This window comes from Xenopus tropicalis, chromosome 9 (genome assembly GCF_000004195.4).
Source record: "Xenopus tropicalis strain Nigerian chromosome 9, UCB_Xtro_10.0, whole genome shotgun sequence".
In the NCBI taxonomy this organism is placed as follows: Eukaryota; Metazoa; Chordata; class Amphibia; order Anura; family Pipidae; genus Xenopus; species Xenopus tropicalis.
Window position 1 is genome coordinate 82768355 of NC_030685.2, and position 63193 is coordinate 82831547.

Sequence of the window (63193 nt, forward strand, 5' to 3'; positions counted from 1 at the left end):
CGATTGGCTGAGAAAAGCTTACATACATGTTTCTGCACTACATTAAGGCCTGTACATCTCTAAGGCTCAATAAGGAACCATTTTAAACAGTTACATCCAATGTAATTTCCCAAGTTCTGGGATAAAGGAATCCATACGAGGGCCGAGTTCAGCTGCTGATTCGTTGAACCCATCGACCCATGAATGAGATCCCAAGCTGCTTCTCTCCCAGTCTAGATCTTATTGGGTTTATCAGATACAAAGGTAGAAAATCCAGTTGGCCAAGTGTAGTGTTTGTGGCTACCCACTGGCCCCCAGTAGCCTCTGTTGAACTTGGCCCATCCTCGTTGGCCTATCAGAGGACAGATTGTTACATACAGGCTTTCTGGTTAACTGTTTGTGCTCCTCCCACTCACTTATCTCTGGCCCTGAGTTCCGTGAGTTCGTTTCTCTCCATATGGTGCTTGTTTTGCTCTCACTAATCACCGCTCAAGACTTATTCACAGCCTGAAATGTGTTGCTGTGGCACCGGCCCCCTGGGAGGGACCTGCCGAGCCCTAAATATTTCAGCTACAGAAGCACCTCCTGCAAATAAAACAAGTGCCACTGACTGCCGACAGCGAGGAGTTGCTACAATCAGCAGTTTTATTTCTATAGAGCATAAATACAAAGTGTATTATTGGGCTTTCAGTTAGAAATACATCTTGTCGGTAGGAAGAAGTGTATCTAGAATGTTAAAGGGGAAGCTCACCTTTAAAATGAACTTTTAGTATTCTGAGACCATTTGCAGTTGGTCTTATTTCACTCTTTCTTGTTCTTGTATCTTGTTGTAGTTCAGCTACATCCTTGTTAGGTACTATTGATATAAAGACACTTTTAATTACAGCACTTAAATACAATTGGGGGGCTGCATTAATAAATACTATTGCATTAGTATAATAAAAAAGCACCAGTATTTTGTTTAGAAAGTAAATTGAATAGTTGTCTTAGTTTGTTATAGTTCAACTAAACCCTTTACAAGGTAATCTGGTTCTTGGAATTTAAATAGACAATTCTGAGCAGGTAAAAATGTTTCCACTTATTTCACTCTTCAGGAATTTCAGCAGCTATCTGGTTGCTAGGGTCTAATTTAACCTAGAAACCAGGCAGTAGTTTGACAGAGAGGCAGGCCTATGAAAAGAGGAGGGTCTAAATAGAATGATATGAAATAAAAAGTAACAATAACAATAAAACTGGAGCCTCACAGAGCAATAGGTTTTGGCTGCCGGGGTCAGTGACCCCCATTTGTAAGGAGGAGTCAAACTAGCGGCACAGGAATTGGTTTAATATCAGGACATGGAGTTCCGGGATCATGGAATAAAAATGCTCCCAGTTCCTAAATTCTAGGACTAATGTTGTAGCTCAAGCACCGCTTCCCAGGGTATTTGTAATGTGGATAAGCTGGAGACAAAATTTAAAATAGATAAATACTATAAAGAGTTCCCTGAACTGCAGCATATTTTATTTCTATAAAGGATAATGTACCCCCTACTGTAAATGATAAGGATATTAGCAGTCACTGAGGGGTTCTGTGCCCATATAAAGGCACAAGGCTGCAGGCTGAGTTATACAGGGAACTCTGAGTATCACTCATGTATTATAAGGGATAATGTACCCCCTACTGTAAATGATAAGGATATTAGCAGTCACTGAGGGGTTCTGTGCCCATATAAAGGCACAAGGCTGCAGGCTGAGTTATACAGGGAACTCTGAGTATCACTCATGTATTATAAGGGATAATGTACCCCCTACTGTAAATGATAAGGATATTAGCAGTCACTGAGGGGTTCTGTGCCCATATAAAGGCACAAGGCTGCAGGCTGAGTTATACAGGGAACTCTGAGTATCACTCATGTATTATAAGGGATAATGTACCCCCTACTGTAAATGATAAGGATATTAGCAGTCACTGAGGGGTTCTGTGCCCATATAAAGGCACAAGGCTGCAGGCTGAGTTATACAGGGAACTCTGAGTATCACTCATATATTATAAGGGATAATGTACCCCCTACTGTAAATGATAAGGATATTAGCAGTCACTGAGGGGTTCTGTGCCCATATAAAGGCACAAGGCTGCAGGCTGAGTTATACAGGGAACTCTGAGTATCACTCATGTATTATAAGGGATAATGTACCCCCTACTGTAAATGATAAGGATATTAGCAGTCACTGAGGGGTTCTGTGCCCATATAAAGGCACAAGGCTGCAGGCTGAGTTATACAGGGAACTCTGAGTATCACTCATGTATTATAAGGGATAATGTACCCCCTACTGTAAATGATAAGGATATTAGCAGTCACTGAGGGGTTCTGTGCCCATATAAAGGCACAAGGCTGCAGGCTGAGTTATACAGGGAACTCTGAGTTTCACTCATGTATTATAAGGGATAATGTACCCCCTACTGTAAATGATAAGGATATTAGCAGTCACTGAGGGGTTCTGTGCCCATATAAAGGCACAAGGCTGCAGGCTGAGTTATACAGGGAACTCTGAGTATCACTCATGTATTATAAGGGATAATGTACCCCCTACTGTAAATGATAAGGATATTAGCAGTCACTGAGGGGTTCTGTGCCCATATAAAGGCACAAGGCTGCAGGCTGAGTTATACAGGGAACTCTGAGTATCACTCATATATTATAAGGGATAATGTACCCCCTACTGTAAATGATAACATTTTGCGGCGAATCAAACAGGACAGCTTCTCTCATTACTATTTATGGGTATTATAGTTCAGTAACAGCTACATGGTTTGCTAATTTTCCACCTAATTTCAGATTCCTGTGCAGGCTGCAGCATTCACAGTCATTACAGTACTGTTCTTCCCTGTTAATATTGCTCAATAGAATCTCCATTAAGCACCCAACGTGGCACTTGCGAGATAGTGGCAGCCAGCAAGCACTTAAAGTGCATTTCCATCAGCTCCTATCCGCCAGCTTCTATCCGCCAGCTCTGACACCCACTCTCTGTAATGGAACAGCGCGTTCTGGCATCTCCGCTTCTCACTGACTCACAGCGACAGCCCAGACTGCACACAAGCCGTGTAGGAGACCTTGATAAAAGCTCTTACTGTACATTAGGTGCTTTGTTTTCTGCAGCTGCTACCTATGGGGGGGGGGGTGTAAAATGGATGTGGGGGGGAGTCAGTGATCCCCGGAGGTGCAAACCAGTAGTCAGTAATGTGAAACAAGAAGATAAATAGGCACATAGTAGCTGAGCTTGTACAAATACTCACATCCATCAAACTGCTGCTCAAATAAATCAGATCTAACTTCTAGGCCATCCCCCCAAACTGCCCACGGTATGCGCCACACTCCTGCAGCTTTATGCACCATGAGAGGGAAATATCTCTGGTCTCCAGGGTCGGACTGGGGTGTGTAGGGCCCATCAGTGTCGCTGCCTTGGGGCCCCTGCCACAGCCCACATACCCAAAGGGGCCCCCCATGTCTGGGAGTTTCATTAGGGAGCTCCAACGGGGATCGGGTCTGGGTTGGCAGGGCACACGAGGACTGGGGCCCACCAGATTTACCCCCGGCCCCTCTCCTGTCCAGTCTGACCCTGATCATCTCATGCCAACAGATGCCCACAGTCACAACATACCCGGGTTCCATAATAGGGGAAGGCCCTTTCGTTGATAAGCTGTGACCCGGAGTGTGGGATGCTATCCTGAACATTCTGCTACTGTGGTCAACACTGGGCACATTTATCACCATTATCACCAATCAGAAGGCTACTTTCATTGTTACACCTACAAGGCTGGAAAATGTGATCACTGATTGGTTGCTATGGGTTACTGCCCAGGTGCAAATTTGCCCAGTGTTTATAAATGAGCCCCACATGCAGGGGCACCCTAGAAAACCCAATCGGCCACCTCGCCCCTGCACCTCCCCCCCCCTTCACGCATGTGCGTGGGGGGGTTCGATGTGATGGGTTATTGCTAGTGATGGGCGAAATGTTTTGCCAGGCATGGATTCGTGGCGAATTCCAACATTTCGCCATTGGCGGATTGTTTTGCGAAACGGATGAAAAAATTTGCCGCGGAAAAATTCACATGTCCAAAAATTGTCTCGGGCGTCGCCGCGGGCGACAAAAGAATAGCCACGCAACTAAATAATAGCCGCGGGTGACAAAAGAATAGCCGTGCGACAAAATAATACCTGGGGGCGACAAAATAAAAGCCGTGGGCGACAAAAGAATAGCCGTGGGCAACAATTTTTTTTGCTGTTTCGCAAATTTTTCGCTCATCACTAGTCATTGCCCCCTGGACATTGGTTGGGGTTGCTATGTGCATGGGCCCCTTCAAAGAAATTGTTGCTGTCATGCTACCGTACAGTAGTTAATAACCTACTTCTGTTTTGCCTGCACAGTCAAGAGACACATTAGAGGTATAATAGAAACTTTTTGCACTTTGCCTTTGCATTAAGGTGCTGATTGGCAGGGCTGGGGGGGGCTAACAGAGAGTGGGGCCCTAATCTGTTTGCAGCTCCCTTATTGAGATACTGACCAAGAATTAACCCTTTTTTACAACAATTATAACCCTGCCTTTGCATGCTATTTACAATTTTGCCATTAAATTATGTACCCAGTGCTTTTACATTATACATTCCCCATGCTCCTCTGCGAGGGGGCGGCCATATTTGTGCTGCAGGAGTCCGTTAGCATTAGGAGCTGCAACTGACAGGCTGAAAGGGCCAGGCAGGTTAGGAACATTAGTAACAATTACTTACAGAATCAGGTTTATCAGTGAGAAATGATCAACGTGACCTATAGGCACCATTCATACTCTGAAGAGTAGTTTTGTCGTGTCAGTATCACTTTATGGCAGTGCTGAGTGGCTGGAGTTTTGCAGGAAGGCCAGTAATTTTCCAGCATCACAGAAGGGAAACATAAGTGATTTATTTTTACCTTACATTCTGTCCTATCTGTCACAATGAGGCTGTTTTCTTCGCACTTCTCCCAATCTGTGTCTGTGCAATGCAAGACATATGGCTCAGAGCTGTGAGTGACACGGACATGCCAGCCTCCATATTCCCTACAATATTCCCTATTCAATTGCTCAATCGCCATCATTTAGTCCAATTTAGGAACCGCCTCATTTGTTTAAACCTGGGGTTCATTTCCGGGACCCTACTTGTTTCATTGGAACTTTGTAGATTGTAAGCTCTTTTGGGCAGGGCCCTCTTCACCTCTTGTATCGGTTACTGATTGCTTTATATGTTACTCTGTATGCCCAATGTATGGAACCCACTTATTGTACAGCGCTGCGGGGTATGTTGGCGCTTTATAAATAAATGTTAATAATAATATTAAATAACAATATTTAATTAAATACCAATGTTTAAAAGTCTTGCCATGGCAGGTATCCTGGTGGGCCAGTCCGCCCACTTGGCCAGTGCCTTAACTATGGACAAAACCATCTGAAAAGGCATTAACCTTGATAGTCCTGGAAGCACAGGTTTGGGAGGAGCACAGTATAAACCCAATATATCATTCTGCCATTGTCAATCATGTTCTTTTGTCTCTTTTTCTGATGCCAAGTTCACATCAAAACCTGTCCCTCGGTCCATCGCTGGTCTACATGTGGATAAAAGTGGTGTGGGCAGGACCATTGGTCCATAATTGCTGCTTATAAAGAGCTTAAATTAAAGCGCATTCAAGCTCAGTGCCACCTGCTCAGGAATCCATATAAACCAGTTTTCCTTCTGCAACTGCTGAGCTAATAATATTATAGATTGGCATTATTAGTCACGGCCCCTTAGTCACACTGCATTGGGCTACAGGTTGTGCATCAGCAATGGCTCTCTAAAAATACCTCCTCCTATATTGGGCACATACATATTGCAGCCTGTAATTTCAGCATAAAGCACCCAGTTTCTATTCTGGCACAAATAAATGACTTGAGGATATGATTATTCAACAACCCACGCTTATATACAGAATGTCTTACAGCCAGCTGCATTGCAACTGAAACAGAACGTTGGCTTTCTTGTCTTTTCCTTGGTGCTTTACTATGTCTGTCCTAGAAAGAACATCTGTGCCAACCAAAATGGTGGTCATTCTCCAACATTGCAGAATGCAGTCTGTACTGGGGGATCAGTGTGGTCAGTATGGGTCTAGTAACCCATAGTAACCAACGTTTCTTTCAAACAGTAGACCAATATCTTTTAACTGTTGTTTGAAGCTAGTTGGCTCAGGGTTGGACTGGCCGGCCAGGCACTGGAAAAAACCCTTGGTCCCAGTAGCCCCAGAGCATTGGCTGGCTGTTTGGTGCATCGTGAGAGGGGCCGAAATGTGCCTGGATTGGTCACAGTAATCTTTGCTCTGATGGAAAGGGTAATCTGGAGTTGGGTGGTGGGCCCTTCCTTAGCTCTGGGGTGTATTGGTGGGGCAGTGTGCCCGAGGTGGGCTCCTCCTCCCCCTGTCTCACACTGAGGTGGGCTCCTCCTCCCCCTGTCTCACACTGAGGTGGGCTCCTCCTCTCCATGGCTCACACTGAGGTGGGCTTCTCCTCCCCTGACTCACACTGAGGTGAGCTCCTCCTCCTGTCTCACACTGAGGTGAGCTCCTCCCCCTGTCTCACACTGAGGTGGGCTCCTCCTCCCCCTGTCTCACACTGAGGGGGGCTGACAGAACTGGTATAAGAATAGCTGGAGATATGGGAGGAGGGGGGTGTACATGTAAAGGGTTATGAAGATATTTGGGCTGAAAAGATAGGAATATAGTGGGCAGACTAGTGGGGAATAAAGATAGTATAAGGAATGAAGTATGAGATACTGGGCAGGCTGGGGAGGTATAGGGATAATTTTCAAGATAGTGGAGTAGAACGATATTGAGCAGGATGGAGGAGTTGAGGGGTATTGAGTATCATGGAGAGTTTGAGCACAGTGGGCTGATTGCATAGGTACTGGGATTATATATTATATATTATAAGGATATTGAACAGGCTGGAGTGGCATGAGAGTTCCGTTGTATTTTGTCTTCGACCTTGAGTACAGATGTATTTGGTCTTGACTTTGGGCACAGTTATATTTGGTCTTTTCTTGGCCTTGAGTACAGTTGTATTTAGTCTTGTTTTGACCTTGGGTATTGTTCTTTTTAGTCTTGCCTTGGCCTTAGATACTATAGTATTTATTCTTGTCTTGGGTGCTGTTATATTCGGTCTTGTCTTGGTCTAAAGTACCATTGTATTTTATCTTAAAAATACCCCCAATTCTGTACTGTTGCAGAATCATGCCTGGAGAGGCAAGAGGATGATGGACAGGCTGGGGGGGGGGGGAGTATTAGGGACATGGGCAGGCTGAACAAGTAGGTATTGGGCAGGCTAGATAGGAATAAGCATACTGGGAAGGTTGGATAGGGATGAGGATGATGGACCGGCTGGGGGGGGAGTATTAGGGACATGGGCAGGCTGAACAAGTAGGTATTGGGCAGGCTAAATAGGAATGAGCATACTGGGAAGGTTGGATAGGGATGAGGATGATGGACAGGCTGGGGGGGGGGGTATTAGGGATGTGGGCAGGCTGAACAAGTAGGTATTGGGCAGGCTAGATAGGAATGAGCATACTGGGAAGGTTGGATAGGGATGAGGATGATGGACAGGCTGGGGGGGTATTAGGGATGTGGGCAGGCAGAACAGGTAGGTATTGGGCAGGCTAGATAGGAATGAGCATACTGGGGAGGTTGGATAGGGATGAGGATGATGGACCGGCTGGGGGGGGGGGATATTAGGGATGTGGGCAGACTGAACAAGTAGGTATTGGGCAGGCTAGATAGGAATGAGCATACTGGGGAGGTTGGAGAGGGATGGGGATAGTAGGCAGGATGGGCAGGTATAACAATAGCTTGCAGCATGCATTTATAAGCATATAGAAAGAAGACTGTAGGAAGTAAAGAAAATAAAAACCAAAGAATTGCTCTCCTGAGGCAGAGATAGCAGCGGAAGAGACAGGAGAGAGTGGTGGTCTGATAAAAAATATATAATTATCTCATCATGCAACAACATGTAGGGTAGTTACACGGATATGATCAATTCTCTGTCTTGTCAGCAAGTCGCTGCTACGTCCCCAGACTGTAAAGCCTCCCTTTGTGTCTTCTGCTCATTAAAACAAAATGGTATTTCATCATTTTCAGCATTTCTCAGTTTCTGCCGCTGCCAATCCCTAGGGCTCTGCCCCCCACCCATCACAGCCTCTGTCTGCTCTGTCACTCTGAGTCCCAGACAATGTGACCTCAGAGCATCGCGCTGTCTCCTAGCCCCGCTCCATTCCGAGCCAGAACCATGAATGTACATTGGGTACAAAGCAATTGTGTTAGAGACGAGCGGAACTAGAAGCCAAATATCTTCAGTCCTTCTCCCCTTTCCCCATAAATCAAATTGCACATTAGTCAGGATCCACAACAGCACCCAATAATTCTTGTCTGCCTGGCACCCATTGGGTTACAACCCTGTTCAGCAGACTTTACAGATAAGGGGCCACAGCCAATGCAAAAAGATGGAGCTTCAAGAATAAATCATAGGGCTATGTCTCTATAGGTACAGGTAACGGACCCCTTATCCGGAAACCCATTATCCAGAAAGTTCCGAATTACAGAAAAGCCATCTCCCATAGACTCCATTTGAATCAAATAATTCACATTTTTAAAAATGGTTTCCTTTTTCTCTGTAATAATAAAACAGTACCTGTACTTGATCCCAACTAAGATATAATTACCGCTTATTGGGGCAGAACAGCCCTATTGGGTTTATTTCATGGTTAAATGATTCCCTTTTCTCTGTAATAATAAAACAGTACCTGTACTTGATCCCAACTAAGATATAATTACCCCTTATTGGGGGCAGAACAGCCCTATTGGGTTTATTTCATGGTTAAATGATTCCCTTTTCTCTGTAATAATAAAACAGTACCTGTACTTGATCCCAACTAAGATATAATTACCCCTTATTGGGGCAGAACAGCCCTATTGGGTTTATTTCATGGTTAAATGATTCCCTTTTCTCTGTAATAATAAAACAGTACCTGTACTTGATCCCAACTAAGATATAATTACCCCTTATTGGGGGCAGAACAGCCCTATTGGGTTTATTTCATGGTTAAATGATTCCCTTTTCTCTGTAATAATAAAACAGTACCTGTACTTGATCCCAACTAAGATATAATTACCCCTTATTGGGGGCAGAACAGCCCTATTGGGTTTATTTAATGGTAAAATGATTCCCTTTTCTCTGTAATAATAAAACAGTACCTGTACTTGATCCCAACTAAGATATAATTACCCCTTATTGGGGCAGAACAGCCCTATTGGGTTTATTTAATGGTTAAATGATTCCCTTTTCTCTGTAATAATAAAACAGTACCTGTACTTGATCCCATCTAAGATATAATTAAGTCATAATAATGGAGTCAAAATAATCCTATTGGGTTTAATCACTGATTAAATAATTTTATTAGCAGACTTAAGGTAGGAGATCTAAATTATGGAAGGATCCCTTATCCGGAAAACCCCAGGTCCTGAGCATTCTGGATAACGGGTCCCATACCTGTATAACTAATCATTCCACAGTTCTGCAGATAAACATAGGTACAGTTTCCCTTTAATGCTAATAGTGATTTGAAAATATAAAACATTATTTTGGGTTAAAGCAGGTTAGGAAGAACTTCACTCGTTGTCATTTATGTTTAAGTGCAAATATGCTCCGTATGTACGGCAGATGGGAGCACAAAATCAATTTGCCTAGATCTGTCTTTTTGTGAACTGTGCAGTTTAAGCAGCTTGGCTGACAAACTATTAAATGAGAAATCAATGTCAATTAACGCCTCATTTCCAGAGAGGAGCATGTGTCCTGTCTTACTCACAGATCAGCCAAACTGCTCTCCGCTTTGTTGCAGTTGAACGGGGACGATGATCTTGGGATCTTGGAATAAACCAGTTGCACTGAAAATGTTCCAGTCTGTGAGGATATAAAATATAATTAAATATATATTTATCAAATACCAGGGAAATACCTATGCTAGGATACACCTTTGCTTTCATTGAGTACTGGAATTGGCAAATTCAAAGTTTGCTCATAGCCTGTACAGAGAGATACCATAAAACTATGGCAGCATAGGGATTCCCCTGTACTAAGCACAATTCAGCAGGAACAGCCCCCTAAGTTTGCTCATAGCCTGTACAGAGAGATACCATAAAACTATGGCAGCATAGGGATTCCCCTGTACTAAGCACAATTCAGCAGGAACAGCCCCCTAAGTTTGCTCATAGCCTGTACAGAGAGATACCATAAAACTATGGCAGCATAGGGATTCCCCTGGACTAAGCACAATTCAGCAGGAACAGCCCCCTAAGTTTGCTCATAGCCTGTACAGAGAGATACCATAAAACTATGGCACATAGGGATTCCCCTGGACTAAGCACAATTCAGCAGGAACAGCCCCCTAAGTTTGCTCATAGCCTGTACAGAGAAATACCATAAAACTATGGCACATAGGGATTCCCCTGTACTAAGCACAATTCAGCAGGAACAGCCCCCTAAGTTTGCTCATAGCCTGTACAGAGAGATACCATAAAACTATGGCACATAGGGATTCCCCTGTACTAAGCACAATTCAGCAGGAACAGCCCCCTAAGTTTGCTCATAGCCTGTACAGAGAAATACCATAAAACTATGGCACATAGGGATTCCCCTGTACTAAGCACAATTCAGCAGGAACAGCCCCCTAAGTTTGCTCATAGCCTGTACAGAGAAATACCATAAAACTATGGCACATAGGGATTCCCCTGTACTAAGCACAATTCAGCAGGAACAGCCCCCTAGGTTTGCTCATAGCCTGTACAGAGAGATACCATAAAACTATAGCAGCATAGGGATTCCCCTGTACTAAGCACAATTCAGCAGGAACAGCCCCCTAAGTTTGCTCATAGCCTGTACAGAGAGATACCATAAAACTATGGCACATAGGGATTCCCCTGTACTAAGCACAATTCAGCAGGAACAGCCCCCTAAGTTTGCTCATAGTCTGTACAGAGAAATACCATAAAACTATGGCACATAGGGATTCCCCTGTACTAAGCACAATTCAGCAGGAACAGCCCCCTAAGTTTGCTCATAGCCTGTACAGAGAGATACCATAAAACTATAGCAGCATAGGGATTCCCCTGTACTAAGCACAATTCAGCAGGAACAGCCCCCTAAGTTTGCTCATAGCCTGTACAGAGAGATACCATAAAACTATGGCACATAGGGATTCCCCTGTACTAAGCACAATTCAGCAGGAACAGCCCCCTAAGTTTGCTCATAGTCTGTACAGAGAAATACCATAAAACTATGGCACATAGGGATTCCCCTGTACTAAGCACAATTCAGCAGGAACAGCCCCCTAAGTTTGCTCATAGCCTGTACAGAGAGATACCATAAAACTATGGCACATAGGGATTCCCCTGTACTAAGCACAATTCAGCAGCTTTATCCAGTCTTTTCCTGGTCTTTTGTACTGTAATAATTAATCTCATCTTGGTAATGGGTATTGTTGGATGTCTTTGTTCTTGCCTTGGGTAATGTTGTATTGTACTTTTCTTGGCTTGGTGCTGTTGTTTTTGATATTGTCTTGGTTTTGGGTATTGTTGTATTTGGTCTTGACTTTGTCTTGTGTACTGTTGTATCTTGTCTTGGTCTTGGGTTCTGTTTTATTTGGCCTTGTCTTTGGTACCATTGTATCCATTCTTTTCTTTGTCTTGTGCAGTGTTGTATTTGGTCTTTTGTTGGTATTGGTTTTGATCTTGTCTTGACGTGGGGTACTTGAATCTTGCCTTGACTATGGTGCTGCTCTATGTAGTCTTGAGTACTGTTGCAGTTGGTCTTGGGCTTGGTTACTGTAGTATTTGTTCATTTCTTGGTCTTGAGTGCTGTTATATTCGGCCTTGTCTTGGCCTTGTGTACTGTTGTATTTGGTCTTGACTTTAATATTACATTTGGTCTTCTCTTGACTTTGGGTACTGTTTCAGTTGGTCTTCTCTTGACTTTGGTGCTGCTGTATTTAATCTTTGTTTTAGGTACTGTTGTACTTGGTCTTGCATGGACTTTGGGTTCTGTTGTATATGGTCTAGTCTTGACCTTGAGCACTGTTGATTTTTTTTATTGTCTGGACCTTGAGTTCTGTTGTAATTTGTCTTGTTTTGACCTTGGGTATTGTTGTATTTAGTCTTGTCTTAGCCTTAGGTGCCGTGGTATTTATACTTGTCTTGGGTGCTGTTATATTTGGTCTTGACTTTGGGTTGTATTTTGTCTTGTTTTGGACTTGGGTATTGTTCTATTTAGTCTGTCTTGGCCTTGTGTACTATGGTATTCCTTCTTGTTTTGGGTTAGTTTTATATTTGGTGTTTTCTTGCCATTGGACAGTGTTGTATTTGGTCTCGAACGCGATATTAAAAATGCCAGGACTGGATCATCATCTCACTGAAGCCATAGAGTCACCTCTGCTAAGGGTTCAGCTAAACCAAATGTGAATCCAAGGTATCATCCACACCTGAACCCCTGAATATAAAATGGTCCACTGGGGCAACAAAGAAATAGACATTTCATTTCTATTGAAGTTAAAAGTACTAATTCCACATTCGTTGGCTAAGGAACATGTGTAGACTGAGAGGGTATAATTAAAGAGAACAAGTAGTACAATTGTGGTTGAGTGCAGCGAGTGTAACAATACCCACCAATCCTTTTACTGCTGCCCATGGGGTCTCAAGTTATAGCAAAGGATATTTGTTAAGGGCCAAGTGAATGAGAAAGCTTCTCAAACATAGAAGAGTATCTTCCAATAACACAGGAGTAGTGTGATTCATGGCAGCGTAAGGAAGGGGCGGTGCGTGTCATTGTGGATGGCACAAAGCCAATAGCTTGTGTGACGTTATCGAGCCGCATCCCCGGCGAGAAGCATTGGGAAAGAGCGAGCAGTGGGCGACTAAACAAAGAATGCATTTCCTGCCCAGTGAGGAGGCGTCTGCTGCTTTGTGCATCGCTGTCCTACAGCCTCACAGCAAGATGGTTTCACTGTTATTCACCTGTTTGCGCCTTCAAATCTTTCTTCCATAACCACAGGAAACCCACCATAATCCCATTCTCAGTTACTACCATTGGTGGTGTCTTTGACTAATGCCTTCTGGGGTTCAGTTACAACCAGGCAATGGAGTTGTATCTTCTCCCATTGTGTCTGTGTGTCCCTTCCCATGGTCCAAAAACATCTTGATAGGGTAAAGGTGGCCATACACGGGATCGGTCCCAGCCTTTGTAGGGGGACAAACGACAGGCCTGCCCAACCGAGATATCACCCAGATATGGATCGGGCAGGTTAAAAAATGTAGTTGGATCGGGGACTGCATCAACTCGTTGATGTGGTCCCCGAACCAATTGCACCTATTAACGGTGTTCTAATTTGGCCCCAGGTCCAAACGACCAAATTAGCCTAAATTCACCCAATATCGCCCACCCGTAGGTGGGGATATGGGGAGAAGATCCGCTCATTTGGCGACCTCGCAAAGTGAGCGGATCTTAACGTGTATGGCCACCTTAAGTGGCACCAATGAAACTGATATTAAATTGTATGGAACATTTTTTAAATGCCACACGTGCAAATAAAGGGGCACTAAGAGCTGCCGACGGAGCCCTGTACTTAACTCCTCCAAAGAATTGGGGTGGTATTAAGCTTTAGGCCTAACTACTGAGGACTTGGGCTCAGGGGTGCAAACTGGTCATCGGCGATGGCGTGTAACATACGTGGTTAAACTAGAGAAATTGAACAATCACTGGAGAACGTTCTGTAGAACATTCTCTGCTGATAGATATTGCTGAATTATCCTCCCAGAATAGCAATTCAGGGTGAGAAGCATGGGCTCGTCCAATAAGGCTGCTCATAAGATGACCAATCAGAGTGTGGAGTCTTGCCTAGTCGCAGCCCATACACTCAACTGTTTGAACCCTGATATAATGGCAGGCAATCAGCATGACGGCAGTCAAAGATTATTATTATTATTATTATTAGCTCTAATAATGTCTGATTGTTCATAGCACAGACTATTAGGCCTTGTTTGTGGTCCATGATTAGGCCAAGGCCCCCCCTTAGCTCATAAGAAGGTTACAGACATGTGGGAATATTGCTCCGCCATTGTTCCAAGAATATCTAGAATGGGAAGTGCTGATGTAAGAGCTCAGAGCGGGTCTTTAGCCAGAGATGCAATCATTGCGAGACACTGACTTGACAGGGAAAGCTTTTAACCAGCTCCTTCCATCAATATTCCATGCGCCGCATTCTGCCTACGTGAGGCCTTAAAAGGAATTTCTATCAGAAATTATGAATCAAGAGTACAGGCCACTTGGCACCGGGCAGGGAGGGATCCGATTGGCTGACGTTTGCTGCAGTCTGTGCTGAAATATCGAGGCAGGCGATGAGCGAGGGATGCAGAGCTTCCTAATGCATAATACAGGATTGCAGGCGCATCCGTGTTGCCATGGAGATGCTATTCCGGGAGGTGCATAGGTGTGTGGGGGGGGGGGGAGTGTTAGATGGGGAGAGAGAGAGAAAGGTGTGTTTGTCTCTTGTATAGAATAGAGTGCCGCGGGGCTCAGGGCTAAATGGGCTTCAGGGGCTTCACATTTTATATTAAGTATGACATGTGCCTCTCCTGCTGTTGCTGAACTACATGTCACTTTACTACCTGCTATCCCACAGCCCCAGTCCCTTCCCAGAGGCTATTATCCCCCCACTGCTACTATAGGCACCATCTCTCCCTACTATACCTGCTATCCCACAGCTCCAGTCCCTTCCCAGAGGCTATTATCCCCCCCACTGCTACTATAGGCACCATCTCTCCCTACTATACCTGCTATCCCACAGCCACAGTCCCTTCCCAGAGGCTATTATCCCCCCACTGCTACTATAGGCACCATCTCTCCCTACTATACCTGCTATCCCACAGCCCCAGTCCCTTCCCAGAGGCTATTATCCCACTGCTACTATAGGCACCATCTCTCCCTACTATACCTGCTATCCCACAGCCCCAGTCCCTTCCCAGAGGCTATTATCCCCCCACTGCTACTATAGGCACCATCTTTCCCTACTATACCTGCTATCCCACAGCCACAGTCCCTTCCCAGAGGCTATTATCCCCCCACTGCTACTATAGGCACCATCTCTCCCTACTATACCTGCTATCCCACAGCCCCAGTCCCTTCCCAGAGGCTATTATCCCCCCACTGCTACTATAGGCACCATCTCTCCCTACTATACCTGCTATCCCACAGCCCCAGTCCCTTCCCAGAGGCTATTATCCCCCCACTGCTACTATAGGCACCATCTCTCCCTACTATACCTGCTATCCCACAGCCCCAGTCCCTTCCCAGAGGCTATTATCCCCCCACTGCTACTATAGGCACCATCTCTCCCTACTATACCTGCTATCCCACAGCCACAGTCCCTTCCCAGAGGCTATTATCCCCCCACTGCTACTATAGGCACCATCTCTCCCTACTATACCTGCTATCCCACAGCCCCAGTCCCTTCCCAGAGGCTATTATCCCCCCACTGCTACTATAGGCACCATCTCTCCCTACTATACCTGCTATCCCACAGCCCCAGTCCCTTCTGTGCATCCATGCTATCAATTGCAGACTCTTTTTCATTTGTCTGAGGATTCAGGAATTTGTATATGTTAAGTTTATTGAGTCCAATATATATGTATTGAGAGCATCCCTATGTAGTACCTCTATAAGGTTTTCCAGTTTCAGCTCAGAGGCTCTCGCTGCTCCCTAACTCCCTGACAGATACAGAGGGGCCACATTTGCTGCTTAAATCCAGGGAAAGGAGTATCAAAGGCAACACCAATTATTATTATTTTTAATTTTAATTTGAAAGGCAATTAAAGGGGAGGTGGAATTATGACGCAATGATCGTTATGTAGAGCACATTAAATCATCTTAGAAGCCAAGAATCAAGAGAAATGGGGCTATTGCAAAATATTCATTGTGTTTAATGATCAGCGGAGAGAGAAAACCAATGTTGTTGCTGCAGGGAGTGACGTATTGGCCCCTGCGCAGCCGGATCCCTCGCCAACACCGCGACCCACTGTCTCCCAGTGACAGGTGAATAATGATACACGGTACCAGGGGGTAAATTGCACTGACATTTATCACTTGCTTTCCCTGCCTCCTCCCTGCGGAGATTTCACACGTTTCCCTGAGTAAAGCACAAGGGCAAAGAAATAATCCAAGGGGAAGTAAACCTACAAATACAGTCGTCCAATCCAATGATTCCGAGAAAGTCCAGGAAAATGAAGATTCTACTCATTTAAACCCTACGGGGTGGGGGCAGGGGGCCTTCCTTTCTGCAAAATAACAAATGCATTGAATTGCCATCATAAAGTCACGCATCCCTGGCTTTGTTGCTTTTCCAATAAGGTGACCAGCTCTATTTACACTGCCTTAATGAGTAATTACTCCTTCTCTCTTATTAGATTATATTGGTAAATAAGTCTTTTTCATACGAGTCTGGGGCCTTCCCATCAGTACAAAGTACACACAGACATAAAAAGTATTAGGGCCCCTCTACCACAGCGCCCCCTAACGCTATGCTGGCCAGGGCCCCTTTAACGCTACTGCCCCATACACAGTGCCCCCAATTGCCCATACACAGTGCCCCCATAGACAGGGCCCCCAATTGCCCCCCAAAGACAGTGTCCCCAATTGCCCCTCCATAGACAGTGCCCCAATTGCCCCCATAGACAGTGTCCCCAATCGCCCCCCCATAGACAGTGCCCCCAATTGCCCCCATAGACTGTGCCCCCAATTTCCCCCCCTATACAGTGCCCTCAATTGCCCCATACACAGTAGCCCCAATTGCCCCATAGACAGAGCCCTCCATAGAAAGTTCCCCCATACACAGTGCCCCCCATAGACAGTGCTTCCCAAAGTTGGCATCTTCTTCTTCGGCTTCTTCTGCTTCTTCTTCTCCTCCGCAAGACAGGCCCTTTCATAAGGTTGCACCCCATGTGTACTGATGTCACACATAAGCATGGGGCACGACCAATCGGATGACAGGGCCCGGCCCTTTAAAAGTAAAGATTGGCCGGGCCCCCTGATGGCGGCCCTGGGGCCAGCATTTGTTTGGGGCCCTCTGGGGTTTATTAAATAACAATGGGCAAATGTGCCCCAGTGCAGTAACCAGTAACTAATTGCTCGGGGCTATGACTATTTGAGCAAACCTACCTGGTGTTAGTAAATAACCTCTAGTACATTTATAGGAAATGGCTTTTGCATGTCCCACTAAATAGTTGGTGCTGCCATACTGTTTGGCTTATTTCAGACATTTTTCTATGTCGGTAGCCTATTGTAAGAGATATCAGGTAACCCCTGCAAGTATACGAGAGAGTCTGTTTATAGCCTGTTGGTCAGAAATCATTATAAACCTCAAAGCCTTGGCACATTTATATGTGTAGGGAAAGCCTAAGTGGCTCAGTCAGGCTCGGACTGGGCCGCCGGGACACCGGGAAAAATCCTGGTGGGCCCCGGCCATAGTGGGCCCCTACTGACTGTTTCTCCCCTGACGCGTTCAATTTATATGCTCTCGGGGAGGACATCGGGTGGGGGCCCTACGGGGGGTTTAGGGGGGCCCCTGGGGGGGTAGGGGACACGACTGGCGGGGGCACCTGCAGGGCCCCTGGGGCGGGAGCCCCGGTGGCCCTGCACCCCCCAGTCATACCCTGGGCTCAGTACTACATATACAGTATATTCGCCATTGCCCTATTATTATTATTATTAACATTTATTTATAAAGCGCCAACATATTCTGCAGCGCTGTACAATAATACCTATATCCAAACCTGGGGACACCCCAGATGCCTCTTTCAAAAAGACCCCCAATGTGTCTGGGCACTAGTTGCATCAATGCCGATCCTGATAGGATGGAACATGGTCCCTGACAGGGTCAGACTGGGGGTGCAGGACCCACCGGGGCCCCTGCACCCCCCAATGTGCCCACCCCGCAGAGGCACCCAACACCCTCCAACCCCCACCCCTGAGCGCTCCTAAAAGAAACTTACCTGCAGCATGTCGGGGGAGGAAGATGGAGGATCGCGGGAGCACCCTGGGGGGAATCAGATCTGGGCTGCCGGGGCCCACCGGGTTTTTCCCCAGTACCCCGGCAGCCCAGTCTGACGCTGGTCCCTGATCCCAGGAGCTTACACTCAAACAATACATTTCACCTATTATGTTATAATAGGAGCTGAGCAGTCAAGGCCATGGTCTGAACTCATATGGGGTGTGAGCAGCAGAACAGAACCATAAATGGAAGAATCCATAGCAGGAACACTGAGCCCATTAAACCTTTCGGCTCTTGGGAGGATGTTGGAGGTTGTAGTTTAACCAAAACCAAAACCTATAGTATTACCAGAGCAGAATAGGAGCTTTCCCGGGGGAGCACTAAATGCTTTAGGATACAGGGAGCCGAGACGGGTTACTATTTTGACTGGGAAGTGAGTGTTTCCTAAATGCGTCTCTCTATCTCCTTCCCCGGGGGCTCGGAGGGAATTAGCAGCGATGGGGAGCCAGATACTTAGGTTCCATCTATCGGCCTCCCATCCAGGTTTGATCTGAACAGGCGCTCGGCGGAACACCAATTACTGTCTCATAAATACCAGCAATGAGGAGAAATAATCATTTATTCATAACAGGGATTCCCAGTGCAGCATCCCCCAACCCCCAGCAACCAGCTCCGCAGCAGGAACCGACTCCCACACTCGTCTTTCTACTCATCCTCCCTGCAAAATCATCTCACGTATCAGAGAGAAATGCAGCAAAGTGGGATTTATTTATTATTAGCCTGGGCCTATTAATTACATTCTTACAGATGTCACATCCCCCCCCAGTATTCCCTATCAGATCACTGTGGATAATAAAGGCTTGAGTAGCTCAGATTCACCCAAAAAATTACCTTATATCTTTATATCATTAAAAAGACACAAAAATGTTCATTTTCCTTTAGATTCCGAATTGTGCTTAGTACAGGGGAATCCCTATGTGCCATAGTTTTATGGTATCTCTCTGTACAGGCTATGAGCAAACTTAGGGGGCTGTTCCTGCTGAATTGTGCTTAGTACAGGGGAATCCCTATGTGCCATAGTTTTATGGTATCTCTCTGTACAGGCTATGAGCAAACTTAGGGGGCTGTTCCTGCTGAATTGTGCTTAGTACAGGGGAATCCCTATGTGCCATAGTTTTATGGTATCTCTGTACAGGCTATGAGCAAACTTAGGGGGCTGTTCCTGCTGAATTGTGCTTAGTACAGGGGAATCCCTATGTGCCATAGTTTTATGGTATCTCTCTGTACAGGCTATGAGCAAACTTAGGGGGCTGTTCCTGCTGAATTGTGCTTAGTACAGGGGAATCCCTATGTGCCATAGTTTTATGGTATCTCTCTGTACAGGCCATGAGCAAACTTAGGGGGCTGTTCCTGCTGAATTGTGCTTAGTACAGGGGAATCCCTATGTGCCATAGTTTTATGGTGTCTCTCTGTACAGGCTATGGGCAAATTTAGGGGGCTGTTCCTGCTGAATTGTGCTTAGTACAGGGGAATCCCTATGTGCCATAGTTTTATGGTATCTCTCTGTACAGGCTATGAGCAAACTTAGGGGGCTGTTCCTGCTGAATTGTGCTTAGTACAGGGGAATCCCTATGTGCCATAGTTTTATGGTGTCTCTCTGTACAGGCTATGGGCAAACTTAGGGGGCTGTTCCTGCTGAATTGTGCTTAGTACAGGGGAATCCCTATGTGCCATAGTTTTATGGTATCTCTCTGAACAGGCTATGAGCAAAGGGGGCTGTTCCTGCTGAATTGTGCTTAGTACAGGGGAATCCCTATGTGCCATAGTTTTATGGTATCTCTCTGTACAGGCTATCAGAAAACTTAGGGGGCTGTTCCTGCTGAATTGTGCTTAGTACAGGGGAATCCCTATGTGCCATAGTTTTATGGTATCTCTCTGTACAGGCTATGAGCAAACTTAGGGGGCTGTTCCTGCTGAATTGTACTTAGTACAGGGAAATATATATCTAACATAGCACAAATAGCCCCCCTGCACACAAATAGCCCCCCTGCACACAAATAGCCCCCACTGCACACAAATAGCCCCCCCTGCACACAAATAGCCCCCTTGCGCACAAATAGCCCCCCCTGCACACAAATAGCCCCCCCGCACACAAATAGCCCCCTTGCGCACAAATAGCCCCCCCACACACAAATAGCCCCCTTGCGCACAAAAAGCCACCTTGCACACAAATAGCCCCCCTGCACACAAATAGCCCCCCTGCTCACAAATAGCCCCCCCTGCTCACAAATAGCCCCCCCCTGCGCACAAATACCCCCCCTGCACACAAATAGCCCCCCCTGTGCACAAAAAACCCCCCTGCACACAAATAGCCCCCCCCGCGCACAAATTAGCCTGATGATTAAGATTTCACATGTCCCCGGCGATGATCTGCTTCTATTAAAGGCACAGCGACTAATTAAGCCTCTTTCTGCAGTTGGCAATAAATAGATTGGCTGCTGGCTTATCCCCTGCCCGGTTACTAAACAAAGGCCTAAGCCCTGACAATACCCATTGAGAGAAGTAATAATTATATATATCAGTGCTGTCCAACTTCTACAGTGCCGAGGGCCGGAATTTCTCTAGCATACATGGTGGAGGGCCGCTAATGCCTGTTTTGACCACTCCCCTTTTTGAAACCACACCCACTTCAAACCACACCTATTTTATCACAATGGTGGTAGCACAGCAAAATCCCAAATGCTTGGTCCTTACTGTGGGGATATCAACCATCATTCATATGTGAAAGAATTATGTCATATTAAGATATACCCTTAAATTCCATATGCCTCCTCCTCCCCTGTGGATAGGAGAGCAACCCCCAGTACATAATTACACACCTTAGGGACCATTTAATGGCTATTTCCAACTGCTAACAAACTCCCACAACAAACCCCCGCCAGGTTCACCTCCCACAAGCAGCATAGGGCAAGCAGAGTATGGCACACACAGGCAGCACTCTGCCTGTCCTATGCTGTCTGTGTGTGCTATACTCTGCCTGTCCTACCCTGCCTGTGTGTGCCATACTCTGCCTTCCCTATGCTGCCTCTGTGTGTCATACTCTGCCTTCCCTACCCTGCCTGTGTGTGCCATACTCTGCCTTCCCTATGCTGCCTCTGTGTGCCATACTCTGCCTGCCCTACCCTGCCTGTGTGTGCCATACTCTGCCTGCCCTACCCTGCCTGTATGTGCCATACTCTGCCTGCCCTACCCTGACTGTGTGTGCCATACCCTCCCTGACCTATGCTGGCTGTATGTGCCATACTCTGCCTACAGTACCTATGTCTGAGGTGTGAAGAAGTGAACAATGGGAGTGATTACAGGCTGAGCCTAAGTTGTGAACACTGCAGGGGGTGAACAATGCAGGTATTAAAAGGTGTGAAAAACACAGGGGATTACATATTTAAACAATACAGAGGGATTACAGCCTGAATCTGAGGTGAGAACCATGCAGGGGGCCAGTTAATCTCAGTACTGATACCATTTAATGCTTACTCAAAGGTAAGGCATCAAAGCAGCCAGACAGGTGGGGGGCCACACAGAGGGGGGTCGCGGGCCGCATGCGGCCCGCGGGCCGCCAGTTGGACAGCACTGATATATATATATATAAATATATTACAGGACTCATGGTTCCTAGAGGGTTAAATGCATAGATGTAGTTGTCTGTAGGAATATGCTGGTGTGGTGCAACCTTAGGGCTGAATAAGCCTCCGTCGTCCCCGGTACATTGCTATAGCAACAAGCACAGTCAGTTACAGATTCAGGACCACGGAGAGCGCAGTCCCTGAGCTGCCTTTGTGCTATAGATGTGGCTGAATGGGCAAAGGCTACCACCTATGGCTACCTATGGCCCAATTAAAGGCTACCTATGGCCCAATTAAAGGCTACCTATGGCCCAATTAAAGGCTACCTATGGCCCAATTAAAGGCTACCTATGGCCCTATTATGGGCTGCCTATGGCGGAATGCAGATGTTATTTCTTTTAATGATCCAAACCCCCTGATCCTTAATGGATGTGGGGAGAGTAAAGGCCGTGACTGATGCTTTACCTCTTGTGAGACATCGCTGTCAGTCAGTATCTATTATCTTTCATAATACAAAGCCCTCCCCTCCTCTATTATTTTGCCTGGTTCTATAACAGGATTAATGATTGACATCTTATTTCCCTGGGGGGTTAAGGGGGAGACCCTAGGCTTCTCTATATCCCCCTCCCTCCTACACAACCAAGAATTCTGATAATGCTCATCCCTGAATTATAGCTGCCTATGTCTGTGTATATGATAGTATGAGACCAATATAGATATGGGATCTGATATCCAGAAACCCATTATCCAGAAAGCTTTGAATTATGGAAAGGCTATCTCCCATTGACTTCATTATAAGCAAATAATTTACATTTAAAAAAAAATGATAAAATAGTATCTGTACTTGATCCCAAGTAAGATATAATTACCCCTTATTGGGGCAGAACAGCCCTATTGGGTTTATTTAATGGTTAAATGATTCCCTTTTCTCTGTAATAATAAAACAGTACCTGTACTTGATCCCAACTAAGATATAATTACCCCTTATTGGGGCAGAACAGCCCTATTGGGTTTATTTCATGGTTAAATGATTCCCTTTTCTCTGTAATAATAAAACAGTACCTGTACTTGATCCCAACTAAGATATAATTACCCCTTATTGGGGGCAGAACAGCCCTATTGGGTTTATTTAATGGTTAAATGATTCCCTTTTCTCTGTAATAATAAAACAGTACCTGTACTTGATCCCAACTAAGATATAATTACCCCTTATTGGGGCAGAACAGCCCTATTGGGTTTATTTAATGGTTAAATGATTCCCTTTTCTCTGTAATAATAAAACAGTACCTGTACTTGATCCCAACTAAGATATAATTACCCCTTATTGGGGGCAGATTTATCAGCTTAATACATAAAAACTCACCCGCGTTCTATTCATTTCTATGGGATTTTAAGAAGCGTATTTATCACTGGAAGCTCCGCCCCCTGTGGGGCCCAGAGTGGTTGCCCCGCCCCATACACACAGCTCCCAACATAATTAATGATCCCCTGTGTATTTTTGACTTTCCCTTGTGACTGACCCGGCTTTCCCTTTCCCAGAGCCAATCACAGGGCTGTATTTAGCAGCTCCCAGGGTGCTTTGGGGCAGGTTAATCCCTGGCTACTTCCCTGTATAGCAGGGACTAAGGGCCCCGTGGGCCGGGGGGGGGGGATGACATAAGGGGATGTGACATTTTCCACGGATTGTGGCCCTTACATAACCGGAGCAGGTCGGGCCCCGCGGCCCCTCAGGCAAAGTGCTGACACGGAAAGTTAAGGAGCTTTAGAGCTTATGGAACCTTTTCTCTCTATAATGAAATGGTGGCACAGGGCAGGGCATGTGGGCTGCTCCCCGGGGCAACTGGGCAACTGGCCAACTGGGCAACCAGCTCCTCCTATTAACAAGAGCTGTGGCCCCAGTGCTGACACTCAGTACAGATAATGGCTACATACAGACACTCACAGTACAGACACTCACTCATTCACTCACAGTACAGACACTCACTCATTCACTTACAGTACAGACACTCACTCATTCACTCACAGTACAGACACTCACAGTACAGACACTCACTCACTTATTCACTCACAGTACAGACACTCACAGTACAGACACTCACTCACTTATTCACTCACAGTACAGACACTCACAGTACAGACACTCACTCACTTATTCACTCACAGTACAGACACTCACAGTACAGACACTCACTCACTTATTCACTCACAGTACAGACACTCACAGTACAGACACTCACTCACTTATTCACTCACAGTACAGACACTCACAGTACAGACACTCACTCACTCATTCACTCACAGTACAGACACTCACAGTACAGACACTCACAGTACAGACACTCACAGTACAGACACTCACTCATTCATTCACTCACAGTACAGACACTCACAGTACAGACACTCACTCATTCACTCACAGTACAGACACTCACAGTACAGACACTCACTCATTCACTCACAGTACAGACACTCACAGTACAGACACTCACTCATTCACTCACAGTACAGACACTCACAGTACAGACACTCACTCATTCACTCACAGTACAGACACTCACAGTACAGACACTCACTCATTCACTTACAGTACAGACACTCACAGTACAGACACTCACAGTACAGACACTCACTCATTCTCTCACAGTACAGACACTCACAGTACAGACACTTACTCACTTATTCACTCACAGTACAGACACTCACAGTACAGACACTCACTCATTCATTCACTCACAGTACAGACACTCACAGTACAGACACTCACAGTACAGACACTCACTCATTCATTCACTCACAGTACAGACACTCACAGTACAGACACTCACAGTACAGACACTCACAGTACAGACACTCACAGTACAGACACTCACAGTACAGACACTCACTCACTTATTCACTCACAGTACAGACACTCACAGTACAGACACTCACAGTACAGACACTCACAGTACAGACACTCACAGTACAGACACTCACAGTACAGACACTCACTCACTTATTCACTCACAGTACAGACACTCACAGTACAGACACTCACAGTACAGACACTCACAGTACAGACACTCACAGTACAGACACTCACAGTACAGACACTCACTCACTTATTCACTCACAGTACAGACACTCACAGTACAGACACTCACAGTACAGACACTCACAGTACAGACACTCACAGTACAGACACTCACAGTACAGACACTCACTCACTCATTCACTCACAGTACAGACACTCACAGTACAGACACTCACTCACTCATTCACTCACAGTACAGACACTCACAGTACAGACACTCACTCATTCACTTACAGTACAGACACTCACTCACTCATTCACTTACAGTACAGACACTCACAGTACAAACACTCACAGTACAGACACTCACTCATTCTCTCACAGTACAGACACTCACTCACTTATTCACTCACAGTACAGACACTCACAGTACAGACACTCACTCATTCACTTACAGTACAGACACTCACTCACTCATTCACTTACAGTACAGACACTCACAGTACAAACACTCACAGTACAGACACTCACTCATTCTCTCACAGTACAGACACTCACTCACTTATTCACTCACAGTACAGACACTCACAGTACAGACACTCACTCACTCATTCACTCACAGTACAGACACTCATAGTACAGACACTCACTCACTTATTCACTCACAGTACAGACACTCACTCACTCATTCACTCACAGTACAGACACTCACAGTACAGACACTCACTCACTCATTCACTCACAGTACAGACACTCACAGTACAGACAATCACTCACTCATTCACTCACAGTACAGACACTCACAGTACAGACAATCACTCACTCATTCACTCACAGTACAGACACTCACAGTACAGACAATCACTCACTCATTCACTCACAGTACAGACACTCACAGTACAGACAATCACTCACTCATTCACTCACAGTACAGACACTCACAGTACAGACAATCACTCACTCATTCACTCACAGTACAGACACTCACAGTACAGACAATCACTCACTCATTCACTCACAGTACAGATACTCACTCATTCATTCACTCATAGTACAGACACTCACTCATTCATTCACTCACAGTACAGATACTCACTCATTCATTCACTCATAGTACAGACACTCACTCACTCATTCACTCACAGTACAGATACTCACTCTCATAGCTACACAGAGACTCACCAATTCCACCACTATGTATTTTGTTACTTCACTGCCGTAAAGCAGTGCAGTCTGCAGTGTGCATCTCAATAAATTGCTGTTTAGCCGGAGTATGTGCATTAGTGTATGCTTGTGTTAGAGAGGAATGGGGGCTTCACTATCTTTATCCCCCCCTTACACGCATGGCTACACTGAAACCAGTACAGTCTGCATCGGGCATCCCTAATAGCCCTAGGGCTGCTGCTAAGCTAAGGGTAACTTTACTGCATTATTTGGGCAGTTGGGCAGTTTTACTCAGTGAGACCAATGTGATTAAAGGGGAACTTGTTCCTACAGGAGCTAATACCCACAGCAGCTGAACTGGAGTAGAGACAGACCAGCCTGTGTGTAGTAAGGCAAGTAATCTGCCATTCATATCTTTGCAGCCGGTGGGGGGGTTTGATTTAATCCTATTATATTTGTCCAAGGCTTTTTAAATGGGTATTACTGTTCCTTTAAATATGAAGTGAGGCTGCTTTACTGGCAGATTGCACTTGTGGCTCCCCCGGCTGAGGGCTGCAGCCCCCTAGGAAAAGGCTAAATAAACTCCAAATCCTAAGAAAAACATAAACCCCTAGAAATTTTCTGATAGAATAAGTATTTTTATTAATTACTAGAGTGGGCCCCTATCTGAGATTGCAACTGCTCAACTGTTGTCAGCTTAACGTATCCCCCTGGGAGTTGTAGTTTTACCTTCAGCTGCAAATAGTGTAGCTCTGTCTCCAGTCTTCACTGCAGCTCCCCCTAGTGGCAGAATGTATTATTAAACAGGTTGGATAAAGTAGGTTTTGTATCATAAATAAAAAATAATCAAAACACAAAGGAATTCTCTATGGGGAGTGCCGGTGCCTGGCTGGAACTTGGGGGGGCATAAGAGGCAGTGGGGTGGGGCAAATTGGTGGGGAGCAGATCAGTGGGGATTGGGGGAGAGTGGAAGAAGCTGGGTTTGCCATTGTGCCCTATGCTAATGTGTTTATCATTAAACTTGTGCACCCAATATAGATTGTAAGCTCTTCAGGGCAGGGGCTGTGCTTTAGTATTCCTATATACATTGGGTAATACCGTAGCACTATGGAAGCTGCAGACTGTGTATTGGTGCCAGGTCTATTAGAAAGGACATGAGCAGCAGCAGCAGGGTTTATATAATAACCCCAACGCCTTTCCCAGGGTGCCATTCAGAGGGCAGATCCCTAACTCTCTGCCTCAGCACTTTTATTGCTTTATAAATGCTCCGATTAATGTTTCCTTTGCATATTGGACTTTATCGATTAAACCATCATTGTTGCCTAGCAACGGGAGAGGCCCAATGTCACTCGGAAGATCACAGCTGGGCAAAGCTGCAAAGATCCACAGGGATAAAGGGAAAGCAGGAAAATGGCAATATCTGCCCCTTATGTGTTTATTTACCCCATAGAGCGGGGGGGGGGGGGGTTCTGTTCATCAAGCCAAATGAGTGGCCAACCTATGGGCAAGCAACCTATGGGCAGTCTAGTGCAGGCCAAGGGCCACAATAGGGGCTTCCAGTTAGGCAGGAATACAATAAATAGAAGATATAATTGTGTTTATGTATAATTCTAACATAATAACAAGGTTACAGTTAAAGTGCTAAGAGGAAGAAGAAGGTTCCTGTCCTGTTGAGCTGACAATCCGTTGCTTGCCTTTCCATTGAATGCACATTAATGGAGCAACTCTATGAATCAAAAGGCCCAGCAGTCTGAGTATTAAAGGGCAAGTAAAGCCCAAGCACGGCATTCAGGAGCCATTTCTGCTGCCATTTACTCTCCCCTTTTCTCATCGCTATTCCCTTAATTATATTCATTTTATTGTATTTTCATTTGTTTCTCATTCTTTTTTCCCCTTCCCTCCTGGGACTGATTTATTCTCTAATTAGCGTGACCTTCAATGAACTGCACAGAGAGAGAAAGAGAGAGTATTGATGTTTGTTATTTAGAGCGCTGGCCCCATGGCCCCTCACTGCAGTGCGTTCCATTAGCTGATTGGTTGAGCCTGAGCGTAACAAGCAATTTAGGGTTAAACTCAGATTGGCTACGGGTGGCTGAATGGTTTAGTCCTTGGGAAAAGGTCCTAAATCCCTGATTGGCTAATCCAGAGGGCAATCTGATTGGCCAGTGACTGGCATCTCCTGTGCCATATATAGTAATGTAGACTCACTGTGTATGGCATATTATTGGGCACATTTTGTGCCAATTGATGCTCCTATTGGGGGATGCTTGGCAGAATCAGAACTCTGAATCAAATCTAAACTTGTTGCTTCTTTATTGTTTATGCCCCTGGGCTGCTCTCTTCCCCATGGTCAGACAGGGAGGCCTTTTTCTCTCTGTAGAAGGAGCTTATTAAACCACTTTCCATTATTTTACTTGAGCCACAGAAATCAGTGCAAAGGGGAACCCACCAATAGGGTCACTTCTAGGTTTCAGCAGGGAAGCAGACCTGTCTTATTTATATATTATTTCCTTTTAGATTGTAAGCTCTTTTGGGCAGGGCTCTCTTCACCTCTTGTATCGGTTACTGATTGCTTTATATGTTACTCTGTATGTCCAATGTATGTAACCCACTTATTGTACAGCGCTGCGGGATATGTTGGCGCTTTATAAATAAATAATAATAACAATAATTTCCCTTCCTTTTGTTTTAGGCTCCATCTTTCTGCATTACCCAGGGCCCTGTGTTTTCTAACAACTTGGTCACTAATCAGCTTCTCTGTTAGGTGCTGTCCCTGTCCGGCCATGGGAAAGAGAGCAGCCCAGTACCAGAAAGCAGAGAATCATTCAACCAGGGAAGGTGTAATCTGCAGTAAACTTCCCCTTTCAGTATATATAATATATATATATATATATAATATTTCTGTCCGGTGTATAATTCCACCCGATATAGTGTGAATGTACCGTGGGGCTTATGTATTTATGCATTCACAGTATATTGGCTGGAATTATACACCGGACAGAAATGACATCTTAATGAACAATCCGGGGCCATTTCCATCCATTAGGCTGTTGGAGTCGCTTTGCTTGGCTGCTTTTGTCCTTGCCGGGGAGCGGGGGGCTGTCATCTTGCAGTCGTTTGTCTGCGGACCCTAGACATGGGCTCTGCCTTTGATTGAGACCATCACTAAATCGCTAATTATTGGGTTGCTGGGGTTTCAGCCAGTTCCTATGAGCATTTTAAACACAATAGGATTTAAAGCAAAATTGCACAATTGGCCAGACACATGCTGCTACACATAAGCCAATCAGAATGCTAGAGTGTGTCTCCATCTTTTTCTAGTTTGCTTGATGACCCTATATATATATATATGTAGCTTTATAAATAAAGATATACATACATACATATGCTCAGTGGGGGTCAGGGCCAATTAGATTTTTTACCATCTATTTCCATAGACCCTCTATATATGTGTGTGACCAACCTAATGCCCCAGTGTTTGTTTAATACACAGATAATCTTGGCTTTATTGGCAGCTGATATCATTTAATGAGGACACCCAGGATTGCTTTGTATGTATTTGCAGTGTGTTATTTTGTGTTACATGCTCTTGTGGGTCACATTAAATGGCCGCACTTGCTTAGGCCACTGTCTCTGTAGCACAGACTGACACACTGATGCCTGGGAAGGGAGACTTTGCTGGCTGGGACAGACCCTCTGGCCTATTGTGTCTGCAACAATGATTTTTGCTTTCCTATCACGTTAATGCAGGATTCTTTGTTAGACAGGACACAGCGGTGGATGTAATTGTGTGAATGGAGCGCCATCTAGTGGATACAAGAGAGTACAACCAAAACAGGAATTTGGTAATTGTGCGTTGGTTCCACTAGAAGAAATTATTATATCTGAATCTTTTCTCCCAGCATGCAGTTTGCATTGGGGAGTAAGTATTTGAATGAGAGAGATCAGTACTGTGTATACATTCCTGATAATATGCCTGAAACGAATCCATTAAGTGTATTTCTGACCTCCTTACACACAGGTTAGCTCTATGTGAGATCCAGGAATCTCCTGCACCTTTTGCTACAATGTAAAGCTGCTCTTACACATGTGGCATTTGGTATGAAGTTGGCAAATGGATCTTTCACCAATATGCCCAGCTTGAGGTACCCAATATCTAATCCAATCGTTTGGCCCTCATTCCAACCATCAGATCATACTTACCGCTATGCAGGTAATTGGATCAAGGGCTGCACCAATGCACAGATGTACTTGATCCGGCAGGAATGTCGAACTGGCCCGATCGATATCGGCTCCATATTCACCCAGATATTGGTCAGGTAGGCCTGTTGGAGGGCCCCTTACACAGGCAGATAGATTGACAAATAGGGTTGCCACCCAGGCAGTATTTTATGGCCTAGTCAGTAAAATACCAGCCAAGGCTGGGGCCAGTATTACAATTGTTACAATGTAATTGCCTGTAAATTTGTAATAACTAGTCCTCTGGCCCTGGGACGCCCCCGATCTGCCCCTGAAACACCCCTGCCTGCCCCCAAATCCCTCTCCCAGCTCGTCCCTCTACTCCACACTATTCACACAGTTAATTGGCTTTGGTGGGTGATGTCACAACCCCACCCCCATTATGTCATAACCCTGCCCCAACATCATTGACCCGCTCTCTCATGGCCCCCACCCTGGCTGGTATTAGAAACTACAAAAGGTGGAAACTCTACTGCTGAATCAGCCTGTAGGGGTCCAATCTGCTCATATACAGGCACCTCTACTTCCCGACTGACTTCACTTACACTCACTGTACAGCAGGGGGAGCCGTATGGGCCAGCAATTCTGCCTCTGTTATTATTATTATTATTAACATTTATTTATAAAGCGCCAACATATCCCGCAGCGCTGTACAATAAGTGGGTTACATACATTGGACATACAGAGTAACATATAAAGCAACCAATAACCGATACAGGAGGGGGAAGAGGGCCCTGCCCAAAAGAGCTTACGACTTCCCATATGCAGTCAAGTTCCAGTCACTATTAATCCTTATATATAATGTTGTTTAGTAAAGGAAGGTTTGTGGGATAATACTTACCCAGAGGGTTATCAGAGAAAGAAACACAACACACACAATATTGTATCATATGGAAGTTTCATTTAATGGCGACACCCTGATAAATGGCCGACTGAGCATGTGTGAGACCAGAGCCCATTGCTTTAGCCTCGTTGGGAGCCTTAGGGAGAGATCTATCGGCTCTTAACTGTTCTCTTTCCTCTGGTCAAGCAGGAGGGTTGGGCTTAGTCCTATCTGAAAAGCAGGTTGTAGAGGGTCCTATTGTGTTAATATCTATGTAATGTACCTTTGGCCACTAGATGGAGCTCTAGAACTTTGTCCCCAGACCATTAAGATTAAAGGGGCTGCTCAGTCAGGGTCTGTACTGACAGTGGGAAAGAGAGCAGCCCAAAAGCAGGAAGTACAATAAGAACCAGAACCAAAAGTACTGGGTTTAGACATAATTCATTTACACTGGAACGGCCAATAAACTATTTGTAGTGACTACAGGGGGTTATGCAGCCAACAGCATCCAATCAGCAGTAGGATTTGCCCATTTGAATGGAAACATCTGATTGGTTCTTATGGTTTAAAAGACCTTCTGTCTTAACTTCCTGCTATGCGGTTGGTTATGGCAAATAACATATGACACATACAAAGAGAATAATGGATAAGTGGGTGGAGCCTATCTTTAAAGGAACATACACACTAACATTTATAATGGCTTCATGCCTCGGGCAACACATACACAGAATATACAGGTGAGAACATGGAATTGGATCCAGGTGTGAGTTTGTGCTGCGGATACATCTCTACCCGGTACCAATGCGCAATAAATAGTCCCTTTGTGGCCAATTTCAGCGACTTTCAGCGCCTTCGGGGTCCCTCCTAGGCCTACAGGGCACATTTCAGCACTGAGCTCGGATTGTTCTGTCACATTAATGAGAATATTTTCCTGTATTCTGTACAGCAGCCCTACATACAGGGGGAGAGTGATGGGCAATGAGTTAGTGGTAGTGGGCATTCATGTTGCCCATGTTATTAATGGAGCCGAGATGAGGGGCCGACACTGAGCTGAACCCTCCGGGTGGGCTCTGCAGGCCGTGGCTTGGGTACAAAGCAGAGGGCGTCCCTGGCCAATAGGAGAAGCCCGCAGGGCTGACCCCAGAGGTCATGAGGTTAAGCTTGGAAAGCCCACTGAATGGCAAGTGGGGGAGGTTCCCCTGGAACTTATAGAGCCCCTGCTCAGTGGTTGGTGCCGACTGGCACACTTGGGCCAAACCGTGAAAGTCAAACTTGTAGGCGTATCTCTTGCCGTGCACCTTGGCCATGATGTTCTTGTCGTAGTAGTAGCGCAGCGCCCGGCTCAGCTTGTCGTAGTTCATGTTGGGTTTGCTCTTGCGTTCCCCCCAGCGCCGGGCCACCTCGTCCGGATCCGTCAGCTTGAATTCCCCATTGGTTCCCTCCCAGGCGATGCAGTTGGCGTTGGCGTGGTCCGATAGGAGCTCCAGGAGAAACTGCCACAGCTGGATCTGCCCGCTGCCTGGGGAAGGACATGGAAAGCCATTTAGTGCCACATATGCCACGTGTTGCCCACGGCTTCTTAAAGGGAAAGTGTACTTATAAATGATTATCTAATTTGCACCATTAGCATCACCCCTTTCCCTGCCTGAAAATTGGATCCGCTGTGTCCCCAGGGCCCATGGAGAGCAGTGGCATGAACCCCCCGGGCCCCCCTACAAGAAATTCTTTAGAAGGGCCCAGTGAGCATAGTACTTACCCCCTCCCCCCTTCCCGAAGGAATGTCGAAGTTATACATTGCCTTCTACCAATATTAAGCAGCCATGAGAATAACTTCACTGATTAGAGCAGCTATAGAGGAAACAGACCCCATAGCCCGGACCCCACTGTCCCCCAGGCCCCCCGCGACCTTGGGGTCTGGTTTCGCCCCTGAGAATTAAGATCCTGAGTCCTGAACTTTTCTCTTTAACATTGTTAGCAAAGGGGAGGGGCTAAATTGACATTCATATAGCAAGAGGGCCACCTAGTGGCCAGAGCATATTAAAGCACTGGGAACCTACTTTTACCATAAGCTCAGTCAATTGGGTTTATAGTAAAAGTATATAAAAACCCTATTTGGTGTCCAAAACATTTATTTATTAAAACCTTTTTTTAACATCTGTGCATGTCTCTGAGGAAAGTGCTCACCACTTACGCTGCATAAGTTAAAGCAATACTGTCGTGGGAAAACATGTTTTTTTCCAAAACCCATCAGTTAATAGAGCTTCTCCAGCAGAATCCTGCATTGTAATCTGTTTTTCCCATGGGGCTAGCCATATTCTTCATTTCCCAGGGTGCCACAGCCATGTGACCTGTGCTCTGATAAACTTCAGTCTCACTTTACTGCTGCGCTGCAAGTTGGAGTGATATCCCGCCCCCTCACCCCCAGCAGCCGATCAGCAGAACAATGGGAAGGGAGCAAGATAGCAGCTCCCAGTAGGTATCAGAATAGCACTCATTAGTAAGAAATCCAAGTCCGGCTTGGGACTCCTCCAGTTACATGGGAGTAGGAGAAACAATAGGTTAGCTGAAAGCAGTTCTAATGTGTAGCGCTGGCTGAAAGCTCAGACTCAGGCACAATGCACTGAGATGGCACCTACACACCAATATTACAGCTACAAATACATTTGTTGGTTCAAGAATAAAATGTTAAATGGCAGAGGGAATTATTTGCTATGTAAACAGTGTCATTTAGAAATAAAAAAGTGCCCCATATATATCATGGCACTTTCCCTTTAAATTGTTTCAGGCATTCTGCTGGGAGCATTCAGGGATCCCACTCAAAAAGAAATCATGAAGGATTTAATAAATTATTTGAGGTGCACTTAATAACATAACAGATAAGGTGGTGGGTACTAATCCTTTCACCTGCTCCGAAAAATTAGTCAACCGCCTCTCATTCAAGTGCTGCTTAAGAAAGTGAATGAGAAGAGCCGTTGAGCAGAAATAAGATCCAATCAGATCTCTCTCTCTGCTTAAGTACAAGGGGCAGACTGGATTTGTTTAACACTGGGTTAGTGGGACTAATACAAATGGGCTGATGCTTTGTCCCAAATTCATTTAATCATTAAAAGGGGGAAATGTATAGTAATCAAAAGTCAATTGTGGGCACTTGGCCACTAGAGGGAGCCCTCATTCCCTTATACTGTTTCCCAAGCCCCACACTGCAGGTAAAGCCCAATTTCAACATCAACTCATTCATTTGGGCTTATATAGAAGAGGTGCACAAACACCAACCTTCCACTAATAAATAGCAATATTCCTGATTCCTCAGAGTAAAAGAAAACCATTTTCCATAATATTTGTAGTGCTGGTTGGCATGTCGGCCTGAGCCCCATTAATAATATTTTGTAACATTTTCAATAAACAACAAAAAACCCCAAGATTTACAGATCATTTAACCCCTCCCTTACGTTTTTCTATTGTGAAGTGATGCATTCTGGGAATAGAGGTCCTTCTCCTGTCCAAAGAGTCTTTGCTCCACCCACTTTAGAAATCAGAGGGACTTCAAATTCCAAAATTCATCACTGCTGAGAATAATATTATTATTTGTGACATTCCAGTCTTTTTTTTTTTTTTTTAAAATAAATATGTTGCCCTGGGCTTAAATTTTAAATTTAAATATTTGATTTAGTCATCCCCAGAAAGGTAAACATGAAGCCGAGACACAGTCACATAGTATATACATTAACCACTGACTGCTACATACAGAATAAATAATCAGAGATGTACCCTATGCCCCCGGGGGCAGCCATTCCTGCACCTGTACAGCTGGGGTGTTTGCTACAGAAACCCTACTATAGTTTATATAAATACCCCGCTGTGTAGCCCCGGGGGCAGCCATTCCTGCACTGGTACAGCTGGGGTGTTTGCTACAGAAACCCTACTATAGTTTATATAAATACCCCGCTGTGTAGCCCCGGGGGCAGCCATTCCTGCACTGGTACAGCTGGTGTGTTTGCTACAGAAACCCTACTATAGTTTATATAAATACCCCGCTGTGTAGCCCCGGGGGCAGCTGTTCCTGCACTGGTACAGCTGGGGTGTTTGCTACAGAAACCCTACTATAGTTTATATAAATACCCCGCTGTGTAGCCCCGGGGGCAGCCATTCCTGCACTGGTACAGCTGGGGTGTTTGCTACAGAAACCCTACTATAGTTTATATAAATACCCCGCTGTGTAGCCCCGGGGGCAGCCATTCCTGCACCGGTACAGCTGGGGTGTTTGCTACAGAAACCCTACTATAGTTTATATAAATACCCTGCTGTGTAGCCCCGGGGGCAGCCATTCCTGCACTGGTACAGCTGGGGTGTTTGCTACAGAAACCCTACTATAGTTTATATAAATACCCCGCTGTGTAGCCCCGGGGCAGCCATTCCTGCACTGGTACAGCTGGGGTGTTTGCTACAGAAACCCTACTATAGTTTATATAAATACCCCGCTGTGTAGCCCCGGGGGCAGCCATTCCTGCACTGGTACAGCTGGGGTGTTTGCTACAGAAACCCTACTATAGTTTATATAAATACCCCGCTGTGTAGCCCCGGGGGCAGCCATTCCTGCACTGGTACAGCTGGGGTGTTTGCTACAGAAACCCTACTATAGTTTATATAAATACCCCGCTGTGTAGCCCCGGGGGCAGCCATTCCTGCACTGGTACAGCTGGGGTGTTTGCTACAGAAACCCTACTATAGTTTATATAAATACCCCGCTGTGTAGCCCCGGGGGCAGCCATTCCTGCACTGGTACAGCTGGGGTGTTTGCTACAGAAACCCTACTATAGTTTATATAAATACCCCGCTGTGTAGCCCCGGGGGCAGCCATTCCTGCACTGGTACAGCTGGGGTGTTTGCTACAGAAACCCTACTATAGTTTATATAAATACCCCGCTGTGTAGCCCCGGGGGCAGCCATTCCTGCACCGGTACAGCTGGGGTGTTTGCTACAGAAATCCTACTATAGTTTATATAATACCCTGCTGTGTAGCCCCAGGGGCAGCCATTCCTGCACTGGTACAGCTGGGGTGTTTGCTACAGAAACCCTACTATAGTTTATATAAATACCCCGCTGTGTAGCCCCGGGGGCAGCCATTCCTGCACTGGTACAGCTGGGGTGTTTGCTACAGAAATCCTACTATAGTTTATATAATACCCTGCTGTGTAGCCCCAGGGGCAGCCATTCCTGCACTGGTACAGCTGGGGTGTTTGCTACAGAAACCCTACTATAGTTTATATAAATACCCCGCTGTGTAGCCCCGGGGGCAGCCATTCCTGCACTGGTACAGCTGGGGTGTTTGCTACAGAAACCCTACTATAGTTTATATAAATACCCCGCTGTGTAGCCCCGGGGGCAGCCATTCCTGCACCGGTACAGCTGGGGTGTTTGCTACAGAAACCCTACTATAGTTTATATAAATACCCCGCTGTGTAGCCCCGGGGGCAGCCATTCCTGCACTGGTACAGCTGGGGTGTTTGCTACAGAAACCCTACTATAGTTTATATAAATACCCCGCTGTGTAGCCCCGGGGGCAGCCGTTCCTGCACCGGTACAGCTGGGGTGTTTGCTACAGAAACCCTACTATAGTTTATATAAATACCCCGCTGTGTAGCCCCTGGGGCAGTTGTACCAGTGCAGCACCACAGTACATTATAATTAATACTTTTAAACCTCTTCATTTTTTTGGTGTTACTGTTCCTTTAATACTATTTTAGGGTCCCACTAACAGAAATTAATCACATACCACCTTTACAATATGGAAGTTACCATTAAAACAATTCAGTCCCCAGATCTCAAAAATACCCTCTGTGTAAAATTCTCCAAGGATTCACCTTTATTCTCCATGTTTTTTATAAATACGGAATCTATATACACAAAATCTGCCCTGACCAGTACAATATTGTCTGTATGTTTGTAACAAGGGCAGATATTGTGCTATTTTTGATCTCTAAATTTCTATCGTAACCCAATCCAGAACCATCACTGTGAGCCTGGTCAGTAGGTATCTCCTATATATGAGTTATTCTCATCTTTCTAATAAAGATTGTATATTTTACAAGCTTCCTAATTTATTAAGTCGGCTGAGGAATCGTTTTAGTTTGCGACATTGTAGTTTAAATATTGACTATACCAGCAGCGATTTTCATTTTTATATTAACGGTATTTTTAGAATGCTACAAATTTCCCAGTTTTAAACAAAAACATATTCCACTTGATTAAAGAATATTGAAAAAAAATCCAGTTCTAACGAAATTATTTCATAAAATGTAAAAAAACGGGAAAAGTAACCAAACGAAACCTTAATAATAATATACTAATTTACTTTATTTGTTCTTAATGTATTCAATTCAATGTTGGTTTTAGACTTAATTCTACTAGATAATGTGTTAAAATGATTAAAAATAATGATATTGGTACATAACTCAGAGCAGAATTTCACAAATAAAATATACTTGACTATATAGAAGGTACAATAATACTCAATTCAGTAGGTTTCTGCACAGGAATAACGGAAACCCGAACGAATATATCTACAGTATAAAGGATTAACCTTTGTCATTTTTCCATTTATCGGGGAAGGTTTCATTACCTTTCTGTACCCCAGAAGAGAAGGGTCTCCAGCTCTGGGATCGGGGCTCCTTTAGGAAACTTTCCCCCACTGGATCTGCCACAAACAAGGGAAAAAACAATAATGTATTTCTTACTAAAATCAGGTTTAGTGAAAAAAACTGCAAATAGTTATATATCGGTTATAGTTATATATATATATATATATATATATATATATATATATATATATATATATATATATAGTTATATATCGGATATCGGTGTTTAACAACGAATTATAGAAACTTGTATTAATGGAATAGCTATTTAGGTAACAATTATAATATATTCTATTAGAAATTTAATTTGAAGCAACAAAGGTGCAGATTGTGTGCAGAGATATATATATATATTTATATTAGTTATAACGATTGTTCTGAAAGAATCAATAGCTTTTTAGCAAAATCTACTATATTAAAGAACAAACTACGAATACATGTTATTAAAATCAGCCCTAATAAGCGCAATACGCATAACCTGCAATCGGAATAAAACGAAACAAAACAGAAATGTAAGTTATTGGGAGAAAGAAATTATTTTTAAAAAAAATGTTACGAAAACGAATGGAAAGAGAACAATTTGGGGTTTAAGTGCTGAAAGGGTTTTTTGGGTTGCTTTTGGCCGCTGAGCTGCTGTTTGCGCGGTGCGCACAGTTCTGTACATGGAGAAGTCAGGAAACGCGTCCAGGAAAAAGGAAATCCGATTTCTGGGGAGCGCAGAGTTATAAGGGGGAGCAGCAGGGAGAGACTGAGCAGGGGAGACTGGAGGGCTGAACAGCAGGGAGAGACTGAGCAGGGGAGACTGGAGGGCTGAACAGCAGGGAGAGACTGAGCAGGGGAGACTGGAGGGCTGAACAGCAGGGAGAGACTGAGCAGGGGAGACTGGAGGGCTGAGCAGCAGAGAGACAGCAGGGAGAAACAGGGGGACATGGGGGGCTGAGCAGCAGGGAGAGACTGAGCAGGGGAGACTGGAGGGCTGAACAGCAGGGAGAGACTGAGCAGGGGAGACTGGAGGGCTGAACAGCAGGGGAGACTGGAGGGCTGAACAGCAGGGAGACAGCAGGGGAGGCTGGAGGGCTGAACAGCAGGGAGACAGCAGGGGAGGCTGGAGGGCTGAACAGCAGGGAGACAGCAGGGGAGGCTGGAGGGCTGAACAGCAGGGAGACAGCAGGGGAGGCTGGAGGGCTGAGCAGCAGGGAGACAGCAGGGAGAAACAGGGGGACATGGGGGGCTCAAGGTGACCCAGGGGACTGAATGGGAAGAACTTGGGGGGATCAGAGGGGGGCAATTTGATGGGGAGAAGCAACTGGATCAGGACCTATAGAAGAATAAGCGCTATGGGGAGAGAAGGCATTTATCCCCCGGTACAGAAGGAATCAATGGGAAGAACCGTTTCCGAATCCGTCAGGAAAAGAGACTGCTACGAAATTGTCCATTGAAGACCGAAATTTACAAATAAAGAGAAAAACAGCAGAGAAAACCAAATCCCCCAAACGAAGGACTAAACCAAAGCGGAAAATGGAATCATTTCCAGCAGAAAATGTGAATGATTTTGTGGGTGCTCAGATCCCCCCCTAACAGTTGTCTAACCCCTCTGTATATTGCCCCCCATATGATACCCCCCCAGTTGTGGTGTCTCTACCTGTCAGGTACATGTTGAGCAGGAGTTGGGATCCGCTGCCCTGAGCCATGGGTGGGAGAGAGAGACCCTGCTGCTGGGGGACCGCCACTGCTCCCCACTCCTACCTACTATATCCCTCAATAATCCCGGGAGAGACGAGAGGGGACGGTGGGATAGGGAATAAATGTGGGACACATAGAAGGGAGGAGAGATGAGAAGCGGAGGATAATATCCAGGCAACTGTAGATAGAGGATATAATGGGGGGGGGGGGCTACCAAAAAATAATTTCGCCATTCCCTCTCCCAGAGCCGATCATTTCCTCTGTAAAACTCCTTTAATTAAAGAAGCCATCTGACTTTGTCATTCCCTGATAGAGCTGCTGCCTGCCAGCCTCCTTATCGGCCCCCCCCCATCTGAGTTTTAATAAAGTTTCCTGTTAAAGATCAGAGTTACTATGGATATGGCCCCCCCGCCCCCTCCTCTCCGTGCCCTGCCTGCCACTCTGCCGCTGCGATTTTCCGCCTTTTTAACTCTTTGCAAACATCAGCGGGCGTCACAGACGGGAGGCCAATATTGATCTTGTGGGGATCCAAGTCCTGCCCCGATGGCTTCGGGAAAACAACATTATGGAGCATTTAGGGAAGGGAGTATCCAGGGAACGGGCCATAAAATGGTTGTTAAAGAGCTCAGTGCGGCACCCAAACTGCAATTAGCTGCGATTATTAACCCGTCACCCCGACCGCCTCTGCCTGAGACTAATCTCTAAACTCCCCAATGGTTTATAGAAGCCTGAAAGCCCTGGGGCTCAGCATCAATGTAATGATCCTTGTAATAAATAGCATTATGTCTATTATGTCACCCAGGGGTACCCAGGGCACAAATAAGCACCCCAAATCCCCCCCTAACTGGCCTTCAGGCTGGGCCCCCTTAGCCCATAACAAGGTTACAGATATATAGAAACATTGGGGTAACAGTCACCCTGCTATAGTTCCAGGGGTACCCAGGGCACAAATAAGCACCCCAAATCCCCCCCTAACTGGCCTTCAGGCTGGGCCCCCTTAGCCCATAACAAGGTTACAGATATATAGAAACATTGGGGTAACAGTCACCCCGCTATAGTTCCAGGGGTACCCAGGGCACAAATAAGCACCCCAAATCCCCCCCTAACTGGCCTTCAGGCTGGGCCCCCTTAGCCCATAACAAGGTTACAGATATATAGAAACATTGGGGTAACAGTTACCCTGCTATAGTTCCAGGGGTACCCAGGGCACAAATAAGCACTCACCCCAAATCCCCCCTAACTGGCCTTCAGGCTGGGCCCCCTTAGCCCATAACAAGGTTACAGATATATAGAAACATTGGGGTAACAGTCACCCCGCTATAGTTCCAGGGGTACCCAGGGCACAAATAAGCACCCCAAATCCCCCCCTAACTGGCCTTCAGGCTGGGCCCCCTTAGCCCATAACAAGGTTACAGATATATAGAAACATTGGGGTAACAGTTACCCTGCTATAGTTCCAGGGGTACCCAGGGCACAAATAAGCACTCACCCCAAATCCCCCCCTAACTGGCCTTCAGGCTGGGCCCCCTTAGCCCATAACAAGGTTACAGATATATAGAAACATTGGGGTAACAGTCACCCCGCTATAGTTCCAGGGGTACCCAGGGCACAAATAAGCACTCACCCCAAATCCCCCCTAACTGGCCTTCAGGCTGGGCCCCCTTAGCCCATAACAAGGTTACAGATATATAGAAACATTGGGGTAACAGTCACCCCGCTATAGTTCCAGGGGTACCCAGGGCACAAATAAGCACTCACCCCAAATCCCCCCCTAACTGGCCTTCAGGCTGGGCCCCCTTAGCCCATAACAAGGTTACAGATATATAGAAACATTGGGGTAACAGTCACCCCGCTATAGTTCCAGGGGTACCCAGGGCACAAATAAGCACTCACCCCAAATCCCCCCCTAACTGGCCTTCAGGCTGGGCCCCCTTAGCCCATAACAAGGTTACAGATATATATAGAAACATTGGGGTAACAGTCACCCTGGATAGGTATTGGGGAGACTATGGATTCTATGGTTCAATTGCCCTGTTTAATTCTGGCTACTGAGTATTCAGATCCCATTGGGGGGGGGGGGGGCAGTACATTGGGGGGGGGGGCAGTACAAGTGTGACCTTTGGCAAATATTTAATAAGAGTCGGCCCTTTATTTCCCCATCTGTTTATCAGGCGCTGCCATCTCTGCGCTCGGCTCAATAGGGACAGATGTGCAGCCCTTTCTTCCTCGCAACAATGCAAAACTCAGTGTAAGGGAATACGGAAGCCCTGATTGGCCAAACTTCACAGCAACAACCCAAAACCTCTAAAGGGTAAAAATGCCTCCGATATGTTGCGTCTGTGTGTATATGTGTGTATATATATATGTGTGTATGTGTATATGTGTGTAGGTCTGAAAAGTGGCTTCCAAGCAAGTTCAGCCATCTTATATCTGTTGCCTAAATGGCGCCCCCTACGCCTGGGCTTTTGTGTTCAGTATTAATAATAATAATAATAATAATAATAATAATAAATAATAATCAACCCAGAAAAAAACTGCAAAATATTAATTACAAACAATATGCTTTTGAGTAATGATGTGGAGTGTTTGAATCTGCAGAATAAGGCATTAAAGGGGAACTTAACCCCCTGTATAATGTAATTCTAAGCAACTTCCCAATACACATCACATTTGCACTGGTTTGCAATTGCACTGCTGCCTCTGACTGCTGAAACAATATTCAGACACTGCTTAGTGATATTTATAATTATAAAGTCGGTGAGAATGTGGAATAAACGGATATTTGGAAGCTACACGGTATTGGCACCAGAGGGAGTATCTCTTTAAAAACCTGGTACAGACCCAGCACAGATGCCATGGTGCCAAGCTTAATGCCAGGCATTGGGCCAGTATGGAATTCTCTATAATCTTAATTTCACCTGCTCTTTTATTTTGCTGCAACATCATTGCATTTATGGGCATCAGTTCTTGCTCAGTGTGGCAAATGCTGGCCTTTTAAATGGCCACTCAGTGACCTGTATGTCCAGCTGTAGTTGGAGCAGGGTCGGACTGGGCTGCTGGGAGACCGGGAAAAAATGCAGAGGGCCCTGTAGTCCCAGAACGGACCCCCGCCAGGAGGCATTGGGGGCTCCACCCCTGCTAAGTATGAGGTAGGCATGCTTGGGGGGGGCCTGGGGGTGTTGGGGGGGCCCTGGGGTGGCAGCCCCAGTGGGCCCCGCATACCTCAGTCCGACTCTGAGTGAGATATTGCCATACGCTTGAAGATCCACCCATGGTAAGCCATATTGGTTTGATCTGATTGGTTGGCCCCTGGGCCAATGATAGGATAATATTTCAGGCCTATTTAGACCCCCAGTAGAGGCTTCATCAAGGGAGGCCAATATGGCCCCCCCTCTGATAGGATATTCCAACCTACATGACTGCACCACTTATGAGTCAGATAATGGTCAGGCAGGTTCTTGGGAACACAGGGGTCAATATATTGGCAGGAGTATGGCCAATATAGGGTTAATATAGGGTTAATATAGGGCTGTCCAACTGTAGGCCCCGGGGCTGAAATGTGGCCCTTCAAAGGATTTTTGTGGCCCCCAGAGGGGATTTGTACACTTGACCTTATGACATAATTTTAGTTCAATCTGCCCCCCACTATAAGGGGTAAGTTGGGCAGCACTGCCCTAATAAATAAACCTTTTTGCCCCTTCCCAAAAACTGATTTGCTGCTTTTGACACCCAGACTCATCACTAAATGCAGCGCTGGGCCAACCATGGCATTGCCCCCACCCTCAATTACCCCCTCCCACAGTGAGGTAAGGAGAGGGGGTGTGGTTTCTTTGACAGACAGGGAGGGGTGCAGTAATGTAACTACTATTGGCCATGCCTGAGTGCAGGCTGTGCAGCCAAGCCCCGCCCCAGTACCCCTGGTAGTTGCACCACTGGGGGGTGGCACTGAGTAGCAAGGGGCAATGGTGCTTGGTTGGAACTGGGGGTAGGCAGGTAGCTGAGGTACATGGCTAGTGCCCCCTTTTTGTTGCCCCCTAGGCATGTATATCTTCTACCCCTTCTTCTGCCCCAGTCTGAACTACGTCCTACAGTTGCCACTTTTGCCAATGGCAGAAATTAGACATGGGGGGGGGGGGGTGATTTAAGGGGCAAGTTGATGATATAAGGGACAGGGCTGTCATGTTTAGAGGCCAGTGGTGACCTAGGGGCAGTTGGGGCATTAGTGGGGGGGTCATTAAAGCCCAGACAGACAATGCTGAACTGGACAGGTGGCCCCCTCAGTCACTTTACTGGCTGCTCCCCATTCGCTTAAACAATCTCATAGCAACAAGTTAAAGGGAAAGCTAGGGCTTTTGACATGGGCTGATTTTCTCTTGCTCAGGATAGTATATTGCTCAGGATAGTATATTGCTCAGGATAGTATATTGCTCAGGATAGTATATTGCTCAGGATAGTATATTGCTCAGGATAGTATATTGCTCAGGATAGTATATTGCTCAGGATAGTATATTGCTCAGGATAGTATATTGCTCAGGATAGTATATTCTGTTACCCATTGGGGCAATGAGCAGTGGCTAATAGCAGCGTGCCATTTGGCCCTTGTAGGCAAAGAGCAGGCTCACCCAGTGCACCCATTAGCCTAGATCTGTGCAGGACTTTGGGCTGAATCTCTAGTTTCTCATTAGATACCAGATTAAATTTGTGAAAACATAATTCCTTTATTTATTTACCCTTTATTTTCAAATAGATTCTCACATGCCATTAAGGTACCTGCTTTTCCAGGGTTGGGAATCCATCTGGGTCAGGGCAGCCTGTGTTCCCCTTGTTTAATTGCATTGCCTGTCTCTGTACTTTCTGTTGTTTCAGAACATCATTTTGGAATTTGGACGCCATAACTGCCCCACATGTATTAATTTCGGTTTATAAAGGGGCAGATTAGTCTGTGGTTTCTATGTCACTTGAACTGCCCCTTGGCATCAGGGCATCAGCCTTTAATGCCCCAGTCCTGTGCGCCCAAGCGGGGCAGTAGCAATGGGACTTGTGTGATGACTGTGGTGCTTATTATTCCCTATGATTTAATATTCTGTGTATTTGGGAATTGTTGTTTGCCCCAGTGATATCTGCTGTATTGCAGGGAGACTGCCCCCCCATCACTGAGCTGCTCCATTCAGTCAGAACTGCGGGTCGGCCCCACCGTAACTAATCTACTTTACTGCCGCTAGAGGGCAGTGTTACCTCAGCAGAGATTCCTGTTTGTTTCCAATAGACCAATGTCAATCAGCGATTGATGTCACATGATTAAGGAATTGAAATGAATGACAAAGAATCACAGGTTGTTTTTATTCCAGGAGTCAATAAAGCACAATATTCCGATACAATACAATAATGACTGCGCACAGTAAGTGATTTCCCTTATCATTACCCCATACCCAGGCAGAGACCTTATACACAGGGAATTCCTTACATGTAAAGTAGAGTCACATATATCACTATCATAGGATTATCCAGCCTTCCTATTGGTCTGTCCATATGTATAGGGCTAAGTCTTGCAATATCAACCACTGATCTATGGGCTGATCTATGATGAATAGTGCTGGGCTGATGGACATTTTACTTTGTAGAGAATTCCATAATAACCCCACAGTAATGAACCCCTTCCTTTGCTGATGGTTAAACCACCTTTCTTTTAGTCCCAATGGATGTTTCCTTGTCACTGTGCTCTCTGTGTGTGCTGGGGGGCAGAAGCTCATCATATAAATTTCTAAACTGACCTTATATATATATATATTTTTTTGTTTTGCCCCAGTGATATCTGGGCAATATGGCAGGGGTGGCAGTGCTCCAGGATCACAAGAACAATATAATATACCAATGAGAGATGCGCACACATTGTTCCAGATACATTTCTGACCCATAAGCTTACAATCTACGTGTAGCCCGAGGGACAAGTCCTGGCAGATTGCGGCTTCCATTGGCACAGACCCTGCAGTTATTCTTCTTCCCACCCCGGTGCCCAGGCCTCGGTGCAGGTTTGTGGGGCAGATTTGTCTCCAGCTTCCCAGACTTGCTTTAGCTGCCTGTGCTCTATCCAACAATCACAGGCAACTTAAAACAAGCCCAGGACCCAGGAGGGCAGCAAAGGACTGGGGGGGGGGGGGCATCGGGGGTCAGTTGGTCTTTAGCTGCCCGTGTACTGAACAAAGGGTATTATCTGTCATTTATACAGCAGCAATATATGACATAATATATATATATACAATATATGAATGAATAACCAGTCACATCTGTCCCTGCCGCCATGGAGCTTACAATCTAATTTCAGTACCACACACTCACAATCAATGACACGCACACATACAGTATATACTTACATAGGCCCCTGCAGCTGTTGCTGAACTACAATTCCCAGAATCCTCTGACAGCCAAGAGACACTTTCTGGACAAGGTTCCTCTGTGACTTCGCACCACTAAGTGCAGCCCTGTGAGTGTGCAGTGTACAGGTGAGAGGGATTGTGGGTAAGCCCAGCGAGCGTGACTCTTGCCCCACTTCCCCTCCCAGTTCAGTTACAGGATCCAGGGAAAGGCAAATAAGTGCCCCAGCAGATCCTGGAGAGGGAGGATATTGTCCATCACATCCACTTCCCACGTCGCGTGGTCTGGTCACCTGGGCAGGGTGTGGCCCCTATAGACCAGGACGGGGTGCGGTTCCTCTGGACCTAGACAGGGTGTGGGGGCTAAAGAGATTATAGTATAGCCATCCAATAAGCTCCCTCAGGGCCCTCCTCCCTGCTCTCTGACCCCCAACATACACTGTAACTCACTGTACAGCGATGCGGAATATGTTGGCGCTTTATAAATAAATGTTAATGTAATGTAAATAGCCACTAACTCTGTCTGAGCGGTCCCACTGGCCTATGGAATCAAGCCAAGCAAACAATATGGCAGCTCCCACTCTCTGGATGTCCAGGGATGTTCTGTGCAAAGTGCAGCTAAGGCCATACCATCATACTGTACTGAGTAATGTATAGAAATACAGATAAGAAATATCAGTGTATACAATAAGATTTACCTTGTTTATTTACTGCAAATAGCAAACAATATGGCAGCACCATCCCATAAATAAAGTCCAAATAGACTGGGCCCAGAGCATGTCCCCCATTACAGGAGGGCCCACTGGGACCCCCTAGGGCCTACAGTTATTAATATCCCATTCATTTTAGATTTTCAGCAATTTTACCATTACTGAGAGCTCTCCTCCCGTCAAGACTCCAAATTCCCACAATGCCCTGCATGCTTCATGAATCTGCCAATCAGACGACTTCCGCTACATTGTCTCAACAGCCACAAATGGCTGTTACAAATAACTTGACAACCAATGAACATTTAAAAGGAACAGTTCAGCGTAAAAATGAAACGGAGAGTCTGTGAGAAATAAAACAAGTTTACAATAGAGTTAGTTAGTCAGAATGGCGCATAAAGGCTGCAGTGAGCGGAAGTCAGAACCCAACCTTCTCCTTTGCATCTCTCTATAACGTGTTAGTCAGTCGGCAAATCAAAGAGGGGCCACGTGGGCCAGAACTGTTCTGTTAGTTTGCTCTGATCCTCACCGGGATGCCCAGCAGGAAGTTGGGATCTGACTGTTACACTCACTCCAGCCTGTAGGGGCGACATTCTTGGCTAACTAACTATATGGGATAATAAGGGATAATAATAAGGAATAATGTACCCCCTACTGTAAATAATAAGGATATTAGAAGTCACTGAGGGGTTCTGTGCCCATATAAAGGCACAAGGCTGCAGGCTGAGTTATACAGGGAACTCTGAGTATCACTCATGTATTATAAGGGATAATGTACCCCCTACTGTAAATGATAAGGATATTAGCAGTCACTGAGGGGTTCTGTGCCCATATAAAGGCACAAGGCTGCAGGCTGAGTTATACAGGGAACTCTGAGTATCACTCATGTATTATAAGGGATAATGTACCCCCTACTGTAAATGATAAGGATATTAGCAGTCACGGAGGGGTTCTGTGCCCATATAAAGGCACAAGGCTGCAGGCTGAGTTATACAGGGAACTCTGAGTATCACTCATGTATTATAAGGGATAATGTACCCCCTACTGTAAATGATAAGGATATTAGCAGTCACTGAGGGGTTCTGTGCCCATATAAAGGCACAAGGCTGCAGGCTGAGTTATACAGGGAACTCTCAGTATCACTCATGTATTATAAGGGATACTGTACCCCCTACTGTAAATGATAAGGATATTAGCAGTCACTGAGGGGTTCTGTGCCCCCCATATAAAGGCACAAGGCTGCAGGCTGAGTTATACAGGGAACTCTGAGTATCACTCATGTATTATAAGGGATAGTGTACCCCCTACTGTAAATGATAAGGATATTAGCAGTCACTGAGGGGTTCTGTGCCCATATAAAAGCACAAGGCTGCAGGCTGAGTTATACAGGGAACTCTGAGTATCACTCATGTATTATAAGGGATAGTGTACCCCCTACTGTAAATGATAAGGATATTAGCAGTCACGGAGGGGTTCTGTGCCCATATAAAGGCACAAGGCTGCAGGCTGAGTAATAATGTATATATATATATATACACGGTATTTTCCAATCTCAGCTCACACACTCAGAGTCATTAGTTGCTTCTCCCTCCACCCTTAAGTTTTACAGCCCTGGGCACTAAATCTGTGTGGGGGAATGTAGTAGTTCAGCAGGACCCCCCCCATCCCTTGCAGAGTCACTGACTGGGGTTAGACTTACCTTGAGACTGCAGGTGCCTGGCTCCCGGGTGGTCTCCTAGAGAGAGAGAGAGACAGAGAGAGAGACAGAGAGGGGATAGAGGCTGCAGGAGATTTGGGGCAGGGGAGCTGCGGGCATTCACGTGGAATCGGGTGTTGGCAGATCCGGGTGGCAGTGAGTAAAGGAACGTGTTTGCACAAGGGGAGAGGCTGCCAGAGTTGCCTGACACACGGCATTAACCGTTTCACCATTGCCACAAGCAAGTCTGTGAGATGGGAGGAAGGATTTGGAGCTTTGGGCTATAATTGTAATAAATATATGTACATGGCACTGCCCAGTTAGGGTTATATTTATATATATAAAGATGTTTCACCAGAACTGCACCTCTTTGACTGCCTGGATATGTGGCCTATTGAGTACAGCAGACAAATAGGACTGTGATGATAGAGAAAAGTGAAGGGCAGTGTAGGATGGACATGGGCATCTCGGTACCAGGTGTATATAAACAGGACACATAATAACTAACCATCTCAGAGTGCGGTGAAGTTGAACTACAACTGTTCCTGAATACTAATATATAGCATAGGTTGTGTTGTTACTGTACTACAACTCCCAGCATGCCCTTGAAGCCTTATTAAGGTGCCTGGTATACCAACCCCTGATAATAACATTGCTTTGTTGCAATTATTTATTTTTTCCTTATGAATTGATGCTCTTGGTGACCAGCCAGCAGGGGGCGCTCTGAGCACATCCTATAGACCAGTACTGATTGCATCATCTGTTTTTCTGAATAAACAGCAAATAGGGAACTGACACTCAGTCTCATGTTTTTATTCGGGTATAAACCAAAGTCTAGGATTCTATCAGTTACAGCAGTTCCGACTCTTGAAACAATGTAGTCAGTTCTCCTCGATGGTCTGTTAATCAGATCGTTTCTGCCATATTGATTTAGTAGTCAGAACTAGGGGTGCAGAGACTATAAACAAACAGGTGGCACTTTCAATGATCACGGTATCTTTATGCCGACGCCAAACATTTTACGGTGGGTGGCACTAAAAGGGTCAATGAGGGTGCTAAATGCCCTGTGTGGTGCCCCCAAACACCTATATCTGCAATGGCCTTACTCTGTGTGTATCTGGGGCACCAAGTGCCAAGTGCCATGCCTGTGGGGTAGTTTTGGTTGAAGTGCCCCCCTATGTGCCGAGACACTGAAAGCTAATAATATAGGGGCACAGAGTTCTCTCCTTGTCCTGCACATCGACCAATTAGAGTTTTGCTTTCAGTGATTGCTGACTGCTGATTGGTTGCTATAGGTTACTAGACAGGGAAGCATGTTGATCCTGTTATTACACTGACCCCCAAGGTTTCTTTATAATCAGAAAATTCCAGGAAAGGGAAAAAGTCAGACCTTTCCAGCAAAATAAGTGACTGGCAGTGAAATAGTTAAAAGGCAAATTCCTACTTTAGGTGCATTTTTGCTGGCAGTGTCCCCCCCCCCCCCTGTCCCCAGGCTGGGACAGCCCCGCCCCCCCCATACCCCAGCCATTGATGGCACCAATCCCTCCAGCTATTGTCTGGGACCAATAACAAACATGTGCCAGCACTTTCTATTGTCCCGTCTGATCTGCTTCCACAATAGCCCCCCCCCCCCGGCCCTGGAACACCCTGGGCTAATCTGGCCTCTAGCTGCACCTCTGGGCCCCCCCTTACCCTATTCTATTCTGTTCTGTGCTGAGTGGGCACCTCCAAAATGCACCCTCTGCACTTCTAGCCTGGGGCTGGCTCACATATAAGGGCCACGGGGGCCACCGAGCCTCAGCCCCACTACATCCCGCCCACAGAACACTCAGGTAAGGCCTCGGCACGCTGCAATACACAGTTATGTGCCTACTATCATTACTATTATACTTTATCTATACAGTGCCCCCATATGCCAGCCTGGGGGGGTTACGCTTTAAACAAAAATGGCATTAAAAAATAATTAATAATTGTGCCGGCTGTGCTGTAGCGGATATATGTCTCCTGTCTCCTGGTTCTGACTCTTCAGCAAAGTCTGTTTTCCTCCATAGCTGGCTTCTGCTACATTATTTCAGGAGTCAGAACCGACAGTGCTGAGAATATTCACAGCCACATAGACACTGCTTTCAATGGAAATTACATTACAAAATACCTTGAAGAGCAGTGAGAATGTGCAATGCTTATTGTACAGCGCTGCGGAATATGTTGGCGCTTTATAAATAAATGTTACTAATAATAATAATAATGAATGGATATTGGGAAGTTGCTTAGAGCGACATTTTCTTTCATTAGGCATTTTGGGTAGAGTTCCCCTTTAAAGGGACACTATACCTTATTTAGAAATAGTGACATTTGCTTTTATTTTCTGCAACTGTTCGGTAATGATTCTGCCAGTTTGTGGCTGCAGCCAAGATTGCTCTAACGAACTATTCTCATCCATTGAATCTGATGATCTTGCGCCCCCTAGTGGCCACTTTATCAGTGAGTAAAATGCCAGAATGCTCAGCTTTACCAAGGAATAATCTGGTGACTCTGGGAAACCCGCAGGTTATTGCTTGTGACTTGGATTGGTGGCAGCAGAGCCGTGTAGGTGCAGCACCTCAATGCTGAATGGCCCCATAGAAGCCTTAGCTAAACTGAGTTATATTCATCTCTACCCAAAATCAGCATTTATTGCCCAAAGAAATCTCTATTGTCACAACAACTGGGGCACTAGTGGGGACTGTCGCCATCATGTCCTGATAATAAGGATAAATAGATGCTCATCAGGGTAACTAATTTGACTGCTCCCTCTGTCTGTCACCATCTTGCTATGTTATTGCCAACTTACTGTCTCCATCTCACCCTAATGTCTCCATCTTGCCCTACTGTCTCCATCCTGCCCTACTGTCCCCATCTTGCCCTACTGTCTCCATCTTGCCCTACTGTCCCCATCTTGCCCTACTGTCTCCATCTTACCCTACTGTCCCCATCTTGCCCTACTGTCTCCATCTTGCCCTACTGTCCCCATCTTGCCCTACTGTCTCCATCTTGCCCTACTGTCCCCATCTTGCCCTACTGTCTCTATCTTGCCCTACTGTCTCCATCTTGCCCTACTGTCTCCATCCTGCCCTACTGTCCCCATCTTGCCCACTGTCTCTATCTTGCCCTACTGTCCCCATCTTGCCCTACTGTCTCTATCTTGCCCTACTGTCTCCATCTTGTCTTACTGTCCCCATCTTGCCCTACTGTCCCCATCTTGCCCTACTGTCTCTATCTTGCCCTACTGTCTCTATCTTGTCTTACTGTCCCCATCTTGCCCTACTGTCCCCATCTTGCCCTACTGTCCCCATCTTGCCCTACTGTCTCCATCTTGCCCTACTGTCCCCATCTTGTCCTACTGTCTCCATCTTGCCCTACTGTCCCCATCTTGCCCTATTGTCTCCATCTTGCCCTACTGTCTCCATCTTGCCCTACTGTCCCCATCTTGCCCTACTGTCTCCATCTTGCCCTACTGTTTCCATCTTGCCCTACTGTCTCCATCTTGCCCTACTGTCCCCATCTTGCCCTACTGTCTCCATCTTGCCCTACTGTTTCCATCTTGCCCTACTGTCCCCATCTTGCCCTACTGTCCCCATCTTGCCCTACTGTCTCCATCTTGCCCTACTGTCCCCATCTTGCCCTACTGTCTCCATCTTGCCCTACTGTCTCCATCTTGTCCTACTGTCGCCATCTTGTCCTACTGTCTCCATCTGCCTTACTATATGCAGTCACCATTTTGCACTGCTGTACATGTTATCCCACCTCGGTACAACTGCTCAGAGGAGGCCAATTACATGCAGCGCCCAGTTCTCCTATTTTCAGCTCATGTTCTCTCCACTCTGCTATAAACCCCCATGCATTTCCCTTTGCAGAGAAGCACAATGACCAGCCATCCCATGGAGACAATGGGCCAGTGGAAGGTGACCGTCTGGGAGGAGGAGAACTTCCAAGGGAAGAGATGTGAGTTCCACCTCGAGTGTCCCAACATCATGGAGAGAGGTTTCAGACGAATTCGCTCCATTAAGGTGGAGAATGGCCCGTGAGTGTGACTTATCCCTAACAATCACTAACTCACTTAGTGGGACTGGGTGCCTGGGCTCCCATATTCTCTAAATGTACAAGTGGCGCCTGGGCCTGAGCAGCTGAGTGAGTGAGGGTTACAGTTTGTGCATCTTTATCAGAAGTTCAAAGCCGGTTTCTCAAGCACTGACCACTAGAGGGCACTAGTCAACTGCTTTACAAATCTTTTCCTGGTCACTTTCATACAAACTCCCCTATTTCTTCTGACCATGGGAAAGAGAGCAGCCCAGAAGCAGGAATAATACAGAGCTTTGTCCCTGGGTTAATATAAGGTTTGGGATGTGTATTCTTTTCCCGGGAATGGGGGGGGGGGGGTTCTAACAGAACTTTTGCAAATCATTATTTACTTATTCCAAGTGGTTTCACCCATTAAAATGTCGACCAGTTAATAATAAAAATACGCATAGGAAAATTATATGTAATGTTCTAAGAAGTAGATACTTTGTTATTCTAATGTTCCTGGCTCTTAATAGCACTTTATCTTACTTCTCTTTGTTTAACAGTTGGGTTGGATTTGAATACCCTGAATTCCAGGGGCAGCAGTTTATTCTAGAGAAAGGAGACTACCCCCGCTGGGAGGCCTGGAGCGGGAACAGCGGCTACAGAACCGAGCACCTTCTGTCCTTCCGACCTGTGAAAAGTGCTGTAAGCCATTGTCCTGTGTTACTTGCATGTGTGTTCTACATAGGGGGGTAATAGCCTCTGGGAAGGGACTGGGGCTGTGGGATAGCAGGTATAGTAGGGAGAGATGGTGCCTATAGTAGCAGTGGGGGGATAATAGCCTCTGGGAAGGGACTGGGGCTGTGGGATAGCAGGTATAGTAGGGAGAGATGGTGCCTATAGTAGCAGTGGGGGGATAATAGCCTCTGGGAAGGGACTGGGGCTGTGGGATAGCAGGTATAGTAGGGAGAGATGGTGCCTATAGTAGCAGTGGGGGGATAATAGCCTCTGGGAAGGGACTGGGGCTGTGGGATAGCAGGTATAGTAGGGAGAGATGGTGCCTATAGTAGCAGTGGGGGGATAATAGCCTCTGGGAAGGGACTGGGGCTGTGGGATAGCAGGTATAGTAGGGAGAGATGGTGCCTATAGTAGCAGTGGGGGGATAATAGCATCTGGGAAGGGACTAGGGCTGTGGGATAGCAGGTATAGTAGGGAGAGATGGTGCCTATAGTAGCAGTGGGGGGATAATAGCCTCTGGGAAGGGACTGGGGCTGTGGGATAGCAGGTATAGTAGGGAGAGATGGTGCCTATAGTAGCAGTGGGGGATAATAGCCTCTGGGAAGGGACTGGGGCTGTGGGATAGCAGGTATAGTAGGGAGAGATGGTGCCTATAGTAGCAGTGGGGGATAATAGCCTCTGGGAAGGGACTGGGGCTGTGAGATAGCAGGTATAGTAGGGAGAGATGGTGCCTATAGTAGCAGTGGGGGGATAATAGCCTCTGGGAAGGGACTGGGGCTGTGGGATAGCAGGTATAGTAGGGAGAGATGGTGCCTATAGTAGCAGTGGGGGGATAATAGCCTCCGGGAAGGGACTGGGGCTGTGGGATAGCAGGTATAGTAGGGAGAGATGGTGCCTATAGTAGCAGTGGGGGGATAATAGCCTCCGGGAAGGGACTGGGGCTGTGGGATAGCAGGTATAGTAGGGAGAGATGGTGCCTATAGTAGCAGTGGGGGATAATAGCCTCTGGGAAGGGACTGGGGCTGTGGGATAGCAGGTATAGTAGGGAGAGATGGTGCCTATAGTAGCAGTGGGGGGATAATAGCCTCTGGGAAGGGACTGGGGCTGTGGGATAGCAGGTATAGTAGGGAGAGATGGTGCCTATAGTAGCAGTGGGGGGATAATAGCCTCTGGGAAGGGACTGGGGCTGTGGGATAGCAGGTATAGTAGGGAGAGATGGTGCCTATTGTAGCAGTGGGGGGATAATAGCCTCTGGGAAGGGACTGTGGCTGTGGGATAGCAGGTATAATAGGGAGAGATGGTGCCTATAGTAGCAGTGGGGGGATAATAGCCTCTGGGAAGGGACTGGGGCTGTGGGATAGCAGGTATAGTAGGGAGAGATGGTGCCTATAGTAGCAGTGGGGGGATAATAGCCTCTGGGAAGGGACTGGGGCTGTGGGATAGCAGGTATAGTAGGGGGAGATGGTGCCTATAGTAGCAGTGGGGGGGATAATAGCCTCTGGGTAGGGACTGGGGCTGTGGGATAGCAGGTATAGTAGGGAGAGATGGTGCCTATAGTAGCAGTGGGGGGGATAATAGCCTCTGGGTAGGGACTGGGGCTGTGGGATAGCAGGTATAGTAGGGAGAGACAATGGTCCAACCTGTGTTCCTTCAGTAGTAGATCTCCCAGAACCCACTAACTGTTTCCACCTGTTTCTTTTTACCACCCAGAACCACAGTGACAGTAAAATAACCATTTACGAGGCAGAGAATTTCCACGGCCGTAAGTTTGAGTTCTGTGATGATTACCCCTCACTGCAGGCCATGGGCTGGTGCTCTAAAGAAGTTTCCTCCATGAAGGTCAACTCTGGCGCGTGAGTAAAATCCCCATTTTTTCCCAGTTCCAGAGTCTATTCTAGTCCATTTGTTCATATACTGACCGCTCGGTTTATTGTATGCTCATATACATTACTGGGGATGTGCAATTGGGTTGCAAATAGCTAGGGCAACCGACTGATAATGATGATAGGAGACAGACAGGGAGGGTACTTGGCTGAAGAGCTTGCAGTCTGCTCATTTTCCAGCTCTCTAAGACTAGATAGGGATTTGTGAGTTTCCCAAACCACTGACTGACCCTTTGTTTATTGATACCCTGCAGCTGGGTTGCATACCAGTACCCCGGCTATAGAGGCTACCAGTACGTGCTGGAGAGAGACAGACACACCGGCGAATACAGGAATTATAATGAATTCAGCACTCAGGCTCCCACCAACCAGATCCAATCCATCCGCCGTGTCCAACACTAAGGGCAGCTCAGCCGGTCCTGCCGCCAACCCACGTCCTGAGACCATACAGCCGACTGCGATGGAACCCTGGCGTTCTCTCTCTGCTAGAATAAAGGAATATGTCATCAATAAACCCTGGCATTGTGCCTTATTTCTCCCCAGCACCAAACACAAACACTTACAAATAAGCCCTGAGTTATAGGAAATAATTCTTACACGTTGCTGATGGATAATAGCACATACACATTATGGCCACTAGGGGGAGCAATGGACCCGATTGTTCCCATCACAGGTAGGTCACAGCCACAGTAAATTACATTGGGAAAGGTCAGCTTGGATTTGATAGGGCAGGCTTGGCCTGTTTGTCCGCTCTCTTGTAAATAGCGTGGCCTTCAAGCATAAATTAATTAGAAACCTAAAACGTAGAGGCTGCGGTCGCTTGCATATTAGAGAAACACCAGGTGGAGCAGATGGAGGCCTTGGCTTTATGTAAGCCCTGTTAGAGTTATGCAGTTCTCTTTCAGGGCAGGGTTAGGTAACCTCCCACCCTAGTTAAAGGGCCATTATAAGCTAAAGCGTTCCTGCTGAAATGCACTTAATTCACTGGAATATATGTGTATGTATATGTTGAAATAATATCTGTACAGGCTAGGTGTTGGTCCTGCTGAACTGTACGAATGGAGGGAAACAGCTATGCCAGTGTAGTAAAATGGCTATGTGCAAGCTTAGGGGGCTGTTCCTGCTGAATTGTGCTTAGTACAGGGGAATCCCTATGTGCCATAGTTTTATGGTATCTCTCTGTACAGGCTATGAGCAAACTTAGGGGGCTGTTCCTGCTGAATTGTGCTTAGTACAGGGGAATCCCTATGTGCCATAGTTTTATGGTATCTCTCTGTACAGGTTATGGGCAAACTTAGGGGGCTGTTCCTGCTGAATTGTGCTTAGTACAGGGGAATCCCTATGTGCCATAGTTTTATGGTATCTCTCTGTACAGGCTATGAGCAAACTTAGGGGGCTGTTCCTGCTGAATTGTGCTTAGTACAGGGGAATCCCTATGTGCCATAGTTTTATGGTATCTCTCTGTACAGGCTATGAGCAAACTTAGGGGACTGTTCCTGCTGAATTGTGCTTAGTACAGGGGAATCCCTATGTGCCATAGTTTTATGGTATCTCTCTGTACAGGCTATGGGCAAACTTAGGGGGCTGTTCCTGCTGAATTGTGCTTAGTACAGGGGAATCCCTATGCTGCCATTGTTTTATAGTATCTCTCTGTACAGGCTATGGGCAAACTTAGGGGGCTGTTCCTGCTGAACTGTGCTTAGTACAGGGGAGGGTCGATGCTGAAACAGTTATTAGTATCTCTCAAAATTAACAGGCTGTTCCTGCTGAATTGTTCTTAATGCAGGGGAATAGTTTTAGAGTATCTTTCTGTGCATGCTATGATCATACTTAAGGAACTGTCCCTGCTTATGATATTATTATAAAAACCATAAACAGCTGGATATTGGTTGCCCATTTACCTAATAACACTGTGCCGGACCCCTGAACCCCTATACTTTGGCCCCTGGTGGCCTCTTGTAAGGGGCAGATAAAAGTAGTGGAGGAGGAATGAAGGACAGGCAACAATGGAGACATATGTAGGAGTGAAACGCTAGTTGGATATGGTTATATAGGTGCCATTAGGGTTATACAAAATGAAAGTATATACCACAATCTATACATTGAGTTCTACTGGTCAGTAATCAAGATTTCTCTGAAAGGCGCCACAAATGAATGAAATAAAACAATAAAAACAACATTTTTCCATAAAGATGAAAGAGCCGCGGGCCGACTCCCTACAGGTGCAGCAGCAAACACAGCCCTCCGGAACCCGAGCCGGTTTCTCCGCAACAGATGTTGGGTGACGAGGTGCCATCTCTTCCCTACGCAAGATTAGTTTCCAGGGCAACCAAAAAAAAAAAAAAGGGTGGAGGAGAGAATGGGAATAAAAACAGGTCCGACAGAACCAACCATGAGATCAGATATATATATATATATATAATGGTTATTTTATTATTTCTGTTCATTTCACTATGGCAGAGACAGATGCACCTTGGGGAGGGGGGGGGGGCATGATCTCTGGCTTTATTCACCCCCCCATCTACAGAAGTGTATAGGGAAGGGGCCCAATAAGGGATATAGAGCTTATATCCTGTGCCGAGACCCAATGGGTCGTAAAGAAGAAGCTACTGGCAGCTCCAACATGGAGGCAGAAAGGGAGGTGCTTGGGGTAATTAGGAAGGTGCAATATAGGTGCCCAGCAGATAATTACCCTCATTGGGTCAGACCGACCCCCAAAAAGCCCATAGCATTTAAGTCCTAGTGATAAAAGACATTGTTCCAGAAGCAGATTAAACCCTTTAGGGTGATGTTATAAATGGCACTAAATTTGGCACCAGGGGCAGTAACCCATAGCAACCAATAAGATGTTTTCTTTTAAGCAGGTGACCAGTAAATGCTACCTACTAATTGGTTGCCATGGGTTACTGCACCTGGGTAAACTTGGTGCTTTTTATTACATTACATTTATGTTTTATACCCAGACTGGTGCAGAGGGGATGCCTGGTGTATCTATGATTTCTTCATTTATTCTGGTTGTTATGGGTAAATGGTGGGTCCAATTCAAACAGTGGGTCAGGGCTCATTGCCATAGGTGCACACTGATACCAGGGTAGAGGGGCAACAGGTGACTGACATGGTTTGAGGGGCCCAGACTTGTCCTCTGTCAGTTGGTAAAGGGATTAGATTGACGTCTGCTGAATAAACTGGACCCTCGTTGCCCACCTTCACTCACCCAAACCTTTCCAGCTGCCAATTTAATGCTGAGGTCCAGGTAATAGGTACAAATGCCACTCAAATCTCAGATGCTAAAAGTATGAGGGGCCGGGGGCAGGGTTGGACTAGGGGTCCTGGGGCAGGGTTGGACTAGGGGTCCTGGGGCAGGGTTGGACTAGGGGTCCGGGGGCAGGGTTGGACTAGGGGTCCTGGGGCAGGGTTGGACTAGGGGTCCTGGGGCAGGGTTGGACTAGGGGTCCTGGGGCAGCGTTGGACTAGGGGTCCTGGGGCAGGGTTGGACTAGGGGTCCTGGGGCAGCGTTGGACTAGGGGTCCTGGGGCAGGGTTGGACTAGGGGTCCGGGGGCAGGGTTGGACTAGGGGTCCGGGGGCAGGGTTGGACTAGGACCGGGGCAGGGTCCGGGGGCAGGGTTGGACTAGGGGTCCTGGGGGCAGGGTTGGACTAGGGGTCCTGGGGCAGGGTTGGACTAGGGGTCCGGGGGCAGGGTTGGACTAGGGGTCCTGGGGCAGGGTTGGACTAGGGGTCCTGGGGCAGGGTTGGACTAGGGGTCCGGGGGCAGGGTTGGACTAGGGATCCGGGGGCAGGGTTGGACTAGGGGTCCTGGGGCAGGGTTGGACTAGGGGTCCTGGGGCAGGGTTGGACTAGGGGTCCGGGGGCAGGGTTGGACTAGGGGTCCTGGGGCAGGGTTGGACTAGGGGTCCTGGGGCAGGGTTGGACTAGGGGTCCGGGGGCAGGGTTGGACTAGGGGTCCTGGGGCAGGGTTGGACTAGGGGTCCTGGGGCAGGGTTGGACTAGGGGTCCTGGGGTAGGGTTGGACTAGGGGTCCTGGGGCAGGGTTGGACTAGGGGTCCTGGGGCAGGGTTGGACTAGGGGTCCTGGGGCAGGGTTGGACTAGGGGTCCTGGGGCAGGGTTGGACTAGGGGTCCTGGGGCAGGGTTGGACTAGGGGTCCTGGGGCAGGGTTGGACTAGGGGTCCTGGGGCAGGGTTGGACTAGGGGTCCTGGGGCAGGGTTGGACTAGGGGTCCTGGGGCAGGGTTGGACTAGGGGTCCGGGGGTAGGGTTGGACTAGGGGTCCTGGGGCAGGGTTGGACTAGGGGTTCGGGGGTAGGGTTGGACTAGGGGTTCGGGGGTAGGGTTGGACTAGGGGTCCTGGGGCAGGGTTGGACTAGGGGTTCGGGGGTAGGGTTGGACTAGGGGTCCTGGGGCAGGGTTGGACTAGGGGTCCGGGGGCCAAGGGCCAGTGAATCTGACTAGAAGGGTCCCCTCCCCATTTATGCACTGAAAAGATGAATTCAGGGGTGCATCAGTGCAGCCTTTAGACTATCCCGCTGTGCCCATCTCTCTGCCCATAAATGCTTTGTTATAGAAATACAGGGAAATAATGATGTTGGCAGCATATCCCCTTCCCTATCACATTGCTCCTTTATTCTCTATATACAGTCTCGTGTTTGGAGCCTACGCAGGGAGACAGGGGTTACAAGGCACTGTAAGGGGTTAAGGGACCTACAGCCCCGGCCATCGCTGCCTCCATTGTAATCTCACATGTGGATCAGTGCTAAAGTGACAGAGTCGAGTCTCATTAATGTGCCATTTCACAGACACACCAGATCCATGAGCAGAACTGGCAACAGGTCCCTTAACTGATTCCTACGTGCGATAACCTTCCTTTGATTGTCTCCATTCAGCCCCGTGACAGGTCAGTGTGACACCAGATCCGGTAGCCGCTGGCACACTGGTTTCTTTGGTTAGAACTGGTACGAGGACCACAAAAAGGGAGTAGGTTAAAAAAACATCTTTTTTTCCAACTATTTAAGGTCATATCAAACCCTATCAGGAGTAATTAGTGAAACAGAACTTATTTCTACCGTAATATTGTGTTCAATTACCTTGTAATACCCAAATAGATTTGTCTCCCATAAAAACTACATGATGCAAAAAAAAAAAAAAAGGATTATACATCAAGAAATCACCACCCTCAGAGATCTTTTAACAGGTACGGATACTGAATATATATACTGTCCTACAAGAACAGTGGATAAAATCGAACGCTGCAAAGACATAGAGAAATTCTTTAGAAAGCTGTGACTTAAGGGCTCTGGTACATGGGGAGATTAGTCGCCCGCGGCAAAACTCCCTGCTCGCGGGCGACTAATCTCCCCGAGTTGCCTTCCCTCTGCCATCCCACCGGCGAACATGTAAGTCGCCGGTGGGATGGCACACGCGGTGGCGCGATTTCGCGCAAATCGCCGAAAAAGACTCGCGAGGCTTTTTCTGCGATTTCCCGAAATCGCCCCGCCGCATCTGCCATCCCGCCGGCGACTTACATGTTCGCCGGTGGGATGGCAGAGGGAAGGCAACTCGGGGAGATTAGTCGCCCGCGAGCAGGGAGTTTTGCCGCGGGCGACTAATCTCCCCGTGTACCAGAGCCCTTAGGGTGAAGACACACAGAGCTACTAGTAGCAGCTACTTGTCAAGGCTAGTAAAAACGACAATGCTGATCATTTACTGATAATTGTCTCTATGTGTTGTTTTAGCAGAGGCAATTCTCAGTATTGTCTATGGCAGGGTATTTTCTGGTGTTTAGTAGCTGTGACAAGTAGCTGCTACTAAGTAGCTCTGTGTGTCTTCACTCTAAATCCCAAACTGGATCAATACATAGATTCATTTAGAGCCGGGGTTAAATCAACTATCCTGGCCAAGGCAAAGAAACAGAACCACAATTTGAGTATCCAGGAAAGGCTATTAAATGGCTCAAAAACAAGAAAGACATTATCATCAAACCAGCTACCAAAGGGGGTGCAGTGGCCATTATGAATACTTCAGACTACATTATGGAGGCTCACAGACAGCTATCGAACCCAAACCACTATACTAAAACCCCACAGTGGCCTATAGGAAAGAACTCAATCAAGACGCTCCCAGCCACACAATCAGATCTGTTAGATTTAATACCAGAGGCTCCCAAAACTTTCTATATTCTTCCTAATATACACAAAGAAGGTAACCTTGGGTCGAGCAGATCTTGAAACCTGTCGTAAAGGGTACACCAAGCTATTTACAAGATACAAGGGATCTGCTAAACAAACTTGCAGGTATAGGGCCACTCCCAGAGGGCACCATGTTGGCAACAATGGATGTGGAATCACTTTATACAAACATTCCACATACAGATGGTATAGCTGCCTGCAAAGAATTTCTGGAAAAGGAGGGCCTACCATGCCATGCAGTTACACAACTGATTGAGTTACCTTGGCACACAGCTACTTCTTATGGAAACCAGTGTGGGTACTCGCTTTGCACCCCAGTATGCCAATCTTTTCATGGCTAAACTAGAAGAGGACTTTCTCTCCCCCTGTAACACAAGCCTCTGACGTACCTCCATTACATAGATGACATATACATAATCTGGACCGGTACTGAACAAGAACTCATTCAGTTGCACAAACAATTTCATGACTTTCATCCAACTATCAATTTGAAACTGAACTACTCCCCTACTCACATCCATACAGCCACCAGGATTCCCAGAAGACGACTTCTACAATACAAACAAATAACAGAAATAAATCGGGTTCCTCCAGTAGTCACATACAATCCCCAATTAAAGACCCTTAGAAAAATAGCGAAGGATCTACAGTGTATACTTTATACTTATGAGGGGCCCCAAAGCCTATTCCCAGACCCACCACTTCCGGCATTCAGGCAGCCCCCAAACCTAAAAAGACTAATAACAACAAGTGCCTTAATACAACCCAACACAAATAGAACTCCCTCTGGCAAAAAACAACTGTTCTTCTTCCAACGTGGGGTACTTAATACAGGGCACTAGATGCCCAACAGTAAGATTGTATATAGGAGACACTGGGCAAAGCCTGAGAAAGAGAAATACTCATTAACGCTTTACTATAACAAACACCAGTTATTTGATCTATAAGCTGAATGCTGTATATATATATATATATATATATATATATATATATATATATATCAGAGAGCACCAGCTTCATTGTAATCAGCTTAAAAAAGGAAATGTTCTGGAAGCTCGCTATGGTTATTTTAGTTAGCCAATAAATGTATCCCCTTTATACCACTTTTGTTATTTTTTATTTCTAACGGGTTACCCTGTAACAACTATGGGAGACTGTCATTTGCTTCTCTTGCCAGCAGAGTGCGCCGTGTTGTACTCAGATACAGATTCATGGCAAGGCGTTAGCAAACTGCCATAATATGACAATAAAATCTTCAACATTTTTTAGTTAAATGTTATGATTTTAATGTTAGATTGATCCAACGCTACCACTAGGATCACAGGGTGCTGCCTGGACTGGGCCATTCTCAATTTTTGGGGGTCCAGAATTACTTGGCATAATCATAGTGCTGGCTCCTTGGTACAAAGGAGTGATCATTTATGTTGCATAGTATCAAAAAAGCATCAGTAGAACCAACTGAAATAAAGCTGTTAAATCTGAATAGGCATTGATTGCTGTATATCTAACCTCCCTTTTCATGGGGGTAGTCCCAAATCCCCCTGTCCCTAAAAGGGATGGGGTTTAAAAGGCGAGTTTTGTATTTGGGGAGTCTGATAAGAGATATTTTCTGCACAAATGTCTTCATAGCATCCCAGTGCCAATTACATGTATAATACCCCAGAATACACAGAAGAATAAATACAGTACCAATTCCATGTATAATACCCCAGAACCCACAGCAGGATAAATACAGGGCCAATTCCATGTATAATACCCCAGAACCCACAGCAGGATAAATACAGGGCCAATTCCATGTATAATACCCCAGAACCCACAGCAGGATAAATACAGTGCCAATTCCATGTATAATACCCCAGAACACAGAGCAGGATAAATATAGCGCCAATTCCATGTATAATACCCCAGAACCCACAGCAGGATAAATACAGTGCCAATTCCATGTATAATACCCCAGAACCCACAGCAGGATAAATACAGTGCCAATTCCATGTATAATACCCCAGAACACACAGCAGGATAAATACAGTGCCAATTCCATTTATAATACCCCAGAACCCACAGCAGGATAAATACAGTGCCAATTCCATGTATAATACCCCAGAACACACAGCAGGATAAATACAGTGCCAATTCCATTTATAATACCCCAGAACCCACAGCAGGATAAATACAGTGCCAATTCCATGTATAATACCCCAGAACCCACAGCAGGATAAATACAGTGCCAATTCCATGTATAATACCCCAGAACCCACAGCAGGATAAATACA

At 46.2% G+C, this 63193-nt stretch overlaps 2 protein-coding genes across 2 annotated transcripts; one reads left to right on the forward strand and one right to left on the reverse strand.

The window, feature by feature from the left end:
• Positions 1-31035: 31035 nt before the first annotated feature.
• Positions 31036-39448, reverse strand: fev (FEV, ETS transcription factor). Its single transcript, XM_002933959.5, has 3 exons — positions 39241-39448; positions 37580-37654; positions 31036-32479 (listed from the first exon to the last, which is right to left on the reverse strand). The coding sequence occupies exons 1-3, from the start codon at positions 39287-39289 to the stop codon at positions 31944-31946; spliced, it is 660 nt and encodes a 219-aa protein (XP_002934005.1). The 5' UTR covers positions 39290-39448; the 3' UTR covers positions 31036-31943.
• Positions 39449-49758: 10310 nt separating this feature from the next.
• On the forward strand, positions 49759-55231 carry cryba2 (crystallin beta A2). The gene is made up of 5 exons (XM_002933941.5): positions 49759-49887; positions 51949-52115; positions 52660-52801; positions 54545-54687; positions 54972-55231. The coding sequence occupies exons 2-5, from the start codon at positions 51958-51960 to the stop codon at positions 55117-55119; spliced, it is 591 nt and encodes a 196-aa protein (XP_002933987.1). The 5' UTR covers positions 49759-49887; positions 51949-51957; the 3' UTR covers positions 55120-55231.
• The last annotated feature ends 7962 nt before the right edge of the window (positions 55232-63193 follow it).

Excerpts from the sequence above, each read along its gene's own strand:
- fev (XM_002933959.5), bottom strand. The coding sequence starts at position 39,289 with ATGGCTCAGGGCAGCGGATCCCAACTCCTGCTCAACATGTACCTGACA. Across the intron at positions 37,655-39,240 it reads GCTCAACATGTACCTGACAG|ATCCAGTGGGGGAAAGTTTC; the intron begins GTAGAGACACCA and ends TGTTTGTGGCAG. Across the intron at positions 32,480-37,579 it reads CTCTTCTGGGGTACAGAAAG|GCAGCGGGCAGATCCAGCTG; the intron begins GTAATGAAACCT and ends GTCCTTCCCCAG.
- cryba2 (XM_002933941.5), top strand. The coding sequence starts at position 51,958 with ATGACCAGCCATCCCATGGAGACAATGGGCCAGTGGAAGGTGACCGTC. Across the intron at positions 52,802-54,544 it reads TCCGACCTGTGAAAAGTGCT|AACCACAGTGACAGTAAAAT; the intron begins GTAAGCCATTGT and ends TTTACCACCCAG. Across the intron at positions 54,688-54,971 it reads ATGAAGGTCAACTCTGGCGC|CTGGGTTGCATACCAGTACC; the intron begins GTGAGTAAAATC and ends GATACCCTGCAG.